Source organism: Nicotiana tomentosiformis, chromosome 10 (assembly GCF_000390325.3).
Source record: "Nicotiana tomentosiformis chromosome 10, ASM39032v3, whole genome shotgun sequence".
NCBI lineage: Eukaryota > Viridiplantae > Streptophyta > Magnoliopsida > Solanales > Solanaceae > Nicotiana > Nicotiana tomentosiformis.
Genome location: NC_090821.1, coordinates 68,116,590 through 68,188,678, shown reverse-complemented (window position 1 = coordinate 68,188,678; position 72,089 = coordinate 68,116,590). Strand labels below are relative to the sequence as shown.

Here is a 72,089-nt window from a genome sequence, read left to right as displayed (position 1 = left end):
GTCAATTAATGTGTTATGTCAAGACTTGTTTAATTTGTTTTGGTGTTAGTTATTGCAAACTCTATGATAACAGTTAAAATGTTTTGGTTTTAGTAGTTATAAAACCATATGACAACAGTTTATTTTATGTCCAACAGTTCTAGAAAAGACTTGTTTAATGTGTGTTTAATATGACAATAATTTAGTTTGCACAACAGTGGTGTTTTGATATGATAATAGTTTAGTTTTCCAAACAGTATTGTTTAATATGCAGTGGTGTTTTGTCCTGTGATCATTCTAGTGTAATCATTTTGTATTTATTGTTCAGGAAAGTAGTATTGCTATGGTTAATGAAAAAAAACATCACTGATATGACGATGTTATTGCAGCAGACTTAGATTGGATGCCCATTCAGTAGCATAGGAAAGCACTAGTTGATTGTGCAATACTATGCTAATTAAACTTGAAATTTAATTCTCACTTACTTTAGTTGGTTGTGCAGTATAGTTTAGCGTAGGAAAGCACTAGCCAAAAGTAAGATTCACACTTATGGTAAGGAAATATGGACCACATAATAAAGTCAAGATTCACACCCCTTGTACTGGCCAAAAGTACTAGGATACATAGTAACTATAGCCAAAACATGGCAAACTTCCTATCAAGAAATTTCAACAGTAAAGGTTCTCAAGTTACCAAACATACTCTATCCAAAATACACCAACAGATCAGCACAAATCTCAAATCCCACAAACATAAACAGTACCAGAAAAATAAACATTAAAAATTAAAAATCTGCCTAGATCTTGTTTCATCCATATTTCAATCCCAATCGGACTATAAATACATTAAATCATAACAATTAGATTTGAATATAAGTAGCACTCAATACCACAAATCCATTTATAATGTATACAAAATGCACGTCAAAAATTTCATCTCCCTCTATTACTTGAATATGAATGCAAAAATCAAAACTTGAAGCTTCGAATCACAAGGAAGCAACCAAGTACTAAACAAAGCTACTATAACAAAACCAAAATACTACAACAACATACTAAACCAACATACATTCACTTCATCATTCTTATAACTAAACCAAAATACTACAACAACATACTAAAACAACATACATTTACTTCATCATCCCTATGACAACCAAACCAAATAACAAAGCCCATGAAACCAAAATGATAGTTCTCATCTTCTTCACTTTGGCCTCTAAATTACTAGCTTTTTTAATTTTCACAAGTTTAAATTGCTCCATTTCGTCAAGTTTCATCTTCAAATTATTCCTTTCAACCGTGATAACATCTTCCATTTCATCAAACAAGTTCTTAGAGTTGTCTCTTTTGTCTTTAATAGCATCCTCCAATTCCTCAAATTTCATCTTCATAGGACCCCTTTGAACCATAGTAGCTTGTTCCATATCATAAACTTTATTCCTCAAATTGTTCGTCTCAACCTTAGCAGCATCAAGTTTAGTTTTTAAATCTTTGATCACCATCACCGCTTGAAGAGGAAACTCTTCGTCAATCCATTCAAAATACCCGTAAGAACAAACCTATATCGTATTAGAATTTTCATTGAAAAATAGTCATTTTTTCTACATAAATACTAATAATCAAGGACCATCTCAAATAAAAACTCTGCAAATCATAACCTAACCTGACAAAAGAAGATGAGTCAAATAAATTGACCAAAAACGAAATAAATTCAAAACTAACTTTGGATCTTGGACATTTTAGAACCTTCTCCCAGCACTGACGTCTGACCAAGATGTCAAATATAATGCAATCAATCCGCAACGACACCTTCTTGCATATTGAATTTCATGCATATTCACAGATAAATCAAACATTAAGTAGAAATTTTCAAAGAAAAATGGAGATTTTTAAAATTGGGGAACAATGACAATTAGGCTTTTGGGAATTAGTGACTATTGATATAAGAACACGGTATATAAGAAGCGGATCCACCTATGTGGATTGCCATGTCAGCTAATTAATGCCACTAAGAAGGCTTATGTAGGCAGCAGTTAGAATGAAGGCATTATTGGCACAGAAAATTAACGTGGGGGTATTTTGTTGGCTCAGTTAGCTAACGGAGGACAGAAGTGAGCTATTTCCAATAGTTTAAGGATATTATTGGACCTTTTTCGTTTTAGGGCCAAAAGAGGATGAATGTTGTACAAACTAGATTTTTAAAAAGCAGATGTCCAATGATGGATCCAACAATGAGTTTGCACGTCCAACATAATTTAGTGTGTATATTTTTAGGGCCAAAAGATCAGGGATGTTGTACTAACTAGCTTTCTAAAAGGCACGTGCACAATGACAGATCTAACAATATAAGTTCACATGTCCAGCAGAACTTAGTGTGTATTTGTGGGGCCAAAAGAGCATTAATATATTTGTAAAAATTGCACGGGGCGCCCTATTTGGTCGCCTCCATTTAACCTATACCCATTTTTAAAAAAAGTTTTAATTTGTAGCCACTTTTAAAACAACTTTAGGCCCCTTTCTCCCCTTCCCCCTCTTTCTTCTTCTTCTTCGGGTGACAATGATTTTATATGGTGGTTGTGAACATATATTAATGTAGTTTATGATGTTTTACTAGGGTGATCTATTATGACGTTTTATTTTATACTATTGTTTAGTTTTTTTTCTTCTTAATTGTAAAATGGGCTCATTAGAGTTATTGTTGTTTTGACAAATTGATGATTAAGGTTTGTTACTGATGATATTTGGAGGTTATGTTTCAAATTTGAGCTCATTTGGAGTAGATTTAGTTATTAAATCGTATATTGGATTGTTATAATTCGAAGAACAAATTTCTGTTTCCAAGCAATATGCACTTCAGGCATATTTGGCCTTAAGTGCATAAAAATGTTGGTTGCACTTCAAACCTTTTGGTCTTAAGTGCAATTTTTCACTTCAGACTTATTGGCCTTAAGTGTAGCAAAATGTTTGTTGCACTTCAGATCTTTTGGCCTTAAGTACATCTGAAGTGCAATTTTTTACTTCAGACTTATTGGCCTTAAGTGTAGCAAAATGTTTGTTATACTTTAGACCTTTTAGCCTTAAGTGCATCTCAAGTGTAATTTTTTCACTTCACACTTATTGGCCTTAGGTATAGCAAAATGTTTGTTGCACTTCAGACCTTTTGGCCTTAAGTGCATCTGAAGTGCAATTTTTTCACTTCACACTTATTTGCCTTAAGTGCATGAAATCATTGGTTACATTTCAAATCTATTTGCCCTTAAGTGCATATGAAGTGCAAATTTTCACTTTAGACTTATTGGACTTAAGTGTATCTAAAGTGCAATTTTTCACTTCAAACTTATTAATCTTAAGTGTATGAAATCATTCGTTGCACTTCAGACCTATTTGGCCTTAAGTGCATTTAAAGTATAATTTTTTCACTTTAGACTAATTGTTTTACTTTATATCCGATAAGTCTAAAGTTGATCGTAAAATGGGTACGTTTGCAAACTTTTTTGCAAAGTTCTAACGACCCGACCAGTCGTTTTAAAAGTTGTAGCACCATTCTCCTCTTCACTGCTCATTCTATACTTTATAACCGTTATGTAACTTGCCGGGTAGTCGGTTCGGATCCGCTGAGGTTTTTAGAATGAATTGGAACACTTAGTTCCAAAGTTTAAAACTTAAGTTGAAAAGGTTGGCTAGATGTCGACCTATGTGTAAACGACCTCGTAATAGAATTTTGATAATTCCAACAGCTCTGTATGGGGATTTCTGGACTTAGGAGCGTGATCAAAATTTTATTTGGAAGTCCATAGTGAAATCAGACTTGAAATGACTAAAATAGGAATTTAAGTATGGAAGTTTGATCGAGGAGTTGACTTTTTGATATTGGGGTCGGAATCTAGTTCCGTAAATTTTTATAGCTCAGTTATGCCATTTTTGACTTGTGTGCAAAATTTGAGTTCAATCGGACTTGATTTGACAGGTTCCGGCGTCGTATGTAGAAGTTAAAAATTCTTAAGTTTCATTAAGCTTGAATTGGGGTGTGATTTGTGATTTTAGCGTTGTTTGACGTGATTTGAGGTTTCAAATAGGTTCGTATGATATTTTAGGACTTGTTGATGTATTTGGTTGAGGTCCCGAGGGCTTCAGGTGAGTTTCAGATGGTTAACGGATCAAAAAATGGGACTTAAACAGCTGCTGCAAAAAATTCTCTTTTGCCCAGAAATCGAGCCCATGATCGAAGGCAAGACTCGAGGGCCATGATCGAAGGCCCATGCTCGAGGTCCATAATCGAAGACAAAGCTCTAGGGCCATGATCGAAGCCACGATCGAGGCCTACGAGGCAGAATTATAAGGGAGGGGACTTCGTCCCATTCGCCATTTTTGACAAATTGGAGCTTGAGTAGAGGCGATTTTTGATAGAATGTCAAGGCAAAATATTGGGGTAAGTGATTCTAACTCGGATTTGGTCAATATACACGAATATATCATTGTTTTCACCATTTAATTAATGTTTTGAGATTGAAATTTGGAATATTTTTAGAAATGAATTTTTGTGATTTCGGTGTCGATTCAGAGTCGGGTTTGAGTGAAACTGGTATGGTTGGACTCGTAATTGAATGGGTTGTCGGATTTTGTGAGTTTCATCGTATTCTGAGATGTGGGCCACACATGCGATTTTTGAGTTAATTTCGGATTGTTATTGAAAAATATAGTATTTTCTTATGGAATTCATTCTATAGTTTTTGTTGACTGTATCGAATTAATTATGACTAGATTCGAGTCGATCGGAGTCCGAAAATCGAGGAAAAAGTATACTACTTGATTAAATTGGAGTAAGTCGAGGTAAGTGACTTGTCTAACCTAGTGTGGAAATTTTTTCCTAGGATTGATATTGTAGTGGTAAATTGTAATGTGTTGAAAGTTGTGTACACGAGGAGACGAGTGTGTACACGGGCTAAATGTGGAGGATTATGTCTTTAAATTGTGTAGATCACTATTGCATATTAATTAAATAATTTTACCTTGTTATATTCTTCAACATTGATTTAATTTTTATATTTTAAATTTGCTTGACCTTTCCTGCAAATTGATTTACATGTTTAGTTGAAACTTGGTTTCTTTTATTCTGTGCATTATTTGAAGGTTGATTTTATTTAATTTAAATATTATTAATATGAAGTATTTGATATTTTTAATTTGGTATTGAAGCAACGTATTAAAAATTTTGAAATATTATTTTTGTTGAGTTATTTATTCCCGAATATTTTTGTGAGATTGTTGTACTCATTGTGATTGAGCTGTGAGCTCCCTGTTGTGAAAAATATTGTTGATATTGTTTATTTTGGCAAATTGAAATATTTGAGCACTTGAGGTGCAGATCATGATATATTGTGATATTGATACGCATGCAGTGGTATAAAGTGTGGGTGTTAAAACACATGCGGTGAGATAAGGGTGGCTTGTTACGCGTGGCTAGTAGGGGAACTACTAGCAGTCATGCACTGTGATAAGGGTGGTGAAAACGCGGAGTGCTATTTAGGAAAAAATATTTTCTTTAAAATAAATTGTGAAGGCTCCCACAGTGATATAAGAAAATGAGATATTGTGAATTTATTTATGATTTGGCACTACGAGGCGGTACCTCGGGAGTGCCCTTGTCGGTATTGATTTATGGCCACAGTTGCCTTTGATTTTTGTTGTGATATTTCTTTAAGTTGAAAAGAAATTCTGTTTTGTTTCCACGAGGTATTATTTGCCATTATTTGTGCAATTAAATGGTGACCTACTACTTGATTTATTTCCATTTTTATTTTATTTTATTATATTGCGAAATATTTTACCATGCCATTATTATTTTCCAGTAGAGCCTGGCCTGACTTCGTCACTACTCTACCGAAACTAAGCTTGGCACTTAATGGGTACCGCTATGGTGTACTCATACTACGCTTCTGCATATCTTTTTGTGCAAATCCAGGTACTTCTTACCAGCCCAGACATCAGTGAGTCACTTGCGTACGGAGACTTCGAGGTATATTTGCAAGCTTCCGCAGACTCCGGAGTCCCCTTCTATTATTATCATGTTTCTTCCTTATTCTCTTTGCACCTTGATATATTTGGAGATATTGAGGGTAAATTCTTAGAAGCTTGTGACTTATTTTTACTTGGTCTTGGGAGTTATAATTAATTGAATTGCAGTTTATTTATTTCATATATTTATTATTATTCCGCATTGATAGGCTTACCTAGTCTTAGAGACTAGGTGCCATCACGACCTCATACAGAGGGAAAATTGGGATCGTGACAAGTTGGTATCAGAGTTCTAGGTTCATAGGTGTTATGAGTCACAAGCAGGTTTAGTAGAGTCTTGCGAATCGGTACGGAGACGTCTGTACTGATCTTCGGGAGGCTATGGAACTGTTAGGAAAATATTCACTTCTTTGATTCCTTGTCGTGCATAATTGTTGATTCTTTCATTGTCTTTCTATTCTCTCATAGATGGTGAGGACACATACAACTGGATCTGATGATCAGACACATGTGCCATGTTGGAGCCACAAGAGGCCGGGGTCGGGGAAGAGGCCGAGCCATATGCCAAGCCAAAGGACAAGGAAGACCACGTGGTGCGGCCAGAGCACCTACACCAGAGTCACCAGTAGCTCTAGTTGGAGATCAGGCACCTGAGACGCCTGTTACTACTCCTGCACTTCAGGAGACTCTTGCCCAGATTTTGAGCATGTTTGGAACTCTAGCTTAGGCATGGTTAATTCCACTTGCTCCTGCCGCATCTTAAGCCGGGGGAGGAGCACAGACTCCCGATGCCCGTACTCCAGAGCCACGGGCCCAAGTTGACCATTCCCCAGAGGTTATACCAGTGCAACCAGTTGTCCCAATTTGGCATGAGATTAGGACAGCAGTTTCAGATGGGGAGTAGCTCAGGCTCGAGAGGTACAAGAAGTACCACCCTCCTACTTTCAGCGGTTTAGCTTTAGGGGATGCTCAAGGTTTTCTAGAAGAATTACACTGTATCCTTCGCACTATGTGTATTGTGGATTTCAGTGGGGTTTCTTTCATGGCATTCCAGTTTAGAGGAGCAGCCTACCGGTGGTGGATAGTCCCGTTGAGGCATCTTCACTAACTAGAACTTAATTGTTAGATATGTTCTTAAGGGAGTATGTTCCTCATAGTTGTAGAGATGTATGACGCACAAGCATGCACCAACCTTAGTTGCTACTGTTCGAGAGCGGGTTCGCAGATTTATTGAGAGTCTCCACCCAAGTATTAGATTCAGTATGGCCCGAGAGCTAGAGATGGACATCACATACCAACAAGTGGTGTCAATTTCTATGGAGATTGGAAGGTGTGTAGACTCGGGAGAGGGAAGAGAAGGAATCTAAGAGACCCCGAGATTATGGCACATATAATAATTCTCGTGCCCCAGTTGCAGCCCGTCATGGTAGAGGTTATGTGAACCGTCCTATTCATTAAGAACTTCTAGCTTCCAGTGGTATTCCGGGTACTCTCATACCTCAGGTTCCATATTATGCACCGCCAGTGTCTATTGTACCTCCTGTATGGGTGCTTTTAGCGGGCAATCTAGTCGATCAGGCCCGATCCAGTCCCAGCAGCCATGTCCTCCGAGGGATTGTTTTGAGTGTGGTGACACTCGTCATATCATGAGAGAATTTCCAAGATTTAGGAGGGGTGCACCTCCACAGATTTTTCAGGCCCCACCATTCCATAGGCCCCTCAGGTTTCTTAGGCCATGATTACTGCACCAGTTGCCACCCCACCAGCACATCCAGCCAGAGGTGGAGGTCGGACAGGTAGAGGTCTCCCTAAAAGGGGAGGACATGCCAGATATTATGCCCTTCCAGCTAGGACAGAGGTTGTTGCATCTGATTCTATTATCACATGTATTATTCCGGTCTGTCATAAAGATGCATCAATATTATTTGATCTAGGCTCCATTTATTCTTATGTGTTATCTTATTTTGCCTCGTATTTGGGGATATCTCGTGATTCCTTGAGTTCTTCTGTTTATGTATCTACACTCATGAGTGAATCTATTATTGTGGACCGTGTGTATCGGTCGTGTTTAATTGTTATCAGTGGTTTTGAGACCATAGCTAATTTATTATTGTTTAGTATGATTAATTTCGATATTATTTTGGACATGGACTGGTTGTCGCCTTATCACGCTATCCTTGATTGTTACGCCAAGACGATGACGTTGGCTATGCCAGGCCTACCGCGGCTAGATTGGAGAGGTACTTTGGATCATGTTCCTAGCAGGGTTGTTTCATTTCTTAAGGCTCAACGAATGGTTGAGAAAGGGTATGATGCGTATCTAGCCTATGTGAGAGATATTAGTGTTGACACTCCTACCTTGGAGTCTGTTCCTGTAGTAATGGATTTTCTTGATGTATTTCCAGCAGATCTTCCGGGTATGCCACCCTATAGGGATATTGACTTTGGTATTGATTTTTTATCGGGCACTCAATCCATTTCTATTCTACCATATCGTATGGCCCCAACAGAGTTGAAAGAATTAAAAGAGCATTTAGGAGAATTGCTTGATAAGGCTTCATTCGGCCCAGTGTATCGCCTTGGGGTGCTCCTGTATTATTTGTGACGAAGAAGGATGGTTCTATGCGGATGTGTATTTATTACCGCCAGCTGAACAAGGTTATAGGGAAGAACAAGTATCCATTGCTACATATTGATGACCTATTTGATCCGCTTTATGGTGCCAGGGTATTCTCTAAGATCGACTTGCGTTCAAGCTATCATCAGTTGAAGATTCGAGATCTAGATATCCCGAATACTTCTTTTAGGACTCGGTACGGTCATTACGAGTTCCTTGTGATGTCTTTTGGGCTGACCAACGCCTCAGCAACATTTATGCACTTAATGAATAGTGTATTTCAGCCCCATCTTGATTCATTCATCATTGTGTTTATTGACGACATTCTGGTGTATTCCCGGAGTTGGGAAGATCATGAGCAACACTTGAGGACTGTACTTCAGACTTTGAGAGAAAAGAGGTTATATGCAAAAATTTCAAAGTGTGAATTCTGGCTTGATTCTGTGGGAGTTTTGGGTCATATAGTTTCGTGCAAATGGATAAAGGTAGATCCGAAGAATATTGAGGCAGTGCAGAGTTGGTCCAGACCGTCCTCAGCTACGGAGATCCGGAGTTTTCTTGGTTTGGCAGGGTATTATCGTCGATTTGTAGAGAGTTTCTCTTCTATTGCTGCACGTATGACCAAATTGACCCAGAAGGGTGCTCAGTTCAGATGGACCGAGGAATGTGAGGAGAGCTTCCAAAAGCTCAAGATATCTTTGACTACAACCCTAGTATTGGTATAGCCTATAGGTTCAAGGTCTTATACTGTGTATTGTGATGCGTCGCTTATTGGTCTCGGCACAGTGTTAATGCAAGACTGTAGGGTGACTGCCTACTTGTCCAGATAGTTAAAGGTACATGAGAAGAATTATCCATTCCATGACCTTGAGTTAGCAGCTATTGTCCATGCATTGAAGATTTGGTGGCATTATTTGTACGGTGTCCATTGTGAGGTCTATACTGATTATCGGAGTCTACAACATCGGATTAAACAGAAAGATCTTAATTTGTTGCAGCGGAGTTGGTTGGAGTTCTTGAAGGATTATGATATCACTATTCTCTATCATCCTGTGAAGGCCAATGTAGTAGCCGATGCCTTGGATGTTTCCGAGCCGTGTCGAGTTTTGGCTTGTGTGGTTTCTCAGTCTTCTCTTTATCATCGTATCAGGGAGCATCACTATGATGACCCCCATCTGCTTGTCCTTAAAGACACAGTTCAGCACGGTGATGCCAAGGAAGTCATTATTGGAAGTGACAGTGTATTACAAATGCATGGCAGGCTTTGTATGCCTAATATAGATGGTTTGCGTAAGTTGATTCTCCAGGAGGCTCACAATTTGCGGTACTCCATTCATCTGGGTGTTGCAAAGATGTATCAGGACTTGAGACAACACTATTGGTGGAGTCGGATGAAGAAAGACATAGTGGAATATGTAGCTCGGTGCTTAAATTGCCAGCAAGTGAAGTATGAGCATCAACGACCAAGTAGATTGCTTGAGAAGTTGGAAATTCCAAAATGGAAATGAGAGCGGATCACTATGAATTTCGTTGTTGGGCTCCAACGGACTCAGAGGAAGTTCAATGCAGTTTGGGTGATTGTGGATAGATTGACCAAGTCATCTCATTACATTCTGTGATTACTACTTACTCTTCAGAGCAGCTAGCTCAGGTATATATTCGCGAGATTGTAAGACTTCATGTTGTATCGGTATCTATCATCTTTGACCGGGATACATAGTTTACCTCATGATTTTGGAGGATTGTACAGCGAGAGTAGGGTACTCATATGGAGTTGAGTACATCATTACACCCTCAGACATACGGGCAATCCGAACGCATTATTCAGATATTTGAGGATATGCTTCGTGTGTATGTGATAGATTTTGGGGGTGCTTGGGATCAGTTCTAACCACATGCGGAGTTTTCTTACAACAGTTACATGTCGAGCATTTAGATGGATATGTATGAGGCCTTGTATGGTAAGCGGTGCCGGTCTCCAGTGGGTTGGTTCAAACCGGGCGAGGCTAGGCTATTGGGTACAGACTTGGTTCAGGATGCCTTGGAAAAGGTTAAATTTATTCAGGATCGACTTCGTAAAATCCAATCTAGACAGAAGAGTTATGCGGATCGTAAGGTTCTTGATGTAGCATTCATGGTTGGTGAGCGGGTCTTGCTCCGAGTTTCGCCTAAGAAGGGTGTGATGACGTTCGGGAAGAAGGGCAAGTTGAGCCCTAGATATATTGGGCCTTTTGAGATTCGTGAGAGAGTTGGTGAGGTAGCTTACAGACTTGCACTACCACCTAGTTTCTCTGTAGTTCATCCAGTATTCCATGTTTATATGCTTCGGAAATATCATGACAATCCGTCTCATGTGTTAGACAAAGATCTATCTTATGTTGAGGAACCAATGGTTATTTTAGATAGACAGGTTCGAAAGCTGAGGTCAAAAAACATTGCTTCCATGAAGGTTCAGTGGATGGGTCATCCGGTCGAGGTGGAGACTTAGGAGACCGAGCATTATATGTGCAGCTGTTATCCTTATCTTTTCACCACTCCAGGTATAATTCTAAATTCGTTCGAGGACAAACGTTTGTTTAATAGGGGGAGGATGTAATGACCCGACCAGTCGTTTTAAAAGTTGTAGCCCCATTCCTCTATTTACTGCTTAGTCTGTACTTTATAACCATTTTGTAACTTGTCGGGATAGTCGGTCCGAGTCCGATGAGGTTTTTAGAATTAATTGGAACACTTGGTTCTAAAGTTTAAAACCTAAGTTGAAAAGATTGACTTGATGTCGACCTATGTGTAAACAACCCCATAATAGAATTTTGATGATTCCAACATCTCCGTATGGTGATTTTTGGTCTTAGGAGCGTGATCGAAACTTTATTTGGAAGTCCGTAATGAAATTAGGTTTGAAATGGCTAAAATATAAATTTAAGTTTAGAATTTTGACAGGGGAGTTGACTTTTTGATATCGAGGTCGGAATCCAGTTCCGAAATTTTTATAGCTCCGTTATGTCATTTGTGACTTGTGTGCAATATTTGAGGTCAATCAGACTTGATTTGATAGGTTCTGGGGTCGTATGTAGAAGTTGGAAATTCTTAAGTTTCATTAAGCTTGAATTGGGGTGTGATTTGTGATTTTAGCGTTGTTTGACATGATTTGAGGTTTCAAATAAGTTTGTATGATATTTTAGGACTTGTTGGTATATTTGGTTGAGGTCCTGAGGGTCTTGTGTGAGTTTCGGATGATTTACGGATCAAAAAGTGGGACTTAAGCAACTGCTGCAAAACATTCTCTTCTGCCTAGAAATCGAGCCCTGAAAATCGAGCCCATGGTCGAAGGCCCAGGCTCGAGGGCCATGATCGAAGGAAAAGCTCGAGGGCCATGATCGAAGACAAGGCTCGAGGGCCATGATAGAAGGCCCAGGCTCGAGGACCATGATCGAAGCCACGATCGAGGCCCACGATCGAGGCCATGATCGATGCTGCTTGGGCAGAATTATAAAGGAGGGGACTTCATCCCATTCGCCATTTTTGACAAATTGTAGCTTGAGCAGAGGAGATTTTTTATACAATTTTAAGGAAACACATTAAGGTAAGTGATTCTAACTCAGATTTGGTCAATACATACAAATATATCAATGTTTTCACCATTTAATAAGTGTTTTGAGATTGAAATTTGGGAGAATTTTAGAAACCTCATAGAAACGATTTTTTGAGATTTCGGTGTCGATTCAGAGTCGGATTTCAGTGAAACTTGTATGGTTGGACTCGTAATTGAATGGGTTGTCGGATGTTTTAAGTTTCGCCAGATTCTGATATGTGGGCCCACGTGCGATTTTTGAGTTAATTTTGGATTTTTATTGAAAAGTATAGTATTTTCTTATGGAATCGATTCTATAATTTTTGTTGACTGTATCGAATTAATTATGACTAGATTCGAGTCAATCGGAGTCGTAGAATCGAAAAAAAATATACTACTTGATTAAATTGGAGCAAGTCAAGGTAAGTGACTTGTATAAACTTGTGCGGGGGAAATTTCCCATAGGATTGGTATTGAAGCGATAAATTGTAATGTGTTGAAAGTCGTGTATACGAGGTAACAAGTATGTACACGGGCTAAATGTGGAGGATTATGTCTTTAAATTGTGTAGATCACTGCTGCATATTAATTAAATAATTTTACCTTGTTATATTCTTCATCATTGATTTAATTTTTATATTTTAAATTTGCTTGACCTTTCCTGCAAATTGTTTTACATGTTTAGTTGAAACTTGATTTCTTTTATTCTGTGCATTATTTGAAGGTTGATTTTTTTAAATTTAAATATTATTAATATGAAGTATTTGACATTTTAAATTTGGTAATGAAGAAACGTATTCAAATTTTTGAAATATTATTTTTGTTGAGTTATTTATTCCCGAATATTTTTGTGAGATTGTTATACTCATTGTGATTGAGCCGTGAGCTACCTGTTGTGGAAAATATTGTTGATATTGTTTATTTTGGCAAATTGAAATATTTGAGCACTTGAGGTGCAGATTATGATATTGATACGCATGCGGTGGTATAAGGTCTGGTGTTGAAACGCATACGGTGATAAAAGGGTGTCTTGATACGCGTGGCTAGTAGGAGAACTACTAGAAGACATGTGGTGTGATAAGGGTGGCTAAAACGTGGGGTACTATATCGGAAAAAATATTTTTTATAAAATAAATTGGGAAGGCTCCCGCGGTGATATAAGGAAATGAGATATTGTGAATTTATTTATGACTTGGGACTACGAGGCGGTACCTCGAGAGTGCTCTTGTTGATATTGATTTATGGCCGCAGTTGCCTTTGATTTTTGTTGTAATTTTTCTTAAAGTTGAAAAGAAATTCTGTTTTGTTTCCACGAGGTATTATTTTTCATTATTTGTGTAATTAAATGGTGACCTACAACTTGATTTATTTCCATTATTATTTTATTTTATTATATTGTGAAACATTTTACCATGCCATTATTATTTTTCAGTAGGGTCTGGCCTGACCTCGTCACTACTCTACCGAGGTTAGGCTTGGCACTTACTGGGTACCGCTGTGGTGTACTAATACTACGCTTCTGCACATCTTTTTGTTCAAATCCAGGTACTTCTTACCAACCCATACATTAGTTAGTTACCTGCGTACGGAAACTTCGAGGTATATCTTCCAACGTCCGCAGACTCCGGAGTTCCCTTCTATCATTATCATGTTACTTTCTTATTTTCTTTAGCTCTTGATATATGTGGAGACATTGAGAATAAATTCTTAGAAGCTTGTGACTTATTTCTATCGGGTCTTGTGATTTGTAATTATTTGAATTGTAGTTTATTTATTTAAGATATCTAGTATTATTCCGCATTGATAGGCTTACCTAGTCTTAGAGACTAGGTTCCATCATGACCTCCTACGGAGGGAATTTTGGGTCGTGACAAGTTGGTATCATAGTTCTAGGTTCATAGGTGTTATGAGTCACAAGCAGGTTTAGAAGAGTCTTGCACATCGGTACAGAAACGTCTGTACTGATCTTCGGGAGGCTATGGAACTATTAGGAAAATATTCACTTCTTTGATTCCTTTTCGTGCGCAATTGTTGATTTCAAAGTTCTAAACCATTGTATTTCTATTCTCTCATAGATGATGAGGACACACACAACTGGATCCGATGATCAGACACCCGCTCCCCATGTTGGAGCCGCAAGAGGCCAGGGTCGGGGCAGAGGCCGAGCCAGAGGCCGAGGAAGACCATGTGCTGCGACCAGAGCACCTGCACCATAGCCACCAGTAGCTCTAGTTGGAGAGCAGGCACCTGAGACGCCTGTTACTACTCCTGCACTTTAGGATACTCTTGCCTAGTTTCTTTAGCATGTTTAGCACTCTAGCTCAGGCAGGGTTAGTTCCACTTGCTCTTGCCACATCTCAGGCCGGGGGTGGAGCACAGACTCTCGTCGCCCGTACTACAGAGCCACGGGCCCAAGTTGACCATGCCCCAGAGGTTATACCAGTGAAGCCAGTAGTCCCAGTTCGGCCTGAGATTAGGACAGCAGTTTCGGAGGGGGGAACATCCCAGGCACGAGCGGTACAAAAAGTACCACCCTCCCACTTTCAACGGTTTAGCTTAAGAGGATGCTTAGGATTTTCTAGAGGGATGTCACCATATCCTTCGTACTATGTGTATTGTGGATTCCAGTAGGGTTTCTTTCACGACATTCCAGTTTAGAGGAGCAGCCTACTAGTGGTGGCAGACATATGAGATGGATAGTCCCGCTGAGGCATCTTCACTCACTTGGACTCAATTTTCAGATATGTTCTTAAGGGAGTATGTTCCTCAGAGTCTTAGATATGCATGGCGCACAGAGTTTGAGCAACTACACCAGGTTTCTATCACTGTGTCAGAATATACGGTCTGATTCAGTGATTAGGCTAGCCATGCACCAGCCTTAATTGCTACTGTTCGAGAGTGGGTTCGCAGATTTATTGAGGGTCTCCACCCTAGTATTAAATTCGGTATGGACCGAGAGCTAGAGATGGACATCAAATACCAACAGGTGGTGTCAATTCCTTGGAGATTGGAAGGTATGCGGACTCAGGAGAGGAAAGAGAGGAAAGCTAAGATACCCCGAGATTCTGTCACATATAATAATTCTCGTGCCCCTGTTTCAGCCCGTCATGGTAGAGGTTATGTGAACCATCATATTCATTCAACACTTCCATCTTCCAGTGGTATTCCGGCTTCTCCCAAACCTCAGGTTCCATATTATGCACCGCTAGTGTCTACTGTATCTCCTGTATGGGGTTCTTCCAGCGGGCAATCTAGTCAATCAAGCCTGAGTCTGTCCCCACAGCCACGTCCTCCGAAGGCTTGTTTTGAGTGTGGTGACACTCGTCATATCATATGAGATTACCCCAGATTTAGGAGGGGTGCACCTCCACAGATTTCTCATACCCCCACCATTCTATAAGGCCCTCAGGCCATGATTACTGCACCAGTTGCCACCCCACCTGCACAGCCAGACAGAGGAGTAGGTCAGACAGGTAGAGTTTGCTCTAAAGGGGGAGGCGAGGCCAAATATTATGCCCTTCCTGCTAGGACAGAGGCTGTTGCATCCAATTTTATTATCACAGATATTATTTCGGTCTGTCATAGAGATGCATGAGTCTTGTTTGATCTAGGCTCCACTTATTCTTATATATCATCTTATTTTCCCCCCATATTTGGGAGTATCACGTGATTCCTTGAGTTCTTTTGTGTATGTATCTACACTCGTGGGTGAATTTATTATTGTGGACCACGTGTATCAGTCGTGTTTAATTGTTATCAGTGGTGTTGAGATCAGAGCTGATTTATTATTGCTCAGTATGATAAATTTCGATATTATTTTGGGCATGGACTGGTTGTCACCCTATCATGTTATCCTTTATTATTACGCCAAGACGGTGGCATTGGCTATGCCAGGTCTACCGCATATAGAGTGGAGAGGTACCTTGGATCATGTTCCTAGCAAGGTTGTTTCATTTCTTAAGGCTCAACGAATGGCTTAGAAGGGGTGTGATGCGTATCTGGACTATTTGAGAGATATTAGTGTTGACACTCCTACCGTGGAGTCAGTTCCTGTAGTAAGGGACTTTCCTGATGTATCTCTAGCAGATCTTCCGGGTTTGCCACTCGACAGGGATATTGACTTTGGCATTGATTTTTTATTAGGCACTCAGTCCATTTCTATTCTACCATATCATATGACCCCAACAAAGTTGAAAGAATTAAAAGAACAGTTACAAGAATTGCTTGATAAGGCTTTATTCGGCCCAGTGTATCGCCTTAGGGTGCTCCTGTATTATTTGTGAAGAAAAAAGATGGTTTTATGCGGATGTGTATTGATTACCGCAAGCTGAACAAGGTTATAGTGAAGAACATGTATCCATTTCTACGTATTGATGACCTATTTGATCAGCTTCAGGGTGTCAGGGTGTTCTCTAAGATCGACTTGCGTTCAGGCTATCATAAGTTGAAGATTCGGGAGCCAGATATCCCGAATACTGCTTTCAGGACTCGGTACGGTCATTACGATTTCCTTGTGATGTCTTTTGCGCTGAACAATGCCCCCAGCAACATTTATGCACTTAATGAATAGTGTATTTCAACCCTATCTTGATTCATTCATCATTGTGTTTATTGACGACATTCTGGTGTATTCCTAGAGTCGGGAAGATCATGAGCAGCACATGAGGACTGTGCTTCAGACTTTGAGAGAAAAGAAGTTATATGCAAAAATTTCAAAGTATGAATTCTGGCTTGATTCAGTGGGAATTTTGGGTCATATAGTTTCATGCGAAGGGATCAAGGTAGATTCGAAGAAGATTGAGGCCATGTAGAGTTGGTCCAGACCATCCTTAACTACGGAGCTCCAGAGTTTTCTTGGTTTGGCAGGGTATTATCGCCGATTTGTAGAGGGTTTCTCTTCTATTGATGCACGTATGACCAAATTTACCCAGAAGGGTGCTCCGTTCAGATGAACCGAGGAATGTGAGGAGAGCTTCCAAAAGCTCAAGACAACTTTGACTACATCCCCAATATTGGTATTGCCTACAGGTTTAGGGTCTTATACTGTGTATTGTGATGCGTCGCGTATTGGTCTCGGCACAGTGTTGATGCAAGACAGTAGGATTATTGCCTACACATCCAGATAGTTAAAGGTGCATGAGAAGAATTATCTGGTGCACGACCTTGAGTTAGCAGCTATTATCCATGCCTTAAAGATTTGGTGGCATTATTTGTACGATGTCCATTATGATGTCTACACCAATCACCGGAGTCTACAATATCTGTTTAAACAGAAGGATCTTAATTTGTGTTAACGGAGATGGTTGGAGTTGCTGAAGGATTATGATGTCACTATTCTCTATCATCTCATGAAGGCCAATGTAGTGGTCGATGCCTTGAGTCATAAGGCGGAGAGTTTGGGCAGCTTAGCATATTTACTGGTAGTAGAAAGGCCTTTAGCCTTGGATGTTCAGGCCTTGGCCAACCAGTTTGTCAAATTGGATGTTTCCGAGCCGAGTCGAGTTTTGGCTTGTGTGCTTTCTCAGTCTTCTCTTTATAATCGTATCAGGGAGCGTCAGTATGATGACCCCCATCTGCTTGTACTTAAGAACACAGTTCAGCACGGTGATGCCAAGGAAGTCATTATTGGAAGTGATAGTGTATTACGAATGTAGGGTAGGCTTTGTGTGCCTAATGTAGATGGTTTGTGTGAGTTGATTCTCCAGGAGGCTCACAGTTCGTGGTACTCCATTCATTCGGGTGCTGCAAAGATGTATCAGGACTTGAGACAACACTATTGGTGGAGGCGGATGAAGAAAGACATAGTAGAATATGTAGCCCGGTGCCTAAATTGCCAACAGGTGAAGTATGAGCATCAACAACCAGGTGGATTGCTTCAGAAGTTGTAAATTCCATAATGGAAATGGGAGAGGATCACTATGGATTTCATTGTTGGGCTCCCACGGACTCAGAGGAAGTCCGATGCAGTTTGGGTGATTGTGGATAGATTGACCAAGTCAGCTAATTACATTCTTATGATTACTACTTAATCTTCAAATCAGCTGGCTCACGTATATATTCGCGATATTGTCAGACTTCATGGTGTACTGGTATCTATCATCTCTAACCGAGATACACAGTTTACCTCACGGTTTTGGAGGTCTGTACATCGAGAGTTGGGTACTCGTGTGGAGTTGAGTACAACATTTCACCCTTAGAAGGACGGGCAGTCTGAATACACTATTCAGATACTGGAGGATATGCTTCATGCGTGTGTGATAGATTTTGGGGGTGCTTGGGATCAGTTCTTACCACTTGCGGAGTTTTCTTACAACAACAGTTGCCAGTCAAGCATTCAGATGGCTCCGTATGAGGCCTTGTATGGTAGGCGGTGCCGGTCCCAGTGGGTTTGTTCGAACCGGGCGAGGCTAGTCTATTGGGTACAGACTTGGTTTAGGATGCCTTGGAAAAGGTTAAGTTGATTCAGGATTGATTTCGTACAACCCAATCTAGACAGAAAAGTTATGCGAATCGTAAGGTTCGTGATGTTGCATTCATAGTTGGTGAGCGAGTATTGTTCTGGGTTTCGCCTATGAAGGGTGTGATGAGGTTCGGGAAGAAGGGCAAGTTGAACCCTAGGTATATTGGGCCTTTTGAGATTCTTGAGAGAGTTGGAGAGGTGGCTTACAAACTTTCACTACCACCTAGTTTATCTGCGGTTCATCCGGTATTCCATGTTTCCATGCTTCGGAAATATCACGGCGATTAGTCTCATGTGTTAGACTTCAGTTCGGTTCAGTTGGACAAGGTTCTATCTTACGTTGAGAAACCAATGGTTATTTTAGATAGACATGTTCGAAAGCTGAGGTCAAAAAATATTGCTTCCGTGAAGGTTCAGTGGAGGGGTCATCCGGTCGAAGGGGCGACTTGGAAGATGGAGCATGATATGCACAACTGTTATCCTCATCTTTTCACCACTCAGATATAATTCTAAACCCGTTCGAGGACGAATATTTGTTTAAGAGAGGGAGGATGTAACGACCCGACCAGTCAATTTAAAAGTTGTAGCCACGTTCCCCTATTTACTGTTCATTCTATACTTTATAACCGTTATGTAACTTGTCGGGGTAGTCGGTCCGGGTCCGATGAGGTTTTTAGAATGAATTGGAACACTTAGTTCCAAAGTTTAAAACTTAAGTTGAAAAGGTTGGCTAGATGTTGACCTATGTGTAAACGATCCCCGGAATAGAATTTTGATGATTCTAACAGCTCCTATGGTGATCTTTGGTCTTAGGAGCGTTATCAGAATATTTTGGAAGTTCGTAGTGAAATTAGACTTGAAATGGCTAAAATAAGAATTTAAGTTTGGAAGTTTGACCGGAGAGTTGACTTTTTGATATCGGGGTCGTAATCCAGTTCTAAAAATTTTCATAGCTCTGTTATGTCATTTGTGACTTGTGTGCAAAATTTGAGGTCAATCGGACTTGATTTGATAGGTTCTGGAGTCGTATGTAGAAATTGGGAATTCTTAAGTTTCATTAAGCTTGAATTGGGATGTGATTTGTAATTTTAGCATTGTTTGACGTGATTTGAGGTTTCGAATAAGTTCGTATGATATTTTAGGACTTGTTGGTGTATTTGGTTGAGGTCCCGAGGGCCTCGGGTGAGTTTCAGATGGTTAAACGATCAAAAAGTGAGACTTAAACAACTGCTACAAAAGCTGCTGCAAAAAATTCTCTTTTGCCTAGAAATCGAGCCCAGAAAATCAAGCCCATGATCAAAGGCAAGGCTCGAAAGCCATGATCGAAGGCCTAGGCTCGAAGGCCATGATCGAAGGCAAGGTTTGAGGGCCGTGATCGAGGTTGCCTAGACAGAATTATAAAGGAGGGGACTTCGTCCCATTCGCCATTTTTGACAAATTGGAGCTTGAGTAGAGGCGATATTTGATTGATTTTCAAGGAAAAACATTGAGGTAAATGATTCTAACTCGGATTTGGCAATATACACGAATATATCATTATTTTCACCATTTAATTAGTGTTTTGCGATTGAAATCTCGGAAAATTTTAGGAACCTTATAGAAACAATTTTTTTAGATTTCGGAGTCGGATTTGAGTGAAACTGGTATGGTTGGACTCGTAATTGAATGCGTTATCGGATTTTGTAAATTTTGCCGGATTCTGATACGTGGGCCCCACGTGTGATTTTTTAGTTACTTTCGAATTTTTATTGAAAATGTAGTATTTTCTTATGGAATTGATTCTATAATTTTTGTTGATTGTATCGAATTAATTATGACTAGATTCGAGTCGATCGGAGTCGAAAACTCGAGATAAAAGCATACTACTTGATTAAAATGGAGCAAGTCGAGGTAAGTAACTTGTCTAACCTTGTGCGGGGAAAATTTTCCATAGGATTGGTATTGAAGTAATAAATTGTAATGTGTTGAAAGTCGTGTATACGAGGTAACAAGTATGTACACGGGCTAAATGTGGAGGATTATGTCTTTAAATTGTGTAGATCACTGCTGCATATTAATTAAATAATTTTACCTTGTTATATTCTTCATCATTGATTTAATTTTTATATTTTAAATTTGCTTGACCTTTCCTGCAAATTGTTTTACATGTTTAGTTGAAACTTGATTTCTTTTATTCTGTGCATTATTTGAAGGTTGATTTTTTTAAATTTAAATATTATTAATATGAAGTATTTGACATTTTAAATTTGGTAATGAAGAAACGTATTCAAATTTTTGAAATATTATTTTTGTTGAGTTATTTATTCCCGAATATTTTTGTGAGATTGTTATACTCATTGTGATTGAGCCGTGAGCTACATGTTGTGGAGAATATTGTTGATATTATTTATTTTGACAAATTGAAATATTTGAGCATTTGAGGTGCAGATTGTGATATATTGTGATATTGATACGCATGCGGTGGTATAAGGTCTGGGTGTTGAAACGCATGCGGTGAGAAAAGGGTGGCTTGATACATGTGGCTAGTAGGGGAACTACTAGAAGACATGCGGTGTGATAAGGGTGGCTAAAACGCGGGGTGCTATTTCGGAATTTTTAAAATAAAAAAAAAATTGTAAAGGCTCCCGCGGTGATATAAGAAAATGAGATATTGTGAATTTATTTATGATTTGGGACTACGAAGCGGTACCTCGGAAGTGCGCTTGTTGATATTGATTTATGGCCGTAGTTGTCTTTGATTTTTGTTGTGATTTTTCTTAAAGTTGAAAAGAAATTTTGTTTTGTTTCCACGAGGTATTATTTCCCATTATTTGTGTAATTAAATGGTGACCTACAACTTGATTTATTTTCATTGTTATTTTATTTTATTATATTGTGAAACATTTTACCATGCCATTATTATTTTCCAGTAGGGTCTGGCCTGACCTCGTCACTACGCTACCGAGGTTAGGCTTGACACTTACTGGGTAGCGGTGTGGTTTACTCATACTATGCTTCTGCACATCTTTTTGTTCAAATCCAGGTACTTCTTACCAGCCCAGACATCAGTGAGTTACCTGCGTACGAAAACTTCGAGGTATATCTGTCAGCGTCTGCAGACTCCGGAGTCCCCTTCTATCATTATCATGTTGCTTCCTTATTCTCTTTAGACCTTGATATATGTGGAGACATTGAAGATAAATTCTTAGAAATTTGTGATTTATTTTTACCAGGTTTTGAGAGTTGTAATTAATTGAATTGCAGTTTATTTATTTCAGATATTTATAATTATTCTGCATTGATATGCTTACATAGTCTTAGAGACTAGGTGCCATCACGATCTCTTACGAAGGGAATTTGGGGTCCTGACAAAAGTGGGTATAAGTTCAATTGTAACTCCAAAACCGAATATAGATGCAAAATCCCCGATATTTTTACACTCAATTGGCAATTTCATTCTTTAAACTTATGTTTCCTGAACGGTTTATAAGGGTAGTCACAATTCTTATCTTAAACAAGTTCCAACAGGAAAAAAGCAATTGCCTACCCTAGAATATAAAAAAAAACATTAAAATTTTGTAAAAATTTTAGATAGTTGATAGCTCGAAATATCTTGGAGGAGAAAGATGGTTAGAATTTATTATATGTACGGCTTAGTAAAATAATTTTCTAATTAAAACAAATGGATTAAGGTGGTGACTGATGACGATGATAGAGCTATTTTTCTAAGAATATTTGTACTAAGAAAATGAATGTCATTCATCGTCTTGTTGGCCAATTCTAAATATCTCCTAATTAATTAAAAATACTCATTACCTATATCCGAAAAACAATTTTCTAAAGTAATTTTTTTGTAAAAACTGGAAAAAAATGAATTTTTTTACTAAAAATTATATTATTTTTTTCAGTTTTAATAAAAATATTGCTTTAAAAAAACTGAAAAATAATTTCTAAAGCAATTGTTTTGGTAAAAACTAAAAAAAATACTTAAAAGCTATTTTCTAAAGCAGTGTTTTTGTAAAAATTGAAAAAAACAAATATTTTCTTCTTTTTTTTCAGTTTTTAGTTAAAACTATTTCAGTTTTTCCGATTTTTACACGCTTTAGATAATTGCTTTTCAGTTTTTTTTTACATTTTTTACAAAAATATTGTTTTAGAAAATATTGGAAAAAATATATTTTCGTTTTTTTTCAGTTTTTAGTTAAAAAAACAATTCAGTTTTTTTCTAGTTTTTACAAAAAATAATTAATTTAGAAAATTAATTTTCGGGTATTGGTAATGAGTCTTTTTAATTAATTAGGAGATATTTAGAATTGAATTCTTTATAGAATTATCGGGTTCGAATGGCATGGCCCTGTAACAATAGGTACCCCATGGAGTGGTGAAAGCTGTATTTTCTGCATCACCCTCATCCATTAGAATCTGGTGATACCCAGCATAGCAATCCACGAATGACTGTATCTCATGCTTTGCGTAATTATCTACAAGAATATGGATGGCCGGCAAAGGAAAATTATCCTTCGGACTTGCTTTGTTCAGGTCTCTGTAGTCAACACAGACTTTAGTTTTTCCATCTTTCTTTGGCACGTGCACAACATTTTCCATCCAGGTGGTGTTATCGTACGGCTCTGACAACATTGGCGCTCAATTGCTTCATTATTTCCTCTTTGATTTTATCACTCATGTCCGTTTTTAATTTACAACATTTAATTTACGATGACACGTGTCCCTCCGTTTAAATGAGGGGTATATTTGAACCCAAAGTATGACCGGAGGGGTATAGATAACCTAATAGTATAAAGAGAGGTATTTTTAGACCATTTTTCGAAAGAACATGAATATAACGAGGGGTATTCTTAGACCATTATCACTTACTCATTACTAAAGAATAGATATTATCGCTGTACATTTGTAACTTTTCCGATTAAATTATTTAATTTAATACGAATAATGAGTGCGTGTGTAAATATTTTCCTATTTTCCTTTCTCTTTCAATTCAATAGGAGTACCTTTTTCTCCTTGCCTATGAATTATAGATTGAACTTAACAATCTTAAACATTTCTTGAGTTGGAACTTTGTGAGTCCTTTCAAATCAATGCATGTATCTTTCTGCATTTTGATCAAGTTTCCTCTGAAGATAAGCATAGACAAGTGAAATCACAATGGAAAAAAGAGACACATGAAGTGAAATGAGTAATCCACCATGACATGACACATATAATTTCTCTTTTTGATAATAGTAATGTTCGGATCAGTTTACTCACGTCTTAATTAATTTTTATTGATATTTGATTAAAAATCTAATATATCTTGTCTTCGTAATAATTTGAACTTGAGATTTCATGATTTTTCGCTTAATTAATTAACCACTAAGTTATACTTTTGGATTACAAGTACACGACACGAACACATATGTACATCAATGAATGACACATCCCAAATTCGATTTTTCATGTTGAGATTGTGGTGTATACTCAATCAATTACAATATCTCTTGACTGAGTGTCAATATGGATTGCATTTTGTCAATCTGACCAACTAAATCAATTCAATAAGTTACAGAAACGTAACATTAAGCATTTAAATAGTTAAATCCAAGAAGAAGAATCCAAAGTTGTACTCTAAAAACTAAAAAAAGAAAAAAGACATGGAAAAACAACCATATGCTATAGTACATTGCAAACATAATTAAGGTGGTTATGTTGATCCTTGTATCAGTAAAAAACAAACTAAAAAGTATAAACACAGTGTATTTGATAATCTCAATTGATAAATCATGATCAGTATGTTATTCGAATTGATGTTAACAAGTCGTTTGAAATCATGAAGCTTACAATTATTAGAAAACATTTTAGTTTAGGAATATTTAAAGTAGTTTTTTTGGGTACAAAAGTAATAACCTCTTTCCTTGTATAGATATTTGATAAAAACTACAAATAATTAGTACAGTATAAAAAAAAAAGTGCACGTATCATTTCGCATTCACGTAGGGTTCGAGGAAGGGCCACACGTGTGATGCAAGAGTCCGTGGTTGATTTCACGATTCGAACTTGCGACCTATAGGTCACACGAAAACAACTTTACCATTGCTCGAAGGCTCTCGTTCTAGTACAATATATGCGTAAACTTATAATTTTTAATAGATTTAGCAAATAATATTACAAACACATTTGAAGTCACTTTCCCGTGATTACACTTTTTCCCCATTTCTTAACAGTTTTTTATCTTACAACATATACAAGATAAAACATATAGGTAAAAAGTCAATGAGTTCTGTAGCCTATGTAATTCCTGATAGTACAACTCAATGTCAGAATGAATATGTATCAAATCAGCTTTTAAGTTTTTTTTAAGGGTTTGACAGAGCTATAAAGTATTTAAAATAAATTAAAAATTATTTAAAATAAGTCAAAAATAATAAGTTGTGCAACCCCAATTTATTATTTGTTGACTTAAAAATTATTTTTGCTAAAAAATTACTTTTTTTAAGTCAATCCAAACTGGCTCTATATATTTGCTGCTGAGGTATGACACCTTCGATAGATTGATTGATGTAATCCCCCCAAATCTAAACTTTTACACTATTCTTTTAACAGAGGATGATGAAGCAAAGGAAAAAAGAGCTACTACTATTTGACATGATCATGTAGTTAGGAAAAAGAAAAGTTGACTCTCATTAATAACACATAAAAATCCATTTCTATTTTTTTTCACTAAATGAATAATTATTTTCCCAAATGAATTAGCATATATTAATAAGAAATGTTGGTATATGGCTATATGTTTGTAACAACTCAAAGTAATTGCGTTCCGATTGGAATTTTATGGATGTTTATGTGCAATGACGGATCGGTGATTTTAAGAGGATGGGTGCACTACTACTGTGAAGAGATGAATTAAAATTCATATTTTATGTGTTTAACTTTAGACTCTTACCATAAACATATTGACACTGTGAAAATATAGGTTCAGAATTATATTATTTTTAAAATTTTAGTGATTTTCACATTATATCTACGATTCATATTGAAAACAAGATCGTCCGGAGTGAAATTTGAACTACCAATTTCATTTATAGAGTTTCACCCAATAATTATTGTACCATAAGAGTCTTTGAGCTTGGATGCACGGATATGTATTTAAATAATTTTAAAGAAATTTAACATTATTATATATACATGATTTAGGAAGAAGAGTATAAATTCACGTGAACTCACATCTCTCAACCTAAATACGCCCATGTTTATATGTAATTATAGTTGTTTGTGATTTATTGATATTATTTAGTTGAGACTCGAGGAGTTTAAACATGTTTCTTACAAAGTTGAAACTTAAAATCTGGTGCAAGTTCAGGTGCACTATGTTCGCAAAGAGGGTATACCAATGGATTGTTATATAAATTGGTATATTTTAAAATATTTCAAAATGAGATAGTGTCAAATAAGTTGAAATGAACGAAATAAATTGAGATAGTGTTTTAATGACAAAATCAATATGTACTAGCACACATGAAAAAGTGAATATGATCATAAATTTGTGTTGCATGACTCCGAAATGCCAAATAATGAATCTGCGAAAGTCATGACGAAGTGATGAGTATTGGTCGCTAGGTCGTTTCTAATAAACCTATGAAATTTCAAGCCAATCCAAAGGCGGCTTAACTCCCAGACCACTAAAGCGATTGCTCTAGGCCTCACAAAATTAGAGGCCCAAATCTACTCTTCTCATATGTAATTTAAATGTTTATTGTATTTATTATGTGGTCTTTTTTTCTTTTTTTTTTGTAGTTGGTTGAGAAAATTCTAATGAAAGTGAAAGACAATTAAATCTGCACTTACTTTCTAGTTCTTCTCTCTCCAACTTGAACCAATTTTATTTATAAATTCTAACTTTATAAAATATTTTCTTTCAAGGTCTTTGTAGGTATGCTTCAAGCTAATTAGATCGTAAAAAGCTACAATTGATTTGTTTATCATCTTTGTAAATTGTAAATATATAGCTACATGAAAGATGTAATATATTTGCCTTTGTAAATATAAATTTCCACATGATTGTTATTCTAAGAGACAATGATATATAGTAAGTTATATTGACGGTCATGTGAAAAAAAATTAAAATTAAACTTAATAAATCTTATCAAAAGTTAGTAATGTTTCAACAAAGATTAAATGGGTTGGGTACATCGTCAAATATTAAATTGCATCTCAAAAAGCAAAAGGAATAGACTTTAAATAAAAATATCTAAAATTATTGAACAAGTTTAAGGTGTCTTATTACAGCTTATCTTTAGGCCACCAATACAATTGAGCCGCCTCTGGGCCAATCGAAGTCCATAAAAAAAACTATAAAATCACCATGTACATTAACACACAAAAAAGTGAATATAATTATAAATTCGTGTTGGAACACCACGAAACGCCAACAAATGAATCGAAAAATAATGAAGAAGCAATGAGTATTTGTCACTAGGTCATTTCTTATAAATCTACAAAAAATTCAGGCTAATCGAAATCCGTTAAAAAAATTCTATAAAATTAGCATATACTGATACACAACAAAATTCAATATAGTAATAAATTTGTGTTGCATGACCCTTAAAGGTAAGAGAATGAGCCCGAAAGTCATGGCGAAGTGATGAGTATTGGTCTCCAGATCGTTTCCTATGGACCTATAAAATTTTAGGCCAATTGAATCCATAAAATAAATAATACTAAATTAGCATGTACTAATACACAAGAAAAGGTGGATATAATATTCGCATTGCATGACCCAAAAATTCCAAAAAAATGAATGTGAAAGTCATAGCAAAGTGATAAGTATTATCTAAGGTCTCGTTTGTCCATAAATTTTAGGAGTGGGCATAGTTTGGACAAACCCGAAATCCAAATTGAAATTCAATTTATTTTAGATTTTTTGTTTGGATTTTCGGATAACAGATTGGATTTTGGATTCAATTTTTATTTTTTTGAATTTTGGATTGAATATTGGATTTGGTACTTCGAATTTTTGGATATCTAAAAATTCAAAAAAATTATACTTTATATTTAGTTCATTATCCATATGCCAATAATAATAAGTCCAATACCCTATTCATTAGATATTATCTCATATATTCAATATTAATTACTAAGTTACCGCCAAAATACTTTTTATTTGGACATGGCTTTACTATTGCTACTTCTTATCAGCCATATTAGTGTCTATATTGCATTTCCTTGATAATGATTTCATTACTTGAATACTTTAATTGGATGACTGCGGTGAGAATGACGAACTTTTAAGGCAATTTAACATGAGTACTTCATTGGATAATAATTTTTTTAAGAAGAAGAAACATCTCAACTTATAAAAGCTCAAAACCAAAAATTTAAAATATTTAAACCGATTAATCGAAAATCGAACTTAAAAAATCCGATCAATTCTGAGCTTATTTGGATTAGATTTCGATTGTCATTTCTTTAATTCAAAAATCGAAAATCCAAGCCGAAATGTTCATATCCAATCCGAACTGCCCAAACGTCCACCCCTAATAAATTTTTTTCTTTCAAATTTGTGTTTGTCTATGAAAATTTTCAAGTTTTTGAATTTTTTTCGAAAATGAATTTCTTAAAATACATGTACAGACATAATTTCAAATTCAAAATATCAATTTTTAACTTAACTTCAAATATTTTTTTTTCAAAAATTAAATTTTTTATGTCCAAAGCCTACTAAATGAGCCGCTGGGCCCCAGACAATAATACCTGCAGTTGACACTCTTCCACCCCCTTCACCCCACGGTTGCAATTACTACTATTTCTTTCATAAACAAACGTAAAGTGGACTCTTACATTCTCTCTTCTTTCCCCTTTTCCTATTAAAAAAAGTCACATACTATACTACCCTATAAACAATACCTACAACATCCCCTCATTAGTTATTCCCTGTTCATTTCATTTCCTACACTTCAAAATTCTCTAGAAAATACCAGTTCTTTTCATCAAATAATCAAGAATTTCAAGAAGCCATGAAAGATAGAGGCAAAGCTGCAGCTGTAGACAACAACTTCTCAGATTTCAATTACTCTATTTCATCAACTATACCATGTACCAAACACCCAAATACATCTACTGTTGGAATCTGCAGTTACTGTTTAAAAGACAGATTGGTCAATTTAGTATGTTCTGAGTGTGGTGAGCAAAGACTCTCTTCTTGTTCTTGCTCTGATGATATCTCTTCTTATAGAAATTCTTGTTCTGTTGAGGTTGGCAGTGTTGGTAGAATCTCATTTTTATTAGAAAATGAGAAAAATACTGATCAAAGTTTACCAATTCAGCAGTCACAGTCAGAACAAGTGATCTTGCTAAGAAGTAGCAGCAACTGCGTAGAAATCAAGAAAAGTAAAAATGGTTTTTGGAAGATTAAGAGACTTTTTAGAAAGAAAAGAGAAAAGGGTACAATTGGGGTTGATGAAAAAAGTGATATTTGTGTATCTGATGCAGTTATGGGAGTTTCAAGATCAAGATCATTATGTAGTTTTAGAGGTGATGATTTTGGCAGTGAATATAGATTTTCAAGTGCAAAAATTTCTGATGTTACAGGGGGTTTGTTATTTGATTCTGATCATGAGCCAAGAAAGAGTGGTAGTAATTTCAAGAATTTTAGTGTTCCAAATAAGGGAAATAATACATTTCCTGTTAAGGAAAGTGATTTTAGTACTATAATGGATGATTCAGCATTTATAGATTTGAAGCTTGATTTATCATCAGAGACAAGATCAGATTTTTATGGTAAAAGACTTGGTAATAGTTCAGATAATGGATATGATTCTGCAGCTTCAATTGGGAATTTAAGAGGTGGATCTTGTAGAATGAATGAATATGACAGAAAGATCAAAAGAGGTAGTAGTAGTAGTAGTCATGGCAAAGGAAACAAAGTGTGGAAATGGATTTTCAGGCAAACAACTTCAGATGGGAGGAAAAGTACAAGAAAAAGAGATGATGCAATTAATAGTAATTTGATTTTTAAGTCTTAAGAGTTCTTGAAATAAGACAGATTTGTACTATTCTCTTTGGTTATGCTTTTTGTTCATAGCACTATCTCTCACTTAGAAGGGAGACTTTGAACAATGGTAAAGAGAGATTGCTATATAAGATTTAATATGATCCGAGCTTTCCTCAAATTATGTGCAGCTTTGAGCTTGGAGCTTAGTATATCGAGCTATTTTAGCACTAGCTCATGTTTAGATGATAATTTTGCATAGGAAGCAATACTTTTTAATAGTAAGAAAAGTAAATACTACAAAACTTTACCTATTTTTCTGCTTTTATTTGCTTTTCTCTTTTCTTTTTCTCTAAGGTTGATTCTCTTCTATATGCTTTTTTTTTTTTTTTCTTCTTGTGGAGTAAAACAATACACACACAAATAGCTGTTCTATTTGGCTTTTCCCCCCCTTTTCTTAATTATGTTTGTTGGTGTATATAGTACATTTTATGCTCATTATAAGTTTGGGGAGAAGCTAAAAGAAAATCAACAAGGTAACCATCTCAAGAAAGGTATTATCCTGTCTCTAATTCAACATAGATTTTGATAATTATCTTTTACTTTTAATTCTGTATTGTCATAAGAAAATGAAGTGTAATTATTTAGTATTTTTTAGTACTTGAAAGTGATAATAGCTCTATTATATTAAGGATGTTGAAGGGTGGTTGAAATTCTTTTATTTTAACTAGAGCTCTTAGGTTCACAGTAATGAACGTTTTACATTCCATAGTGAACTTACCATCCACGAATCTAAATTAGTTGAGTTAGTAAACTTCGAAAATCACAAGATTAAACAAAAATGATATTCTAAGTAAAGGAAAACAATGGAGAACACATTTAGAATACTTATTAAAATTTATTTTAATGCACTCCCTTCCAACAATAAATCTTTTGCAGACTAGAATAATACTCATATTTTGTAGACTTTAGATGTATGAAATCTGAATGAATGTGGGTCAATTCAGAGAGGTTTGAGTCATTTTCAGAAAAATGAGAACCGACCCTCTAAATGGGCTTTAACCACAAATGGTTTTGTGGTCCAAATCTGTACTAAGAACATTTAAAAGCCTAAATCTGAACCATTGCCCTACCTTAGATCTTGTTTGTTGATAAAATTTTGTTTTTGCATAAAAAGAAGCGTTTTGCTCCTTTTCTCTCGTTCCTCTGTTTTTTTTCTTTTTTCTGATTTGGGACCGATCTTCGATCTTGACACTACATAATTTTGCACGAGAAATACTTTTGATTGTTAAATAAAAAGAAAAGAGAAGTGTATGATAGATAAATTTGAAAGAAATTTAACGTTTGCTGTAAACAGTTGTGACTGACATATTTATTTTTATTTAGAAAATTTCTTTGAAGACAGTTGTTCATGATATTAAAAGTGTCTTAGTAGTAGGGCTTCAATCTTATTCATAAGACTACTGAATTTTTTTTTCACCCAATGTTCGATACCTGCTTTGAGAGCACCGACTAATACTATGTAATGCCTATTAAAGATGGAAGCACTTTTATTCCTAAAACTAGGGGTGTCAATGGTTCGGTTCAACCGATTATTTTATAAAACTTGTATCATATCAATTTTTCGGTTATTCTATTATGTATAACCAAAATTAGATTTTTCGAAATTGTCCCAATCATGTCGGTTTCTCTTCTGTATCGGTACGGTTCGGTTAATTTTTGATTTTTTTTAAATGTCATGTAAAATTCACCAGTGCAATAACATACGTTCTTTTATAGGATGTAACAAAACTCTCTAGACATTTTTATTATTTAAAGGGTGATGAATAAAAAAACATGAAAGATGGCTGATCCATCAATTATTCTACAACAACGTAAAAGAATCCAATCAAAGATAAAAATAAATAAAAATCACACGAGTGGAAAGATAGTAACCAAGGTAGGACTCTAGAATAAAGTCTATAGAAGTTTAAATATTCAAAAAGGTAAATCTAAATTATATGAAAGAAAACATATTCAATATATTGTAGTTTGCTACTCATAATCGTTGGAATACTTTGTGTCTTGCCAATGAAGATACTTGAAATAACTTAGTTTAAGTAGAAGTAGCATAATAGGTTTTAGTAATTAGTATTTTATGTTTAATTACTTATTGGCTTGTAACAATTTTCATAATTCCAAGGCCCAAAGATATAGGTAAATTAGTACACCTATGTCCCAAATTACACGAAGTTGTTTGGTAGAATTTGTACGAGGCGTCATATTTGGTCACCCTCATTTAACCTATACCCATATTTTTAAAATTATTTAACATATACCTTAATTTTAACAACTTCAGACGCCTCCTCTTCTTCCTCCTGACCCATGCATTCCTTTCTTCCTCCTCTTCTTTTTTGATGAGGTTGAGAGCAGTTCAATTTAGGATCTGACCAAACCCATTATTTTTTCCCCAGTTTAGGATCTTGAGAGTTCATACTGAACTGTATCTCTTAGTTCATGGCAAAATGCAAGAATAAAACCGTCATCTTCGCTATCCGAATTTATGTTTCTTGGTAAAAATAATGGCTCACCTCCATATCTTTTATCTCCATACATATATTTCTGAACTTTCCTTGTTGATAAGTCCATTTTTGCAAATCCTGAAACTTTTGGCCATGGCTCTGCAACTGCAAGATAAGCATATTGTGTTTTTCGACCAAGTTTGTTCATGTTAACTATTCCAACTTCCAAATTAACTTGTTCTGATGATGAAATTATAGCCCGTTTCGTCAATTCGCATGTCTTCTAATTGAGCCTTATTTTGAAGTTTTATTTTAATAAGGCCACACTTCAAGAAAAAATAATTCTCAAGTTCAAACTTCAGACATACACAATTGAACTGAAGTTTGCCTGATTGCTTTTGCAAGTCATGCCAAATTTCAGGCAAAAATATTCTGAAGTTTTGCTTTGATAAGGCTACGCTTCAGGAAAAATATCCTGAAGTTCAAACTTCAGACATACACAATTGAACTGAACTTTGCCCTTACTTATAAACTGAAGTTTGCGTGATTGCCTTTGCAAGTCAAGCCAAACTTCAGGCAAAAATATCTGAAGTTTTGTTTTGATAAGGCTACACTTCACACAAAAAATTCTGAAGTTTTGCTTTGATAAGGCTACACTTCAGGCAAAAAATTCTGAAGTTCAAACTTCAGATGTACACAATTAAACTGAAGTTTGCCCTTGCTTATGAACTGAAGTTTGTGTGATTGCCTTTGAAAGTCAGGCCAAACTTCAGGTAAGAATATCTGAAGTTTTGTTTTGATAAGGCTACGCTTCAGGCAAAAAATTCTGAAGTTCAAACTTCAGACATACACAATTGAACTAAAGTTTGCCTTTGTTTATGAACTGAAGTTTGCGTGATTGCCTATGCAAGTCAGGCAAAATATCAGGCAAAAATAACTGAAGTTTTGCTTTGATAAGGCTACACTTCAGGCGAAAAATTATGAAGTTCAAACTTCAGATATACACAATTAAACTGAAGTTTGCCCTTGCTTATGAACTAAAGTTTATGTGATTGCCTTTGAAAGTCAGGCCAAATTTCAGGTAAGAATATCTGAAGTTTTGCTTTGATAAGGCTACACTTCAGGCAAAAACTTCTGAAGTTCAAACTTCAGACATACACAATTGAACTGAAGTTTGCCCTTGTTGATGAACTGAAATTTGCGTGATTGCCTTTGCAAGTCAGGCCAAACTTCAGGCAAAAATATCTGAAGTTTTGCTTTGATAAGGCTACACTTCAAGCAAAAACTTCTGAAGTTTTGCTTTGATAAGGCTACACTTCAGGCAAAAAATTATGAAGTTAAAACTTCAGATATACACAATTAAATTGAAGTTTGCCCTTGCTTATGAATTGAAGTTTGTGTGATTGCCTTTGCAAGTGAGGCCAAATTTCAGGCCAAAATATCTGAAGTTTTGCTTTGATAAGGCTACACTTTAGGCAAAAAATTTTGAAGTTCAAACTTCAGACATAAATGTTTGCTACTTCAGGCCCTTATATCTGAAGTTACCCGAAAAGTGGGTACGCTTGTAATTTTTTTTGCAAAGCGGGTATAAGTTAAACGGTGACCCAAAAATTGGGTATAGATGCAAATGCCCCAGCTATTTGACGTTTTGTGCTCAATACTTATCATTTTTATCATGATTTCGTGCCTATGTTGAAATAAAAAAAAACAAAAAAAAAACTGTGAAACTCTAATTATCAATATAGGTAAAATTCTTAATATATCTCTAATTATTCAAATTTAATTTTCATATTTTGATTTAATTTGCCAAAAATCAATATGCATTACATCAAAATCCAAATTGTTTTACTATAAAAACATTATTTTCATATAAAAAGAAAAATTAATTAACTTATATCATATTCACTTTTTAGTGAATCATTAATTACTTGTTTAGTGTAACGACCCGGCCGGTTATTTTAAAAGTAATAGCCCCGATCCCCTATTTACTGTTTCTTCCGCATCTATTTCTGCTATTGTGACTTGTGAGGAGGCTTCATTTTGATTTTTGGAGTGTTCCGGGACACTTAGTCCCTAAAACGGGAGCTTAAGCCTTAGGATTTGGACCGAAGTCGGAACTGTGTGAAGACGACTCCGTAATGGAATTCCGTCGGTTTCGTTAGCTCCGTTAGGTGATTTTGGACTTAGGGGCATTTTCGGATTGTGTTTTGGAGGTCCGTAGCTTATTTAGGCTTGAAATGACGAAAGTCGAATTTTTGGAGATTTTGACCGGTAGTGGACTTTTTGATATCGGGGTCAAATTTCAATTCCGAAAGTTGGAGTAGATCTGTAATGTTGAGTATGACTTGTGTGCAAAATTTGGGGTCAATCAGACGTGGTTTGGTTGGTTTCGGCATCGGTTGTCGAATTTAGAAGTTTCAAGTTCTTTAAGTTTGAATCAGAGGATGATTTGTGATTTTAGCATTGTTTGATGTGGTTTGAGGGCTCGACTAAGTTCGTATGGTGTTTTAGGATTGGTTGGTATGTTTGGTTGAGGTCTCGGGGGCCTCGGGTGAGTTTCGGGTGGTTAACAGACTTGGAATGGAAGTTGAGAAATTTCTGAAGTTTGGTCTTTTACTGGTATGATCGCACCTGCGAGGGTATTAGCCGCAGGTGAGAGGCCGCATGTGCGGTAAGTTGAGCGCAGGTGCGGAAGGGGTGGAGATCAGCAGAGGTCGTAGGTGCGATAGTTTCTCCACACCTGCGATAGCGCAGATGCGGACCAGTGGTCGCAGAAGCGGAGGCAGCCATGGTTAGACGTTTTCGCAGGTGCGTCCACATTTTTCGCACCAGCGGGCGCGCAGATGCGAGCCCAGGCTTCGCAGGTGTAGAAATGCCTGGGCAATGTTTAAAACCGAAGGGTTTCATGATTTTTGTCATTTTGGACTTTGCGAACTCGGTGTAGGGCAAATTTGGAGAGCAATTTTGAGGCATTCCCTGAGGTAAGTCCCTTATGCTTATTTTTGATCAATAATCTTGCTTCCCCATTTATTTTTCTACCTAGTTGGAGTGTATTTAAGGTGGGATTTGGGAGTTTGAGGCTAGGGATTTGGAAAGTTTGAATTGTGGAATTGAAAGACCATTTGGTGTCGGATTTTAGTAAATTTGATATGGTTAGACTCGTGAGTGAATGGGCTTTCGGATTTTGTGACTTTTACCTAATTCCGAGATGTGGGACCGGGTCAACCTTTTAGGATGAATTTCGGAATTTTTGTTAAAGTATTGATTTCATTAATTAAATGAGTCTATTATGATTGTATTTATGATATGCAATTGCTTTTGGCTAGATTTGGGCTATTCGGAGTCGGACATTCGTGGGAAAGGCATTGTGACCGATTGATTGAGCTTGGTTCGAGGCAAGTGTCTTGTCTATCTTTGTGGTGGGGAAATCCCCTTAAGATTTGGAACTATTATGATATCTGAGTGCCGTGTACGTGAGGTGATGAGTACGTACACGGGTTAGTTGTGAAAAAACCCGATTTTCTTACTCAGCAACAACCTGTTTTCCTGTTTTTTGAGTTATACCATTTTAATGAGTATTAATCTATTTTTATTCCTAATTTAGTTATTCCAATATGTTTAGCTATCATGTTTAGTCTAATATAGCATGCCTACGTATCTTATCTGCTTATGTGAACTCTGTGCAGCATGCTTAGTGATTTTCCTACTTCTTCCTTGACCGGTACTTAGTCTAAATCGTAAGATTTCGGGATGTAGTTGTATTTCTATTGTTTGCACTGCATATTTACTTTGGGACTACTAAACGGTATTCCGGGAGATCCCCCTGTACTGCATATTTACTTTGAGACTACGAAACGGTATTGCGGGAGATCCCCATGTACTGCATATTTAGCTTGGGACTACGGAACGGTATTCCGGGAGATCGCCCTATCTTTCATATTTACTTTGGGATTACGAACGCTATTCCGGGAGATCCTCCTGATCATTTACGTTTGGGACTACGAGACGGTATCTCTGGAGATCCCCTACTGTATTTCTGTGTATTGAGTTGTTACCTTATATGAATTCTTTCTTGTTAAATTTTAGTGTTTATTTTACTGCGATATTTCATTTTTGCCTTGCTTCATTATCATATTCTAGTAGAGCCCGGACCTGACCTCGTTACTACTCTACCGAGGTTAGGCTTGGTACTTACTGGGTACCGATTGTGGTGTACTCATGCTACTCTTCTGCACATATTTTGTGTGCAGATCCAGGTACTTCTTATCATCCCCGCTACTAGCTGAGAGTGCTTGCTGCTATACAGAGACTTTGGAGTCCCCCTCTATTCCCTCTTATGTCATTTACCTTCCTTATTTATGTTATTAGACTCTGGTGTATAGAGATACTAGTTTTCTTCTGTAGCTTGTGACTTATGATGTTTCGGGTTTTGGGATTACTGTGTATTTTGAACAGTTAGTTGTTTAATTTATGTTTTTATTTCATTATTCCGCAAATGTTAGGCTTACCTAGTCAAATAGGCTAGGTGTCGTCACAATGTCATACAGAGGGAAAATTGGGTCGTGACAAGTTGGTATCAGAGCTCTAGGTTCATAGGTATCGTAAGTCACAAGCCGGTTTATTAGAGTCTCGCGGATCGATACAGAGACGTTTGTACTTATCTTCGGAAGGCTATGGAACTGTTAGGAAAATTTCACTACTTTGATTCCTTGTCGTGCGAAAATTGTTGACTTCAAAAAAAAAATTCTAAACTTCTGCATTCTATTCTCTTATAGATGGTGAGGACACGTACAAGCGGATCTGATGACCAGGCACCCCGCGCCCCCTGCTAGGGCCGCGAGAGGCTAGGGCCGGGATAGAGACCGAGGACGTCCACGTGGTGCAGCTAGAGCACCCGCACGAGCTGCTACAGAGGATCCCCCAGTAGCTCTAGCTGGAGGGCAGACACCTGAGGCACATGTTCCTGCACTAGCCCTCCAGGAGACTCTAGCCCAGTTTCTGAGCATGTTGAGCACCTTAGCTCAGACTGGATTAATTCCACTTTCTCCTGCCACATCTCAGGCCGGGGGAGGAGCACAAACTCCCGTCGCTGGTACTCCAGAGCAGTGAGTTCAGGTCGACCAGGTTTCAGAGATTGTACCAATGTAGCCGGTAGCTCTAGCTCAGCCAGAAGTTAGGGCAGCAACTTCTGAGGTGGAGCAACTCAGACTTGAGAGGTACAAGAAGTACCACCCACCTACCTTCAGCATATTGGCTACAGATGATGCTCCGGGTTTTCTGGAGTAGTGTCATTGTATTCTCCGTACTATGGGCGTAGCGGAGACGAGCATGTTTTCTTTTACTATATTCCAGCTTAGAGGAGCAGCCTATCAATGGTGGCGTGCTTATGAGTTGAGTAGTCCGGCTGAGGCAACTTCACTTACATGGACTCAGTTCTCGAACATGTTTTTGAGAGAGTATATCCCTCAGAGCCTAAGGGACTCATGGCCTGCGGAGTTTGAGTAGTTGCGCCAGGGTGCTATGACTGTGTCCGAGTATGCAGTTCGCTTCAGTGATTTGGCTCGACATGCACCGGCCTTGGTTTCCAAAGTTCGATAGAGGGTTCAACGATTTATTGAGGGACTCCACCCCAGCATCCGGATTAGTATGGCCAGGGAGTTGGAGATGGATATTTCTTATCAGCAGGATGTGAGTATCGCCAGGAGATTGGAGGGCATGCTTGCCCGGGATAGAGAGGAGAGGGAGGCCAAGAGGTCTCGAGAGACTGGTTCTTATTCTGTTGCTCGTGCCCCAACAACTCGCCATGGTAGGGGTTATGTGAGTCGTCCCTTCCATTCAGCTCAGCCGCCCGTGGTATTCCGGTCCCTTCTAGGCCCCAGGAGCCTTATTATGCACCGCCAGTATCTAGTATGCCTCCTGCATGGGGTATTCCTAGTGGCTAGTCCACCAGATATGGCCCGAGCCATTCACAACAGCCACGCCCTCCCAGAGCTTGTTTTGAGTGGGGCGACACTCGCCATATGGTGAGGGATTGCCCAGATTAAGGAGGGGTGCACCTCTAGAGACTTCTCAGCCATAGCATGCTCCATCGGGTCCTCAGGCTATGATTACAACACTAGCTGCCACCCCACCTGCTCAGCCAGCTCGAGGTGGAGGTCGGGGAGGTAGAGGTCACCCTAGAGGGGGAGGTCAGGCCAGATATTATGCCCTTCCTTCTCGTACGGAGGCAGTCACTTCTGATTCTGTCATTACAGGTATTGTCCCGGTCTGTCATAGAGATGCGTCGGTATTATTTGACCAAGACTCTATATATTCTTATGTGTCCTCTTATTTTGCCCCGTATTTGGGCGTATCTCGGGATTCTTTGGATTCCCCTATTTATGTGTCTACTCTTGTGGGAGATTCTCTTGTTATGGACCGCGTGTATCGGTCGTGTTTGATTGCTCTTCGTGATTTTGAGACCAGAGCTGACTTACTATTGCTCAGCATGGTAGATTTTGATGTTATCTTGGGCATGGACTGGTTGTCGCCCCATTATGCTATTCTTGATTGTCACGCCAAAACCGTGATGCTGGTTATGCCAGGATTACCGCGGTTAGAGTGGAGAGGTACCTTAGAGTATATTCCCAGCAGAGTTATCTCATTTCTTAAAGCTCAACGAATGGTTGAGAAGGGGTGTGACGCGTATCGAGCTTATGTGAAAGATGTCAGTATTGATACCCCTATAGTTGAGCCAGTTCCAATAGTGAGGGACTTTCCAGATATGTTTCCAGCTGATCTTCCGGGCGTGCCGCCCAACAAATATATTGATTTTGGCATTGATTTATTGCCGGGCACTCGGCCCATCTCTATTCCTCCATATCGTATGGCTCCTCCTGAGTTAAAGGAGTTGAAGGAGCAGTTACAGGAATTGCTTGATAAGGGTTTCATTCGGCCCAGTATGTCACCTTGGGGTGCTCATGTGTTATTTGTGAAGAAGAATGATGGTTTTATGCGTATGTGTATTGATTACCGCCAGTTGAACAAAGTCACAATGAAGAACATATATCCTTAGCCTCGTATTGATGGCTTATTTGATCAGTTACAGGATGCCAGGGTATTTTCCAAGATTGATTTACGTTCCGGCTATCATCAGTTAAAGATTCAGGAGCCAGATATCCCGAAGTCTGCTTTCCGGACTCGGTATGGTCACTCCGAGTTCCTTGTGATGTCTTTTGGGCTGACCAATGCCCCAACAGCTTTTATGCACTTGATGCACAGTGTGTTCTGGCCTTATCTTGACTCATTCGTCATTGTTTTTATTGATGACATTCTGGTATACTCCCAGACTTGGGAAGATCATGAGCAGCACCTGAGGACTGCGCTTCAGACCCTGAGAGAAAAGAAGTTATATGCAAATTTTTCAAAGTGTGAGTTTTGGCTAGACTCAGTGGCATTCTTGGGTCATATAGTATCGAGTGATGGGATGCAGGTGGATCCGAAGAAGATTGAAGCAGTGCAGAGTTGGCCCAGACCGTCCTCAGCTATGGAGATTCGGAGTTTTCTTGGTTTGGCAGGGTATTACCGTCGGTTCGTTGAGGGATTCTCATCTATTGTAGCACCTATGACCAGGTTGACCCAGAAGGGTGCTCCGTTCAGGTAGACAGAGGAATGTGAGGAGAGCTTTCAGAAGCTCAAGACAGCCTAGCAGGATTTCATCCAGTATTCCATGTTTCTATGGTCCGGGAGTATTACGGTGATTCGGCTCATGTATTGGATTTCAGCTCAGTCCAATTGGATAAGGATCTATCTTATGTTGAGGAGCCAGTGGCTATTTTAGACAGGCAGGACAGAAAGCTAAGGTCAAAGAACATTGCTTCTGTGAAGGTTCAATGGAGGGGATAGCCGGTCGAGGAGGCAACTTGGGAGACCGAGCAGGATATGCGCATCCGTTATCCTCATCTTTTCACCACTTCAGGTATGTCTCTATGCTCGTTCGAGGACGAATGATTGTTTTAAGATGGAGAGGATATAACGACACAACCGGTCATTTTGAAAGTAATAGCACTGATCCCTATTTAATGTTTCCCCCGCATCTATTTATGCTATTGTGACTTGTCGGGAGGCTTCATTTTAGTTTTTGGAGTGCTCCGGGACACTTAGTCCCTAAAAGGGGAGCTTAAGCCTTAGGATTTGGACCATAGTCGGAACTGTGTGAAGATAACTCCGGAATGGAATTCCGTTGGTTCTGTTAGCTCCGTTGGGTGATTTGGACTTAAGGGCGTATCTAGATTGTTTTTTGGCAGTCCGTAGCTTATTTAGGCTTGAAATGGCGAAAGTCAAATTTTTTGGAGATTTTGACAAGTAGTGGAATTTTTGATATCGGGGTCGAATTCGGATTTCGGAAGTTGGAGAAGGTCTGTAATATTGAATATGACTTGTGTGCAAAATTTGGGGTTAATCGGATGTAGTTTGGTTGGTTTCGGCATCAGTTGTCGAATTTAGAAGTTTCAAGTTCTTTAAGTTTGAGTCAGAGGATGATTTGTGATTTTAGCATTGTTTGATGTGGTTTGAGGGCTCAACTAAGTTCATATGGTGTTTTAGAATTGGTTGGTATGTTTGGTTGTGGTTCCGGGGGCCTCGGGTGAGTTTCGGGTGGTTAACGGACTTGGAATGGAAGTTGAGAAATTTCTAAAGTTTGGTCTTTTGCTGGTATGACCGCACCTGCGAGGGTATTAGCCGTAAGTGCGAGGCCGCATGTGCGGTAGGTTGAGCGCAAGTGCGGAAGGGGTGGAGATCAGAAGTGGTCGCAGGTGCGATGGTTTCTCCGCACCTGCGATAGCGCAGATGCAGACCAGTTGTCGCAGAAGCGGAGGCAGCCAAGGTTAGTCATTTTCGCAGGTGCGCCCATATTTTTCGGACCAACGGGCGTGCAGGTGTGAGCCCAGGCTCCGCAGGTGCGGAAATGCCTGGGCAGTGTTTAAAACCGAAGGGTTTCGTGATTTTTGTTAATATGGACTTTGCAAACTCGGTTTAGGGCGATGTTTGAGAGCATTTTTGAGGCATTTCCTAAGGTAAGTCCCTTGTGCTGATTTTTGATCAATAATCTTGCTTCCCCATTTATTTGTCCACCTAGTTGGGGTATATTTAAGGTGAAATTTGGGAATTTGAGGCTAGGGATTTGGAAAGTTTGAATTGTGCAATTAAAGGACCATTTGGTGTTGGATTTTAGTAAATTTGATATGGTTAGACTCGTGAGTGAATGGGCTTTCGGATTTTGTAACTTTTACCTGATTCCGAGATGTGGGCCTACGTCGACTTTTAAGGACGAATTTTGGAATTTTTGTTAAAGTATTGAGTTCATTAATTAGATTAGTCTATTATGGTTTTATTTATGATATGTAATTGCTTTTGGCTAGATTTGGGCCATTCGGAGCCGGATATTCGTGGGAAAGGCATTGTGACCGATTGATTGAGCTTGGTTCGAGGTAAGTAACTTGCCTAACTTTGTGTGGGGAAAATCCCCTTAAGATTTGGAACTATTGTGATATGTGAGCGTCGTGTACGTACACGGGATAGTTGTGGAAAACCCCGATTTTCTTACTGAGCAGCAACCTGTTTGTTTTTTGAGTTATACCATTTTAATGAGTATTAATCTATTTTCATTCTTAATTTAGTTATTCCAATATGTTTAGCTATCATATTTAGTCTAATACAGCATGTCTACGTGTCTTATCTGCTTATGTGAACTCTGTGCAGCATGCTTAGTGATTTTCCTGCTTCTTCCTTGACTGGTACTTAGTCTAAATCGTAAGATTTCGTGATGTAGTTGTATTTCTATTGTTTGCACTGCATATTTACTTTGGGATTACTGAACGGTATTCCGGGAGATCCCCATGTACTGCATATTTACTTTGGGATTACGGAACGGTATTTCGGGAGATCCCCCTACACATTTACGTTTGGGACTACGAGACGGTATCTCGAAAGATCGCCTGTTGTATTTCTGTGTATTGAGCGGTTACCTTCTATGATTTCTTTCTTGTTAAATTTCAGTCTTTATTTTACTTCGATATTTGATTTTTGCCTTGCTTCATTATCATATTCCAGTAGGGCCCGAACCTGACCTTGTCACTACTCTACCGAGGTTAGGCTTTGCACTTACTGGGTATCGATTGTGGTGTACTCATGCTACTCTTCTGCACATATTTTTTGTGCAGATCCAGGTACTTCTTATCATCCTCGCTACTAGCTGAGAGTGCTTGCTGCTGTACAGAGACTTCAATGTATATCTTTCGCGTCTGCAGACATCGGAGTCCCCCTCTATTTCCTCCTATGTCATTTACCTTCCTTACTTTTGTTATTAGACTCTGGTATATAGAGATACTAATTTACTTCTGTAGCTTGTGACTTATGATGTTCCGGGTTTTGGGATTATTGTGTATTTTGAACAGTTAGTTGTTTAATTCATGTTTTCATTTCATTATTTCGCAAATGTTAGGCTTACCTAGTCATAGAGACTAGGTGCCGTTACGACGTCATACGGTGGGGGAATTGGATCGTGACATTTAGCAATGTAATACAAGCTCACTTGCTTCTTCTCTATGCATATTGTTGCAGAATCAAAACCAGCCCCTTTATAGAATATTTATCAAAAATTTAAGATATGTTGACAAAAAAAATTAAAACTTGGTTAGTGTTAGGCAAATTGAGTTATGGTTTATTGTTTAGTCTACATTGACATAATTCATCTAGCCCAAAAAACATTTGAACGGGTGCATGACTCATCCATTTATTGAATCAATCATTCGAACCGATCCAAATTCAGCTCGGTCATTTATTTGACACCCCTACCTAGAATCAACTGGAAATATCATGATTTTGTGAGATGAATATGATGTCAGCAGATTTGTTTTGGAAATAATTAATAGAACCTTTGTTACGAGACTCTTCATTTGAGACACATTCAGCAGACTAAGGGCCAAATATAATGACATACTTTACATAACTGTCACAGTTTAAAAGGAATATAACAAATTCTTAGCATAAAACTCAATATTATAGTTGTGGCAGGAAAATATTTATATTTGTAGCACATAGTTCTATTAAAATAAGAATATTAATTATTAATCCCTAAACATAAGAAATTTGAATGGAAAGTCAATAATTCTTTGTACAAAAAATCATGCCCTTTTTTTTTCTCTTTATCTATTAGCTTTCCTTCCTTTTCTTCATCTTCTTAATTTTGTTTTGTGCCGAAGCCAATATATTTTCTAAATTTGTTCCATTCGATTTCTTTTTAATTATTTTTCTTAAGTTTTCTCTTCCTTCTTTCTTCCTTTATTAACATAAAGATCTTACTTCGATAATAATATATGTTAACATATACAAAGCATATATATAAAAAATATATATTGAATTAACACATATAAAATATATAAAAAATATACATAAACAGTACATCTTCAATTAAGATGACACTTAGACATGTGAAATATATATAAAAAAAATATCTTAAATTTAATTAAGATGGCATATAAATATACAAATAAAAAATACATCCTGAATTAAAATGACACTTGACATATAAAATATATTTGAAATATACATTAAAAATACATCTTAAATAAGATGTGTAATGACCCAACCGGTCATTTTAACTTTTAGAACCCCATTTTCTAAAATAAAACTGTCTGTATGTGCTTGTAATGATTTATGACTTGCGGGAATGGTTGGTTCGGGATTTGGAAGTGTTTGGAGTGAAACCGGAACACTTGGTTCCTTAAGTTGGCCTTAAAGTGCTAAGTTTGACTTCGGTCAACATTTTGAGAAAACAACCCCGGAATAGAATTTTGATGATTCCAACAGCTCCGTATGATGATTTTAGACTTAGGAGCGTGTTCGAAATTTTATTTGGAAGTCCGTAGTTAAATTAGGCTTGAAATGGCTAAAAACAAGAATTTAAGTTTGGAAGTTTGACCGGTGAGTTGACTTTTTGATACCAGAGTCAGAATCCAGTTCCGAAAATTTTTATAGCTCTGTTATGTAATTTATGACTTGTGTGTAAAATTTGAGGTCAATCGGAGTTGATTTGATAGGTTCCGACATCGAATGTAGAAGTTGAAAATTCTTAGTTTCATTAAGCTTGAATTGGGGTATGATTCATGATTTTAGTGTTGTTTGATGTGATTTAGAGGTTCGACTAAGTTCGTATGATATTTTAGGACTTGTCGGTATATTTGGTTGAGGTCCCGAGGGCCTCGGGTGAGTTTCGGATGGTTAACGGATCAAAAGCTGGACTTAAAAAGCGGCTGAAATTTTCCCTTCTGCTGTATATTCTAGGTTGTGATCGAGCCCCAGATCGAACCCATATATCGAGCCCACGATCGAGGCCTGAGTCGAAGCCAGGGACGAGGCTCAGTATCGAAGCCACGATCGAAGGCAAGGCTCGAGGGCCAGGATCAAGACCCAAGATCAAACTTGATCGAGGCCATGACCATGTCCGAGGCTCGAGGCCTGATCGAGGCCATGACTAGCTCCCATGATCGAGCTCCCATGATCGAGCTCCCAAAATCGAGCTCCCAAGATCGAGATCCCAAGATCGAGCTCCCTGAGATCGAGCTCCCCTAATCGAGCTCCTTGATCGAACTGGACAGAGCTGTAAGTTATTAAACAGAGGACATTCGTCCCATTTGCCATTTTTGACGAACTTGAGCTTGAGCAGAGGCGACTTTTGACAGATTTTCAAGGAAAAATAATTGGCGTAAGTGATTCTAACTCGAATTTGGTCTACATATACAAGTATATCATTGTTTTCACCATAAATTAGTGTTTTGAGATTTAAATTTGGGAAATATTTAGAAATCTCATAAAAACGAATTTTTGAGATTTCGGTATCGATTCGGAGTCGGATTTGAGTGAAACTGGTATGGTTGGACTCGTAATTGAACGGGTTATCGGATTTCGTAACTTTTTCCGGATTCCGAGACGTGGTCCCCACGGACGAATTCTTAATTAATTTCGGAATTTTTATTAAAAATGTAGTATTTTCTTATAGAATTGATTTCTATAAATTTTAGTGATTGTATCGAATTATTTTGGCTATATTCGAGCCAGACAGAGTTGGATAATTGTGGAAAAGGCCTTATAGTGGATTAAATTAGAGCAAGACGAGGTAAGTCTCTTGTCTAATCTTGTGAGAGGGAAATTACCCATATGGATTAAATTAAATAATTGTTGCTAATTGCGGGGGCTACGTACGCACGAGGTGACGAGAGTACGTGCGTAACTACTATTAATGCTAAAGTTCGGGTAGTTTAAAACTCAAAACATGAATTACTTGTGTGAATTGTATTCTTTATTAATTAAAATAATTAATGTATATATTGTGAATTGCTATGAAAAGTAGAAAAATATGAAATTTTCATAAGCTTATTTTTTGTTTAAATTAATTAATTATTAAAAGAAATTATTCTCCTCCCGAATTTACCTTATAATAAATATACTCTCCTTCCGGAGGCACATAAGAAAATGTCCTCCTTTCTTGTGGAGCGGGCCGAATGCCTCGGCAGGATAGATGCATCTATGGATCGCGTCGTACGTCCCTCGGCAGTGTACACGACACTCTGGATCGGGCCGTACGTCCTCAGCAGAAATTGTGCTTAATAATAATAATAATTACATGATACTTTAATAATTTATTTCAGCTTGGGAAGCTAATTAATAAATTGGAAAATCCTTGAAATTTAATGAATTATTATTCTTACTTATTTAGGAATTAATTGTTACTCCTGTAAATGAGATTTAATTGATAAATTAGAATTTATTTGAATTGAAGGAATTTAATTAATATATTGAGAATTGTTACATTTGAAGGAATTTGATTATTTCTGCTGATTAAATAAATTATCGTAGATTCAGTAAATCATGCTAATTTAAAAATTCTAGTTTTATTTCAGTTATTATTATTGACCCATAGTGAGTGTCAAAGTCGACCATCTCGTCTCTACCACTTGTAGATTATGCTTGATACTTACCGGGTACACGTTGTTTACGTACTCATACTACACTTGCTGCACTTTTTGTGCAGGATCTGAGACAAGTACTAGTAGAGGGCCTATCATTACATACCCACGTCATCCCGAGGCATAGTGGTGAGCTGCCTTTCTGAGCCGTTCTGCAACTACCAGTGTCTCTTCTTATATTTACATTCTGTCTATTTCATTTCAGACAGTATTTGAAGTTTTGTATAATCTACTAGATGCTCATTCACTTGTGACACCGGGTCTTGGCACACATATTGGTAGAGTTTGGGTTTATATTTTCTTGGTTTTAAATTTTATCAATGTATGCTTCATTTATTAGTTGGCTTGCCTAGCTGTAGTGTTGGGCGCCATCACGACCTACAGGTGAATTTGAGTCGTGATAACATGGCACTTTCCAAATAAATATACAACAATTATATACATATAAATATATTTTGAATTAAAATTATACTTAATATACAAAGTATAAAAGACGTATAAATCAATACATCTTGAATTTATGTGACATTCACATATGCAGCAGATTTTCAAAAATAGAGTGAAGAAGATGAATATTGGAAAGGGAGAATGGAGATGGACAAAAAAGTATTTCATGTAATTAGTGAGTCAGTTAACTTATTAAATATTGAGCTTAATTTTTATAATATGTTAATAATAAAAAAAAGTACTCTTTATAAAATAAACAATAAATAATACTATTTTTTTAAATAATGGTTAAAAAAGGACCGAGCGTGTAAAAAAACCTTTAATTTAATGTTAAGGTTTATACGGGAATCAGAAGTGTGCAAAAGTTTGCAATTTTGACCGGTATCTTCATATCTTACTAAGAATCTGGCACAGTTTTTTCCAAAACAAAGGAAGAGAAAGGTTGATTTTTAAGTGAAGAAATTTTGTTCTTGGTATAGTAGTTGTAATAAAAAAAATATTGGCACCATTCATTCCCCATCATCGATTCAAAATGTTAAGGTTATGGTTTTTGTTGAGGACTGAGATGTAATGTATAGACGTAAAGATTCATATAGCCGATCCCAACTTGTTTGAGATTAATAGTTATTGTATTAGCGGACAAGATTTGAAAAAAAGCGAGAGTCAACTAATTATTCTTAGGTCAAGCAAAATTTGAAAATAACACCAAATTTCTTCCAGAAATGAATGTAAAAACCAGAAAGAGGTCAGAGTTTCATGGTACAGAGAGCATTATAAACCAATCAACATATCATGGTAACATCTTATTCAAAAAAAAAAAAAAATGATGACAATACATCACATAGTAGTTAGGCTTGTAAGAGATAGATGAACTTGTATCTGAATTTGCTTGCAATTGTTATAGTGCTAAGCAGGGAACCCCGGAAAGTTACGAAAAATATTTTTCCTCCTATTAGTAGAAAATTTATTTCCATAAGAATAATATTTTTTTTAAAATATTTAAACCAATCAAACATTAAGTATTTTTCGCTCTACATTCCAATTTGGGCAAGTTATCTCCAAAATAAAGCTTCATCACCACCTTCACCGATGCTATTATCCATAACTGCCTTCTGGATTTTCTGCTGAGCTGATAGCCTACTAGGAGGACTGTCAACTTGTCTATCGGGACTTGCGGGCATGAAACGCAACGTCTCCAAACAAAACGGATGCCAGTACAGATAAAGTACCGAGTATGTAAGGTATGAAAGTAGTATATAAAAGACATGGAAGAAACATAGAGTAAATAACTCAAAATGTAAGTGTGAATAATTCTGTGAATCATGAAACATTTTTAATGTCAGGCATATGCGTATAAATGGCATATCATGCATATGTATATGCGTGTATAACATTATTAAGCCTCTGAGGACATCCCATCATATTATCTCAACCTCTATGAGCGAAATCATCAACGTATACTAGCTGATCAGGTGGTGGTGCGTATATAACGCCATAACCTTTCCCCATACCCCATATACATATAATATATGCGTATATAACGCCATCTGGTCATGGGTCAATATACATGTATAAATAAATGCAATGCATAAGAAGTAAGTCAATAAGATCTATCGGGATGTCATAAGATCAATATGCCTTCGGTTAATATCATGAAATAAACTTTATCAACTTACGTATTTTCTGAGATGCATGAACATATGATATAATAATAGGACACATGGGTAATCAAGAACATAGGCACCCTAGTGCTTCTAAGAATAGAGTCATTTGTGAAAGTTCCACGTTTGCTCGTTTCATTTGTATCATATGGATCATGCCAAAAAGGAAAGAAGGGATAGACTTAACATACCTTAACTATGTTGAGTCCTTAATACCTTCCAAGAAATTCTTCAAACAACTCAACTCAATCTACCATAGCATAAGGAGATTCAAAATCTGTGCTGAGTAAAGACTAAGTCCGCAACTTTAACTAATAGCTCGTTTATGTAAATTTGGGCACCATCTCCCCTATAACAAGGGCCTCCTCCAATAATATATGCCAACAACAACAACCAGAAGAATACAATAAGAACAACATCAACAATAGGGTACAAAATATTTCATTAACAAGTCATCAACATATCACGACGAGTGGCAAGCTCGGATTGAATCCCTTTAGCACCCTTCAACCCCATTATCATTCATTCTTGAACTTAGTAATATATCCGGTATAATAACCAATACCTTTTAAAGGATTTCCAACCTTTTACTCAATTTCAAAGTTACCCGAAATAGCCTAACACAAGATAATATCACTGTGGACAACTTCCAAGTGCTATATAGCCATTTCTTTTCTAGTTACCAATTTCCTCAACAAGATTGACATGTAAACCAACATAATCATACTAAGAATATCATAGCCAACTTATTTTCCATAATTTCCAGCCACTTAATGTCCATAAGAGCACCTTTCAAATCAATCTATCAAGAACAACACCATCTCAAGCTAATCCAAGTATTATCTTGTAGTTTATCATCATAACAACTTAACCAACATACAAGGAAGCTTAAGCACAATTAGTAGGTTGTCATGCTCACCTTAGCCAGTAGCAACAACTTGAAAATTCAGTCAAACACAAGCCACAATTCCTCAATGACAACATAACCTCAAAGAGGTGTTGTTCTTCACTAGAACTAACTTTTGATATTGATATATGATGTAATCTCTTCAAACCTTTATGGTATCTGTTTAGGAGGGTTAGGAGGAGTGTAGGGACGAGATTGGGTCAAATGAGAAATAAAGGTCGTCCAAATCGTTTTTAAAGCGAAGTAGGTCAACCACCGCTTAAGTGGGTCCTATTGGGAGTTGCTTGCGCATTCTCGCAAAAACGCGAATATCTCTCTACTCCGATATCGTATCGACGAATGGTTTAATAAGTTATAAACTAGACTCGTAGATCTTCAATTTGATATGTGGATCATCCTGTCAAGTGTATTAGGAGAAAAGCTTTGCTATATTTGACCTAATTTTCAGCACATTATGAATATAACTTGTGATGACCTTTGCCAACTTTTGTTTCACAACTCACTTGACTTCAAAACGTTACACACGACTATCATACGATTAAAATAACTCATAACATAACCTCCTTATCATGTTACGCACCCTATTCTTATCCCAAAAGTATATGTTATGATATTTTCAACTTGTTGACTTTCGACGAAACTCATTTTCTTCAATTTGTTTAGCTTCTAAGCCATTCAACTCTCTTGGTACTTGTTATCCATGATCTTAAAGATTTGTAACCTCCAAGGTAACATGATTAACTTACTTTAGGTACTTTCAAAGACGATCTCATTTTTTAGCTTACATCAATTGACTTTCAACGTACTCTCACATAAGAAAATATGGGGTATAACACTTTTGTCCAAGTTGGAATTCCATCTCAGCAATTTTTTTTAAATGGTTTTTATCTAAGGTGGAGTTCTGTTAGTTGAGAGGGGCATATGTGAGCTATTTTGCTAATAATGGGGGTATTTTTGTGCCCAAAATGAAACGCAGGGCAAAATTGTCGTATTTCGAATAGTTTTGGATTCAATTGGTCATTTTCACTAAATTAAATAATACAGTAACTGAATAGAAATTACTGAAATCATGCTTTAGACTTCCGGCCATTTCCTTGTAGACTCGCTCATTCCGCGCCAAAACTACCCAGGCGAAAGCCCTAAAAATTGGGGGAAAACTGGCGACTTGTTCACTGAAAGAAATTGGCAAGAGAAAAACTGGAATCCAAACTTTTCGATGTTCCTATCACTGTCTCAAACCCAATGTTAAGTTTCAACTGTGATTGCAAACGAAGAAGAAAGACCTATGAAGTCACAATTATGGACTTTCCAAGGGTGATAATGGTGGAAACCCTTTCAAAATTGCCAATCAAGCCCGTTTTTCGCTGTAAGAGCGTTTGCAAACGTTGGTATAATATTTTAACTTCTGACCCTTTATTTGCTAAGTTGTATCACACAAGATCACATAATTTTCCCTGTCTTTTGCTTTCGATTAATGACTCGGTGGGGTTACTTCTTGAACTCAAAGCAGATTATGACTAATTCTCACCCCCAAAACAGACCCATTATGTTGAGCCGTAAATTTCACCTACCTCAACCTAGCAATTTGATTTCGGATGATGACTTATTTGGTGTTAGTTGTGTTAAAGAAAACATGACCTTAATTGGTTCATGTAATGGGTTCATTTGTTTATTGAATGGTGAGACGTATGATGATCATTCAATTTACATTAGCAATCCTCTTTTGGATGAGTATTTCAAGGTTAAATTGCTCGGAAGGGAGAAAAGAATTCGTCATATTGTTTATGGATTTTGCTTTAGTGAGGTCTCTGGACAGTATAAAGTATTGAGATTAGTAACTAGAAAGTTTCGAGGTCGTCCTGAAGTATTAGAATTGGAGGTTTATCCTCTTGGAATTGATGAGAAATGGAGAAATGTGGGGGAAGCTCCATGCCCTTTATGGGGAGCACTTAGTAATGTTAATGTCAATGATGCTCTTCATTGGATGGATCTTAAAAATCTTTAAAAAAAGTGCCAGCATTTACTCTTTTAATATCGCGACAGAAGAGGTGAACTCCTTGCCAGCTCCACCTGGTTTGGAAACTCCATCCCTTTGCTTGATGTTAGTAGAATTGGGGAATTGTCTGTGTTTGTCTGATAATACGAGTAGCTATTGGCAACATATTGATATATGGTGGATGAAAGAATATGGAATAGCTGAATCATGGACTAAAACTCGCATTTTGATTGATTGTCTTCCGCCTGATATCCATCAAGGTGGTTTTGTACCAATCTTGATCTGGAAAGATGGAGAAATATTGATGCAAAGCAAGCGTGGCACAGAGCTAGTCTCTTACAATCCAAACGAGAAAAAGTTTAGAAAGGTCAATGTTTACGGTAGTGGCACTGCAGCGACTAAATACACTGCAGCGACTAAATACATTCCAAGTTTTTACTCACTCAAGACTGTCATGGGCGACAATTTTCAAGTCTCAAATGTTTATCCGAAGACTGAGATAGTTTAGTAGTATTTGTTTTGTCTTACTTCCTCCGGAATATGATGTTTTGTTTCTGTGTTTTTGGTATAGTTTAGTTTAAAAATTGTATGTTTTCTTTTTTCGCATTCTTAGTTACTTGCTTTACAAAGTCTTCAAAGCTGCATTTCATTTATCAATACCATCTTGCATCTGTATACTTGGTAATGACTTACAATTTTAGGCACCCATAAGATTGGAAGCAAATGGGAATGAGACTGTACATATCTACTCCTTTTCAGCACAGAAGGCAGCACTTTTCATTATTTCTTATACAATGATGATTCAAATGGGAACTCTTGAAGTTGCATTATATTCACCTGGCTTGACCTATATTTCCAGATTTTGGATAAATGAAAAGAAACATGTTTAATTTTGTTTCTAGTTTTTTTCTTACTGAACTTTTAGTAAACGTTGTTTCAATATTCTACTATAGTTCATGTATCAAGGAAATTTCCTCCAACCTTCTCTGAAACAGCATGGCAGGATATTATCCCGACTAGAAAACCCCTGCACTTAGATAAAAAATGATTTGTCTGCATTAAATAGTCTTCATTGAGTTTAACTTGTATAGACTAACACTATATAAAATAATATTTTTATACTATTAGAATAGCGAAATGATAATTACAGGTGGGATTAGTAAACCGAATAATAAAGCATATCACCTTGCTACAAAATGTTAAAAATACAGTGATAGAGTAAAACTTCTTTACATTATCAGTGTATTTAAATTAAATCGATTTGATTAAGCCCTCCCAAAACATCTCCATCTACTGTCAAACATATAAAATGTTTGTTTATATGTTGAATAGGTGTGGGATTAATAAATACACAGAATAAACCATGCCACTTTGTCACTAAAGCAATAAATTATTCTTTTCAGCTTTGACTATTTGATAAGCTGTTCCTGTGCAGAAGCTTAAATTTTAAAATTAAACGAGATCATGAATCTCCATGATATCCTTCACACACAAGAAATGGTGTGGACACTTGGAACAAATTCCTGAGATAGAACCTATGTGGATTGCTGCAGAAAGTCAACCTAAGACTAACAGAAGGCCAAAAGAAAATAAAGAATTTATCATCATGTTGATGACTAGCTGATTCTATGGCCTAATGAGTTATTTTTAGTCATATATATATATATATATAGAGAGAGAGAGAGAGAGATTATTAACATGATCCACAGAGAAATTTTTTAGACAGAAATTAAAAACAGTTTGCAGTTTTTGCTGAAAATGTATGTGACAAGGCCTCTTTCTTACTACCAACAGAATCCAGATGCTCTTTCATTGCCTCCTGAAGGTCCAAATTCAGGTTACTTAGTGGTTCAAGATGAGGAATCTGAAACATATTGTTGTTTTGGACTTTGCAAAAATCATGATATCATGGACCTGCCTTTCCCTCAGAACAAGAAGTTGACTGTTCGATACGAAGCTGGTGATGGTGAGAACAAGATTATTCTAAAGGAAGATGTAATGTTCATTCCAGTTCTTAATAAGCCATTGTCTTCCAATCATTATTATGCTATCAAACCTCATGGAAAGAACAAAGGGTATGTTACTTTATCTACACATTTAATTTTGTGTGAGAGTCTAATTGTGTTTTTTAATAATTGACATGAGCTAGTCAGAGGCGGACCTACCCTTTGGGTAGGGGGTCACCAGCCCCCTAAAACGTCAGAAAAAACATATGTACATACGTATATATATTTTAAATAACAGGTATATTTTGATTGTCATCCTAAGATTAAAATCTTAGGCAACTGTATTGGTCGATTTAGGGGAACACAACTTGACTTTTGGTGCGGTGCCTAGGTTCGATGCTAACTCTAGCATTTTCTCAAATTTTATTCGCAATGGTGGTCCTGCCACTTTCAAATCCTCGGTCCGCTCTGGAGCTGGTAATAGCATAAATATGAATATTCGAAATCCTGTTTGTGCTTTAGAAGAAATCAGCTTACAAAGTTCAGCCTTATTATTGTGTCTTAGCCTTTCATTAATTGGAGTGCATAACAATTTATTATGGCAAAACTCATTTCTGGTTTTGTATCTTTGCCCGAATAAAAATAAACCAAGGTCAAGGGAGGATCTATATGATCCAAAGGGGGTTAAATTAAATCCCTTTTGCTAGAAAATTATACCGTGCAAATAGGGGTAAATTCAACTCTTTTTTTGTGTATATATATATATATATATATACATATACATATGTGTGTTTATGTGTATTGTAACATCTTTTTAGTATAGTGGTAAAGGCGACTCAAAAAATGCTTTAGGCTGAAGGTTTGGATCTCAAGTTCGACATTCTTTAAACTTTTTGAACTCCCTAATTAGAGTTTCTGTTTTGGCTATTATGACCAAGGTAATGAATCTTACAATTCCCAAATGCCTTTTTGCAGAAAAGCATTCATGTGTTCAAAGGAGGAAGACAAGCAAAGCTGCTGTTTCTGCAGATGTATACGAGACATTAAACCGAAGCCATTAGATCCAGAGGAGGTATATCAGCAGTTTGAAATCTGTCTATATGTCACAAGTTGCAGTGCCAAAGGTAGCTTTTTTTCTAAATCTCTTATTCCTGATGGTTTCCCACCGCGGTTTCTAAGGCGAAAAGGTTGGCATCTTTGTGCCAAAACTCCTAAAAATTATGAACTAAGTGATGATACTCTAGGCCTCAATGCTGAGTTGAGGCAACAACTTCCAGAGTTGAATCTCACACCATCTTGTAAAAGTTCTGAAGCTGTTGTTGTGGGGAAATGGTATTGTCCTTTCATGTTTATCAAAGATGGAACGGTCAAAGAGCAAATGGAGAGATCAATGTTCTATGAAATGACACTTGAACAGAAATGGGAGCAGTTTTTCACTTGTCAAAATGACTACAATAATGAAGGGAATTCAGTACTTGTGGATGTTGTCGTTGACACAGAAATTGTCCTTATTGCTGGAATTAAAGCAACATGGGATGAAACAAATGTCGTTGAGGGAGTAATATGGTTTAGAAGCTATGATAAAAATGGAAAAGAAATACCAAGTGTGGGATTGAGACAAGAAATTGTTCAAAGAATGAAGTGGGAACAAGAAAGAGGTGGATGGAAAAATCAAGGTAGAATTAAACAAGTTGAGCAATACAGAGAAACTAATAATAGTGGTTGGAGAAGATTCAGTTGCTATGTCTTGGTTGAGAGGTTTGTGTTGAGGAGAATGGATAAAAGCTTGGTGATGACTTATGATATCAAGCACATTGGCAAGTTTAAGAGCATATGGGAGTGATATTAGGTGGCTTACACAAAATTCTGCATAAGTACTGTTGGCTTGTTATCACAATCCGACTTGTACACGAGTTTTGATATGCGGTTGTGGGGTTATATGACTTTACTTTCTATTCCAAATTGATTTTAGCTTTGCATTATCTTATAAGCGAGGGTCGGACCATAAGGGTTTATTGTACGCAATCTTACCCTGCATTTCTGCGAGAGGCTGTTTCCACGGCCCGAACCCGTGACCTCCTGGTCACATGGCAACAACTTTACCAGTTATCCCAAGGCGCTCGTTCGATGTCAGTCTGTATATATAAAATTAAAATTTATGTCAAAGTGACTTTAGGTAATACTAAATAACCAAGAGGTCTTAAACTCCAATGGAAGAGCATTGATCAAACTTTCTATTTGAAAAGAAAAACAGAAATGACAAGTACCTATATTCCAAGTCATATGCAGACAAATACATGAATTTTTTCCCAAGGAAGAGGTCTGCATACTTGGCCTGAATGATCTTGTAAGGTCTTCTTTTCTTTGTTTCAGTCCTTCACTGACCATACTTCTCCAATCTCTATGTGCTATAAATTTATAGCCTCATTTTTTCCCTTCATTCCAATCCTTCACCAACCAATATTTTCCAATCTATATGTGCAGTTAAGCGGATGAGAAGACAAAATATGTGTCGATATTAGGGTTGTGCATGGATCGGATTGGATTTAGCACATTTCAGATTTTGGATTCTACAAAATGCAGTCTGAATCTGATCCGAATTAATATCGGATCGGATTTTAAAGTTTAGATCAGATAAATATTTCGGATTTTCGGATCGGATTACACGTATTATTAAGGCTATTGCTAATCTAATAGGCTAATGCATCTGCCTTTTCTGCTTTTTCTGTGTTCTGTGCTAATACAAACATCTCTTTGCTTTTCATCCCTTTTATCAGCATTGCATCTCTAAGAAAATATTTCTCTGGAGGTCCGAGTTATTATGCCTCTAAGTTGCAAAACTCATACTTATATTTTCTTTGTAGAAGATGCAATACAGCAAGAAAAATTCATGTTTATGCAATTATGAGGGTACTATGGTGCCAATGTAGCTAAATCCAGCAATTGTAAAGGTAATAACTTGAAGGAAGATGTAAAGGAAGTACTGGCTATCTGAATACATGCCCTAATAATTTCGGATTTTGGATCGGATCGAGTTAAAATTATACCAATCCGAATTCGATCCGGATATCCGAAATTTTAATAAACATAATTTGAAATTCGATCCAAATATTCGAAATTCGAAATCCAAAATTCGAAATTGAGCGGATCGGTTCGGATTTCGGATATTCGATCCAAATGCACAACCCTAGTCGATATGGTGGAAGTCATTTATGTTGGGATTTTAAGCTTGTGTAGCTTAAAGAAGGTGAATGAGAAATGGAGGGAAAGTGAAATATTTGAGTTTTCCTTGGGAAAGGGACATTGTCCCATATCGGAGGAAGAAAAGGATTTTGATAGGTATATATATAATTGCTCTTCTTCTAACTCTTAAAGAGTTAAGAAAAAGGCAAGCCTCGCATCGTCGTCGCTCTCTCGGCTCGGCTTCGGCTTCGGCTTCGGATTCAGATTCAGTCAAAGATCGATTGGTTGATTAATCTTATTGGATAAAATTCCTTTCAATTAATTAATTAATTAATTAAATAATTAATGAAAAATTCAATCTGGAATAACCCATGACCCGCGACCCGGTTCGGTCAGACCCATTTTCTTTCCCGAATTATTTTAAATATATTTTTCTCACAATATTTCAAACATCCCTTTTCAACAGCCATGGCTATTTCTGAAAGGTTGCAAACCTTTTCAGAAACAATGCCAGCAACTCTATAAATAGAGTTTGAATCCCAGAATATTTCCTTAAGAAATTTTTTGAGCTTCTTCTTCTTCTTCTTCTTCTTCTTCTTCTTCTTCTTCTTCTGCACAATATTTTTCAGTGTGCTTTACGACCATTGAGTGGTTCGCAGTTCATCAGAGTTTTTGGTACCAATACACTGGTGAGTTAAATCGTTTTATCCTGGGATGATATATTCCAGCACCTCGGGTACTTGAGGGGAATAATTTCCTTAAGGACACACTGTGTATTCAGTGGGCTCAATTTATTCCTATACTGTTTTTTTTTGTTTTTCAGAATCTATTTCGTTAAACAAGTATTACTAACTTTCTGTTTTATTTTTCCAGAAAGTTTAATTGTTTATTACAGTAATACAGAATATTAACATTCTTAAGGATTTTTTTTATATTCTGTATTTTGTTTGTGGAGATTAAAACCTGTGTGGTTTTCTACTTCTTCTGAATTTTACTATTCTGATTTGAAGATATCAAAAACTTCATCAGAGTATTGAAATTCGTAAAATGATTTGAAGAACATAAAAACTTCATCGTTTTTCTGTGAAATAGTATATAAAAACTTCCGTTTTATTTATTATACATATTGTTTTGTTAATAACAGTATTGTTTATTGTTTTGAGTTTTCCATTAATTGAACTCTTCTGTTGTTTACAGTGAGAAATGGCAATTGATAATGGGAATTCTTCTACGACTATTGCGGCAACGACGATAGCCTCGTCAAGCCGGACTGCTGTTCCACCGACAGAGAAACCAGGGAAATTTTTCGGAGCCAACTTCAAAGGATGGCAGCAAAGGGTGTTCTTCTGGCTTACCACACTTGGTATGCAGAAATTCACTAGTGAAGAACCTCTAGTGCCTTCTGCGGACATGCCGGACAACGAGAAATTCATGATTGTTGAGGCGTGAAAGTAGACAGATTTTCTTTGCAAAGGCTATATCTTAAGCGCTTTAGAGGATGACTAGTACAATGTGTACAGTACGATGAATACTTCGAAAGAATTATGGGACGCACTTGAGAAGAAGTACAAGACTGAAGATGCATGCTTGAAGAAGTTCGTGGTTGCCAAGTTTCTAGACTATAAAATGATAGACAGTAAAACTGTTGGAACCCAAGTTCAGGAGCTTCAACTGTTGCAATGATTGAAAAATTGTCTCCTTCGTGGAGAGATTTCAAGAACTATCTTAAGCACAAGCGCAAAGAAATGAAGTTGGAAGATCTTGTGATTCGTCTCAAGATTGAGGAAGACAACAAAACAGCCGAGAAGAAGTCTCGTGGAAATTCAACGATCATGGGAGCTAATATCGTTGAGGAGACTGCTCCAAAAAGTAAGAAGATAAAAAGGTCTTTTGGACAAACTAAGGAGCAGAACAAAAAGAAATTCAAGGGCAGCTGCTATAATTGTGGAAAAACCGGTCACAAAGCCCCTGATTGTCGTCTCCCGAAAAAGTATAAGAAGAAGGGACATGCCAATATAGTGGAGAAGAATTATGACATTGATGATCTGTGTGCAATGCTTTCGGAATGCAACCTAGTTGGAAATCCGAAGGAGTGGTGGATTGACTCTGGAGCCACTCGACATGTTTGTACTGTCAAGGAAGCATTTGCGACTTACTCTACTGCTGGTCCCGAAGAAGAGCTTTTCATGGGAAATACTGCAACAGCCAAGATTGAAGGTTATGGGAAGATATTCCTGAAGATGACTTCCGGCAAGGTGTTAACGCTCAACAACGTTCTTCATGTTCCTAATATTAGGAAAAATTTAGTTTCTACTTCTTTGCTTGTTAAGAACGAATTCAAATGTGTATTTGTTTTTGATAAAGTTGTTGTAAGCAAGAATGAAATGTATGTTGGAAAGGGCTACCTCACAGAGGGCCTCTTCAAACTAAATGTAATGGTTGTTGACAGTATGAATAAAATTGCAGCTTCTTCTTATTTATTGGAGTCAAATAATTTATGGCATATTCGTTTAGGACATGTCAATTACAAAACCTTGCGGAAGTTAATTAATTTAGAAGTGTTGCCTAAATTCGAGTGTAATAAATCAAAATGTCAAATATGTGTTGAGTCTAAGTTTGTAAATCATCCTTATAAGTCTATTGAAAGGAATTCGAATCCTTTAGACTTAATTCATACTGACATTTGTGATATGAAGTCGACACCATCTCGAGGTGGGAAAAAGTATTTTATTACTTTTATTGACGACTGCACTCGATATTGTTATGTTTATTTGCATAATAGTAAGGATGAAACAATTGAAGCATTTAAGCAATACAAGAATGAGGTGGAGAATCAATTGAATAAAAAGATCAAAATGATTAGAAGTGATAGGGGTGGAGAATATGAATTTCCATTTGCAGAAATATGTTCGGAATATGGAATTATCCATCAAACTACTGCACCTTACACACCTCAATCCAATGGAATTGCGGAAAGGAAAAATCGGACATTAAAGGAAATGATGAATTCTTTATTAATAAGTTCCGGATTACCGCAGAGTTTGTGGGGCGAAGCTATCCTTACAGCTAACTGAATACTCAACAGAGTACCCCACAGCAAAACGCAATCTATTCCATATGAAAAATGGAAAGGAAGAAAACCCAACTTGAAATATTTCAATGTGTGGGGGTGTCTAGCAAAGGTACAAGTTCCTTTACCTAAAAGGGTTAAAATCGGACCAAAAACTGTTGATTGCATTTTCATTGGATATGCTACAAATAGTAAAGTATGTCGATTTTTGGTTCATAAATTCGATAATCCCGAAATTCACATTAATACGGTAATGGAATCAGATAATGCTGGATTCTTTGAAAGCATCTATCCGTATAAAACTGAATGTGAGTCGTTAAGTGAAAGACCTAAACGACCTCGGGAAGAACCAAAGGAAAATACTCCAAGTATAGAAGATCCAAGGCGTAGCAAACGTCAAAGAACATCTACTTCCTTTGGACCAGATTTTGTGACATTCTTGCTTGAAAATGAGCCTCAAACTTTTAAAGCAGCTATGTCATCTTCTGATTCAGCGTTTTGGAAAGAGGCAGTCAATAGTGAGATTCAATCAATTTTGGATAACCATACATGGGAATTGGTAGATCTTCCTCCAGGAAATAAGCCTTTAGGTTCGAAATGGATCTTTAAATGGAAAGTGAAAGCTGATGGCACTATTGACAAATATAAGGAAAGACTTGTTGTCAAAGGTTATAGACAAAAGGAAGGCCTTGATTACTTTGACACTTACTCGCCAATAACGAGGATAACATCTATTATAGTGTTAGTGGCACTAGCGGCCGTGTATGGTCTTGAAATCCATCAAATGGATGTTAAAACAGCTTTCTTAAATGGAGAATTAGAGGAAGAGATTTACATGGAACAACCTGAGGGTTTTGTGGTAACTGGTAAAGAAAAGAAAGTGTGCAAACTTGTTAAGTCACTTTATGGACTTAAACAAGCACCCAAACGATGGCATGCCAAATTTGACCAAACAATGTTGGCAAGTGGGTTTAAAATCAACGAGTACGACAAATGTGTTTACATTAAAAACACTCCAGGTCATGAAGTTATTGTTTGTTTATATGTTGATGACATGTTGATAATGAGCAAAAACATGGCAGATATAAATGCTACTAAGCGCATGTTGGCTAGCAAATTCGATATGAAAGACTTAGGAGTTGCTGATGTGATCTTAGGAATCAGAATTCACAAGACTCCACAAGGTCTAGCATTATCACAGTCTCACTACATTGAAAAGGTACTTGACAAGTTCAAGTATTTGGATTTCAAAATTGCCAAGACTCCAATTGACGTGAGTTATGCACTTCAAAAGAATGAAGGTGAAAGTGACTCACAATTGGATTATGCAAGAGTATTAGGAAGTTTGATGTATATCATGAATTGTACACGACCAGATATAGCATGTGCTATTAGTAAACTGAGTTGGTTTACAAGTAATCCCAATCACATACATTGGATGGAAATGAAACAAGTTTTGGGGTATCTCAAACATACCCAAAATTACGCTTTGCATTATAACAAATATCCCTCCGTGATCGAGGGATATAGTGATGCAAATTGGATCAATGGATCATCTGAAGTTAAATCCACGAGTGGATATGTTTTCAAAATTGGGGGTGGAGCAGTGTCTTGGAAATCATCCAAACAAACGTGCATCGCCCGTTCTACAATGAAATCTGAATTCATAGCTTTAGATAAGGCCGGTGAAGAAGCTGAATGGATCCAGAGTTTCTTGGAAGATATTCCATTTTGGACCAAACTTTTGGCACCTATTTGTATATATTGTGATAGTCAAGTGGCAATAGGCAGGGCAGTGAGCGTTATGTATAACGGAAAATCTCGTCATATACGACGGAGAAACAATACCGTTAGACAACTACTCTCTAGTGGTGTTATCACAATTGACTACATAAAGTCAAGAGATAACGTGTCAGATCCACTTACAAAAGGCCTATCTAGAGAGGCAGTTGAAAGATCATCAAAGGGAATGGGGTTAAGATCTAGGACAAGTCATCATGACGGTAACTCTACCTAGCAGACTGGAGATCCCACGAGCTAGGTTCAAAGAGACCAAACAAAGTTATGAATGACGGTTCAACATTGTCAAATAACTCAACCCATTCTCGTGAAGAAGACAATGTTCAGAAATCGAGGTAAAGCATTAAGGCTTTTTGATGAGTCAACAAAGCTTAAAGATTTTTTTAATGATTTGCTAAGTCTGGCAGGATATGACCAGATAGTGTGTCTATAGGATTACACGTTTAGAAATCACCTAAGTGAGTGTGAAGTGTAAGCCGCTTCAAGGGGAATGAAAGTAAAGGCCCATTCTCTAAGCACTCATGAAACCATGCGGTGTTCATGGCCGAAACAAACACAACCGTGAGAACCATAGATGGTTAAGGATTGATTATGTGACTTATGTTGTCTAGGTATACAATAAAGCTCGACGGTTCAAAGATATCAAATATACCGATTGACCGAGTATATCCGATATAAGTTCACTACGGAAAGTTCAAAGGAAAACCTACTTATCCAGATGCAATTAATTCTTGCATGTAAAACACACACGCGTCCGTGCATTCCTTTATTTTATAGCCATTCCCCATTCATGTGGGGGATTGTTGGGATTTTAAGCTTGTGTAGCTTAAAGAAGGTGAATGAGAAATGGAGGAAAAATGAAATATTTGAGTTTCCCTTGGAAAAGGGACATTGTCCCATATTTGAGGAAGAAAAGGCTTTTGATGGGTATATATATAATTGCTCTTCTTCTAGCTCTTAAAGAGTTAAGAAAAAGGCAAGCCTCGCGTCGTCGTCGCTCGCTCGGCTTCGGCTTTAGCTTCGGATTCGGTCAAAGATCGATTGGTTGATTAATCTTTTTGGACAAAATTTCTTTCAATTATTTAATTAATTAATTAAATAATTAACGAAAAATTCAATCCGGAATAACCCATGACCCGCGACCCGGTTCGGTCAGGCCCGTTTTCTTTCCCGAATTATTTTAAATATATTTTTCCCGCAATATTTCAAACACCCCTTTTCAACAGCCATGGCTGTTTCTGAAAGGTTGCAAATCTTTTCAGAAACAATGCCAGCAACTCTATAAATAGAGTTTGAATCCCAGAATCTTTCCTTACGAAATTTTCTGAGCTTCTTCTTCTTTTTCTTCTTCTGCACAATATTTTCCAGTGTGTTTTACGACCATTGAGTGGTTCGCAGTTCATCAGAGTTTTTGGTACCAATACACTGGTGAGTTAAATCGTTCTATCCTGGGATGATATATTCCAGCACCTCGGGTACTTGAGGGGAATAATTTCTTTAAGGACACAGTGTGTATTCAGTGGGCTCGATTTATTCCTATACTGTTTTTTTTTGTTTTCCAGAATCTATTTCGTTAAACAAGTATTACTAACTTTCTGTTTTATTTTTTCAGAAAGTTTAATTGTTTATTACAGCAATACGGAATATTAACAATTTATTAGTCATAGTGGTTGAACGCCTTATTTGCTAGAATTTGAAGGAAAACTTGAGCAAAAAGAGCACACGTGCCAAGGAAACTCAAATCTCCCAAAAAAGAGCTGATGCTAGTAAGATCTCGCAAAGGATTATTTTGTATAGTAAGTTTCCATCACCATGATTTATTCATATTAATAATCCAATACTAGACCAGTATGTTGTTCTACCAAAAGCTAATAGATGCTCATATGAAGAAACTTGCATCTCGGGCTATGGTTTTGGATGCAATCTATGTTAGAATTGAAATAATCAGGTGTCATGCAGAATTTAGTAAAGCAAAACTTCAATAACGATAAATCAAACAACAAAAGAGAAATATACCAAAAGAGACAAACATTTAACGTGGTTCGGTCAATTGATCGTCCGTATGCGGAGATGAGAAATCCATTATATAAAAGAGATGACATAATATCGAGAGAACAACATCACAAAGAGGCAAACACAAGTGGCAAGCTAATACTTGTCCCAAAATTCTCCCCCTAAACAAGACTCTCAAATCTCATATGACTATATTGTGAATGCTACTGAACGAGAAGGAAGAATCCTCAATTTATAAAAGTTCAAATTTTTTTTCTCCAAGAAAAAGGACTAACCAAATATGAAAGAATTATATTTTCCTTTTCGTAAAAGGAAAAATCAATTATAGTAAATATGTTGCGTTGATAGGAAAACCAAATATGAAAACCGAGACAAACACCTAACAGTCTATCAACTAAGGTAAGCGCTACAAAGTCATCAGAATTGTCACTCATCAGCTATGAAGAGAGATTGCAGCACGGCCTAAATAAGCAAGATATGCTTTTATAGGCAGATTTGTTGTTCTACCATAATTCACAAGCTTCCACAAAACAGTGTAAAACACCAGGTTCTAAACTAAACTAAACCAGCAATGTAGATGCAAAATAAAACTACCATAAACATTGACCTTCACAAACTTCCTCTCTTTTGGGTTGTAAGAAACTAGTTGTGAGCCACTTCCATTTTGCATCAAGATTTCTCCATCTTTCCGGATTGCTCTGGGTATAAAACTACCATAATCTATACCCGGCGGAACACATATCAAAATACTATCTTTAATCCAAGATACAGCAATCCCATACTCTTTCATCCACCATATATCAACATGCTGTTTGAAGATAAAACCACTAGTCAAACACAGACAATTCCTCAACTCTATTAGCTTCAAGTGTATGGTTGCCTAAACTCCAAGAGTATATGTAACACGGCTCTCCCATTTGAGTTATCTTAGCCCCAGACTATGCTATTCAATAATATTGGAAAAATGACAGCGTAAGGTAACAACTAGTATGAAAAGCTGGTCGCCTTTGGAAGCCGATGTACGAATCATAGTCAAAAACTTTACTAACTTTATTAGTTGCAAGGCGACTTTTTTCTTAATGTATTAAAGAGGGCCTCTCTAACCGGTGAAAAGTGGTGGGTGTCCACTAACGACCATTCCTGGCTCGGCTCCGATAACGCAATTCCGGGAGGAGTCGGTAGTTAACACCCCAGACTTAAGACATAGTCCTACACCACCAAAACACAAGAGAGATGCTGGGTATATAAGTTAACAAAGTCTTAGACCCTAGTGACGCGTTTTAAACCCGTGAGGGCCTAGGCATAGAGCGGACAATATCACTATGGTTTCAGAGTCATTCTTGTGTCAGCCTTGCCAATGGTGGGTCTTAGGCAAATCCCGGTTAGGCCAGCCTTGCCAATGGTGGGTCTTAGGCAAATCCCGGTTAGGCGGGGCAAAAGCACAAGAGAAGTGCTGAGTATATAAGTTAACAAGCCTTAGACCCTAATGACGCGTTTTAAACCCGTGAGGCTTAGACTCAGAGCGAACAATATCACTAGCGAGCTAGGTTGTTACAACATAAACCTCCAATTCAGATACACCATTAAAACTTCTAGTCACTGATCTCAATACTTTACTGTCCAGAGGCTTCACTAAAACAAAATCCATAACTAATACAATAAACACTATTCTCTCGTTCGGGCAATTTAAACTTGAAATACTCACCCAAAAGAGGATTGCTAATGTAAACCGAATGGATTTTATCATATATATCCCTATTCAACAAACCAATGAACCTAGTACATGAACCAATTAGTTGCCACTTTGGTTTAACAACACGATTATGGAAGTGATAGATGCATCAACCGAAAACAAAAGGCAAGGAAAAGGCGATCTTGTGCGATACATGTTAAGAAATAAAGGGTCAGAAGTTAAAAGATTATACCAGAATTTGCAAACACTCTTACAACAGAAAATGGATTTGATTGGCAATCTTGAAAGAATTTCCACCATAATCACACTTGGAAGGTCCATAATCCTAACAAGATTATTCTTCTTTGTTTGCTGTCAGGCTTCAAGCTTAGTATTGGATTAGAAGCAGTGATAGGAACATCCAAAAGCTTAGAACCATTATTCGATTCTTGGTTTTTGGCGTCCATTGCTGTCACTTCCTTCTTTCAAGAAAGAAAACACTGTTATATACCATATACATAAGCTCTTTGCATAATATAACTGTGTTTAACAGATACATAATTAAACTCGGTATGATTCAGCTTTTCTCCTTTCGGTTTCGGTTCATTCGGTCTCGTAACTTACGTTTGTTCAGGCTTTTCTCCTTTCGGTTTCAGTTCATTCGGTCTCGTAACTTACGTTTGTTCGGCTCAAATATTAACTCAAATATAGCCGGTAATATTCTTAAGTAAGGTACTCACAAATACAAAAATAATAAATATTTATAATATATTGATAAAAAGATGGAAAACCAGAAATGCTAAACCTAGACGGAGAAAGGTTGATACTTGAGTAGGCAACCAAAGAAAATGGGAAAAGACAAGTATAGTAAAAAAAAAAAAAAAAGGTGATAAAGGGAAAAAAAAACTAGTAAAGTTTAGAACTTTATATTTATGGTAATCAATAATATGTGTATTGTGTAATTTGGTATATATTTAGGTATGATATCGGTATTTTGGTATTTATTTTTAAATACCGAATATCATACCTAATACCAAATTTTTTAAGAACTTAAACAAAAAAATACACTAAATATCAAAATATTGAATATCAAATACTTTGATTTCGATACAGTAATTCGGTATTTACCAAATTATGCGCATCCCTCCTCACCAACGTATGATAAGGGAAAATATCCCTTAAAGTAAGAGTTTATTAAGGTAACATATCTTTAATATTTATTGTTGTGATTTGTTTCTCTCCTAATCAACAACTAATTCCTCAATCACACGGTTGTAATCCATCTTCACCATCACTCCATTTCTCATTAACAAGTTCCCCACATTTGTATAAACTAGCTTTAGGCACGTGCGTTGCACATGTTTATCGCGTCAATCAATTAAAATTTATGTAAAAGAACAAGTCATGTAAAATTGTAATGGACATTAGAGTAGATGCAAATAAAGAATATTAAAATTAAATATGCACGTATATTATTGTGGGAAAAAAAATATGTAAATTACTAAAATATTAATCATAGGAGTAAAATATTGTACGTACATTTAATGTTAGATAAAGAAATATGTAGTAACAATATTCTGGAGAGTAAAGCTAAAGAAAATTTGTTGGTGATGTATAATTCTAAATATTAGGAGTTTCTATATAGTTAAAATAAGAAAAAATAAAATTTAATAATTAAGATTTTATTTGATTTTAAAATTTTAAATAATAGAAGATTATTTAAATTATAATTTTTTTCTAATATGAAAGCTGTTTTAAAGAATAAAAAATGCGAATAAAATTTTGCTAAGGAGATTCATGCTTTTAATATGGTATTGATAGATGTCAAGTACGTGTGTTGCATCTTATTGTACGTTCGTTGGGCGTCACCTCGTATTAATGAGAATATTTTTTTTAAAATGACATAGGTATTATTCAAAAGTTGGTTTACGTTATAATATAAGAATTAGTAAAGAATTATAAGTTTTAAATGACAATTGTGTTAATCATGTTTAGGAATTTGATCTATTCTAGTAGTTCTTCCTTTAGTTTGTTCAAATACTTCCTTCATTATACAAAAATATCATAGGAATAACATTTGATTGAAAGGTAAAAATATATTTTGTGCCTACCCTCTTTATAAGTTTTAGAACTATAATAATTAAGACCCTTAAACCTAAAAATGATGTTCGAAATTGTAACGACCCGACCATTCATTTTGAGTATTACAATCATGTTTTCACACTTACTGCTCGATTTATGCTTTACGGTTGTTATGTGACTCACCGGGGTGATTGGTTAGGGTCCGGTGAGGTTTTGGAATGAATTGGAACACTTAGTTTCAAGGTTTAAAGCTTAAGTTAAAATAGTGACCGGATGTTGACGTATGTGTAAACGACCCCGGAATGGGGTTTTCATGATTCCAATAGCTAGGTATAGTGATTTGTACTTAGGAGCGTGACCGAAAAATTATTTGGAAGTCCGTAGTGGAATTTGGATTGAAATGGCGAAAATTAAATTTTTAAAAAGTTTAACCGGGGAGTTGACTTTTTGATATCGGGGTCGAAATTCAGTTCTGCAAAATTTCATAGCTCCGTTATATCATTTATGACTTGTGCGCAAAATTTGAGGTCAATCAGACGTGATTTGATAGGTTTTGGCGTCGTTTGTAGAAATTGAAAGATTCAAAGTTCATTAAGCTTGAATTGGAGTATGATTCGTGATTCTAGCGTTGTTTGACGTGATTTGAAGTTTCGACTAAGTTCGTATGATGTTTAAGGACTTGTTGGTATGATTTGACGGATCCCGAGGGGTTTGAGTGTAGTTTTCGATCATTGGTTGAGAGACTAGTAAAGTTAAGAAATTTGGGAGTTTGACCATGGTCAATATCGGGTGACGACGACCTCTTTTCAGTGTTTGAGTGCGCGAGCAGGTTCGTAGCATGTTTTATGATTGAAATTCATATATGGTTTGTGTCCGGGAGGTTCCGGATGAGTTTCAGGGTGGCTGAGGATCATTTCGGAGAAGTTTGAGTTTGTTGATTTCTGGTGAGGTACTGTTCATTCGCAATTGCGTCTTGAATAAATCCTGTGCAGTTGTAAAATTAATGAATCATGTTATTATCTGAACATGTTCCACGTGTTAGAGAAATTGAGTCGAGGCTCTTATTAAAGATCATGTTTAGGCTACATGCCATTATTTTGGAACCCATGGGGTCATGTTGCTGTTGAATTAATTATTTCAAAAATATACATTTCATACTCAGTCATATTTTTCCATTGTGAGGATATTTATGGGATCGAGTTGCGTGCCGCAGCAGGCCATATTGGCTTTATACATTATTATTATATGGATCGGAGCTGCCCGCCTGCAGCAGGCCTTATAGGCTTTACTATCATATGGATCGGGGCTGCCCGCCTGCAACATGCCTTATAGGCTTTATTATTATACAGATCGGGACTGCCCGCCTGAAGTAGGCCATATCGGCTTTATATCACACTTGGGCTGAAAGAGCCCCTCCGGAGTCTATACACATCCCTAGTGAGCGTAGATGATTATATATATATTCGGGATGGATTTGCTAGGGCATGGACTTGCCTTATTTATTTATATTGTGATAAATTTTCCCTGGACATGGATCTTGTCCGTATCATTTACATGTGGGGGTAAATTACCCCAAGGATGGATTGGCCTTATACTGTATTGAGTGACTGACTGTCAGTCGATGTGTATATATATACGGGATGGAATATCCCTGGGCCGGATTGGCCATAAACAATACCGAGTGACCGAATGATTTGTGACAAGTATTACATGAGGTTCCACTGAGATGTCATATTCCTCATATCATGCAGTATTGATCTATTTCACTTGTACTGAGTTTAACTGTTGAACTTGAAAGCATGGCTACATTTCTATACCATTATTTATACTGGACTGTACCTACGGAGCTCGTCATTACTTCCAGCATAGAGGTTAGTCTCGTTACTTATTGAGTTGGTTGTACTCATACTACACTCTGCACCTCATGTGCAGATTCAGGTGCTTTCAGACACGGCGACTGTTTAGATTTCAGAGTACTATCAGTTGGAGACTATCAAGGTAGCTGTTTGGTGTCCGCTGACCTTGTCTCTCTTTCCTTCAGTTATTGTATTGTTCTATACTTTCAGACAATAGTTTTTATCAGTCAGACATTGTATTCATATTAGATTCTCATGTACTCAGTGACACCGGGTTTTGGGAGTGTTATATTTGTATTTGTGAGATTTCTTCCGTTGAATTTAATTATTATGTTTTCAAATTTAAAAGATATGGTGGTTTATTGAGATTGTCGGCTTGCCTAGTATTGACATAGGCGTCATCAAGTCAGGTGAGATTTGGGCTGTGACAAGTTAGTATCAGAGCCTAGGTTACATAGGTCTCATGAGTCATGAGCAGGTTTAGTAGAGTCTTGCGGATCGGTATGGAGATGTCTGTACTTATCTTCAAGAGGTTGCCGAACGCTTAGGAATTATTTTTTTACTTTCTTGTATTCTATCGTGCAGAATTGATTCATCTTGAAACATAACTCTTTGAATTCCTTCCACGCATTTGTATGCGCATGTGAGGGCTCAGTATTAGTTGTGCATCGCTGGCTTGTGATTTCATGAACGAGGTTCGAGATGTGTATTCTGTGTTTTGGTGATGGGCTAGTCCGGAGGACTTGATGCCAGGGTTAGACCGCAGCTTAAGCTCGATAGCTTCAGTTGTAACATGTACATTTAGACTCATATATCCGGTAATATCCCTAAGAGTGTAATTTGTGGCTCGATGAGCGGTGGAATGGCTTTGTGATGAGTATGATATGACTGCGGGATGTGTTAAGATGATTTGAATGTGACGGGAAGAGTTTCCTTGAAATGTAAAAAGGTCCATTAGGTGCTTGATTTTAGTTTTGATGTGACGTACAGTCTCGAGTATGAATAGTTTGAAGGATCTTTCACGTTGTTAAAGTGGGACAAATTAAATTCTCATGTCTTGTTAATGAATTTTGACTCAGAAAGATTAAGTGATTGCCTAGTAATTGTGATTGCGAAAGGGCATAATAAGATGCCAATTTGAGGCTAAGCAGGTGGGTTATCCCCTGCGAAGTAATCTATGTAGGCGTGTTCCTTATAATGTTGAGTGGAGAGTTTCTTTTCTGCCAGCAGAGCATATGTGTTGAGATTTGAATTTGAATCTGGTTGAGAAAGTTGACTGGAGTGTCAAGAGAATGAATGCGAGCTTAGCGAATGATTGAAGTATTTTTATGGTTGGCGTTGCATGAGCTTGAGAAGAATTTTCATTAAACTGACTGCAGTATTATGGCAGTAATAGAGTATGGGTATTGTGAGTTATCAAGTATTTTAATCTATGGCTTTGAGTCAAGTGGGGGAGCCTGCTATTGACGATTTGATTTTATGGTTATGTGTTGTACTGGTTTCGGTTTGAGGCATACATGTGATTCGGTTATGACTTGCAAAGATTGATATCGAGGATGACTTGAGTAAGAAAATTCCTAGATACAGGTTATATTGCACTTTATGAGTATATTGAAATTATGGGATGCGTGAGTTGTTATTGTGAATGATGTAGAACGTACAGAGTATGAATTTGATCGATGGTGTTAAGGCAGTGTTACTTCTTTGGGTGTTATTGTGCTAAGGGGGCATGTGTCTTTCGGCCCATTTGGGCCGTGCAATTTGGATTTGAGTAAAGTGGGTGAGTTTAGAGAGGGTTCTAATGGATTCAAAATGAATATGTGGCAATTGAAATTTTTTCGGATTCGTATATCGCTAGAACCGGTTATTTACACTGGATGGTACCGGAACTTGCGGTAATTCTGTATGACTATGGATTCTAAATTTCAGTGTAAGAAAGGTAAAAAGGAATAATCTTAAGTCCACATAAGGTCTTTTCAGTGTGGGGGACTCGATTGTGGTACTTTTGTGGTGCTTAAGAAGAATACCGTAGCTTATGGGCCTTAGGGCGGTATGTTTTTATGTTAGGATGTCTTATAGTGAGCTTTGGGTAAGGATCGTAGTGTTCTGACAAGGAGAAGTGTCGACTTGAGGGTAATTCAGATGAAACTCAAAGTAAATAGGACAACTGGTAGTAGGCTAAACCAGTATGGTAATGGTATGCTCGGTTCTTTTGAATAATTATGATGTGGTGAGACTTTACAAATGTTTGGTGGCAATACTTTCGGATTTGGCAACCTGTGTGGCTTGGTCGAGTTAGAGGAATTCAGTTCTGATAACTTGGTTATGTGCAAATGGATTACAAAGTGTTCTTGATGGTTTTTACTATGGTTTGAGCCGGATATTTTCTACCGGTGTGGGGAACGTGTTGTGTATTGTGATTTCCTCCTGGAAAGAAGCAAAAGAAAGGTTTCTAACTATAGGGTATGTAATTTTCTGGTGACTCAGAGTTTATAATGAGATTCTCGTGCTTTTCACACGATAGATGTGGTATGTTGTGCGGGATTTAGATTTACATGTACAAGAAGGCAATTCATTCTTGAAAGGAGGATTACAATTTTTGGACAGAATGGTTAGTCTCAGATATTTAGATGAATGTTATAACTGCTCAATAATCCCTGAGAAGGGTACGCATTTCAAAAGGCGTATTGTGTTTTGACTTACGAATGTTCATTGGCATTGTGTTATTCATCTGGTTGATAGACTGCTGATATTCAAATTATTGCTATGTGGCACTGAAGAATTATGAAAGTATTCCTCGTGGGATGATCGTGCATGAAAGATGTGTTAGTCATTCGAGTGCTGGAGTTGGGATCAGTTACGGTGGTCCATGTGTTCTATGAATTTGGAGACTGGGAGTTCTCCGAAGCATATTGTTTTCGGGTTGCGGCCTGTTTGAGGTGAGTGTTTTATTTAAACTTAGTGGAGGCACTATTTGCGTTAATTATTTGTGATAGCTACGCACTATGAGTGTGCATATAGGTGAGGTTTGAGGCCACGTATGTGCATCGGGGCAAGTATTCGTACTCGGAAAATGCTTAGGCTATGATATGCCTAGAGTTGACTGTTAAGCGTAAGGTTATAACGTTTCTCGTATTCGTACCTTTGTTGAGAACTATCCGGACTGTACTTGAGGTTACAAAGAGGCTAATTCCCTGAATAAACTGGGTAGTTACTATTTCTGTGTTAACTTGCCGATTGAGCCGTGATAGTATACTTTGCACATGCCTACACTATGACGTGTTATTTATACCAGTCCAAGAGCATGTAAATCCTATTTTATTTATCATATACATGTGTACTTATTTG

General features: G+C 37.0%; 3 protein-coding genes and 1 long non-coding RNA gene across 4 annotated transcripts; 3 read left to right on the top strand and 1 right to left on the bottom strand.

Annotated features, from left to right (window-relative positions):
• Positions 1-902: 902 nt before the first annotated feature.
• LOC117276821 (uncharacterized) lies at positions 903-2,165 on the bottom strand. The gene is made up of 2 exons (XR_004507080.2): positions 1,645-2,165; positions 903-1,540 (listed from the first exon to the last, which is right to left on the bottom strand). It is a non-coding gene; the product is annotated as an uncharacterized lncRNA (long non-coding RNA).
• Positions 2,166-28,446: 26,281 nt separating this feature from the next.
• On the top strand, positions 28,447-29,785 carry LOC104118163 (uncharacterized). The gene has a single exon (XM_033661795.2). It carries the CDS (start codon positions 28,631-28,633, stop codon positions 29,636-29,638), a length of 1,008 nt encoding a protein of 335 aa, XP_033517686.1. The 5' UTR covers positions 28,447-28,630; the 3' UTR covers positions 29,639-29,785.
• A 21,251-nt stretch (positions 29,786-51,036) lies between these two features.
• On the top strand, positions 51,037-51,627 carry LOC104118165 (F-box protein At3g07870-like). The gene has a single exon (XM_070187078.1). The coding sequence runs from the start codon at positions 51,037-51,039 to the stop codon at positions 51,625-51,627; it is 591 nt and encodes a 196-aa protein (XP_070043179.1).
• A 1,184-nt stretch (positions 51,628-52,811) lies between these two features.
• On the top strand, positions 52,812-55,000 carry LOC104118164 (uncharacterized). The gene is made up of 2 exons (XM_009629355.4): positions 52,812-53,194; positions 54,041-55,000. The coding sequence occupies exons 1-2, from the start codon at positions 52,878-52,880 to the stop codon at positions 54,906-54,908; spliced, it is 1,185 nt and encodes a 394-aa protein (XP_009627650.1). The 5' UTR covers positions 52,812-52,877; the 3' UTR covers positions 54,909-55,000.
• Positions 55,001-72,089: the final 17,089 nt, after the last annotated feature.

Coding starts and splice junctions, on each gene's coding strand:
- LOC104118163 (XM_033661795.2), top strand. CDS start 28,631: ATGAAAGATAGAGGCAAAGCTGCAGCTGTAGACAACAACTTCTCAGAT.
- LOC104118165 (XM_070187078.1), top strand. CDS start 51,037: ATGTGGGGGAAGCTCCATGCCCTTTATGGGGAGCACTTAGTAATGTTA.
- LOC104118164 (XM_009629355.4), top strand. CDS start 52,878: ATGTATGTGACAAGGCCTCTTTCTTACTACCAACAGAATCCAGATGCT. Junction 53,195..54,040: donor CCTCATGGAAAGAACAAAGG/GTATGTTACTTT, acceptor GCCTTTTTGCAG/AAAAGCATTCATGTGTTCAA.